Here is a 72,089-nt window from a genome sequence, read left to right on the forward strand (position 1 = left end):
AAAACTCAAGATGGAGGAAGGGAAGAGATGAACACAATAACCCTAGAAGAAGACCCTCTTCTTCTTCTCTTTGCTCTCTCTAGACACCCTATCTTGTATCTATTATATCTCCATGCCCCAACCTTCTTTCTCTCTAATTTTTGAAATGCCCAAAGGTCTCTCTTTGATATATTTTCTTCAAAAATTTTATAAAAAAATTTATTTTATATAGAGAGATATGATAGAGTCTTTATCTAGGCAAATACCTAGTCAAGGTTTATCCAAACATGGCAAGATAAGGGGCACCCAACTCTTGGGCGCCCCCTCCTTTTTGTTCATGGACTAATAGTAAAGGATGGCTAACAAGTGCCATAAAAGCTATGAAAATCTCAAGAAAAATTTGAGTAAACTTGGTACAAAAAGAAAAGAGTTTTGGATTTCTAAAACTCTATCTCATAGAATTTGAAATCCAAACTTATTCCTACTTTGATTTAATCCACAGCCATCTTTCATGTAAAAAAGAAGAGAGAAAACCTTTTGCGCATGGTGAAGACCTGGGAGAGGATTTTTGTCACACAAAATAAGAGAGAATTGGCATGGAATAAGAGAGAGGGCGTGGGGGGCTTATGTGGCGCAAGGTAGAATCTTAGTCTTACTAGGATTCTATCTTATAGCTTGTTTTAATTTGGTTTCTCAAATCAAATCAAACCAAAATTAGATCAATCCAATTAAAATAGATCTTAACCCAATTAAAAATCTAATTTAATCATATTAAATTAGATTTAAATTTATTTTAATTTTTTAATCAAATTAAAAATTAAGTTGACCCAAGTCCTAATTGAACTAGGACTAGTTTTTTCTTGCACTTGGATTATCCAATAAACCAATTGGACTTGATCCAATCAAGCCCAAACTAAATCTAATTAAATTATATTTAATTAAACTTAATCTTAGCCCATTGGCTTAATCAAATTAAGTCAATTAGCAATTGAATTGCTAATCGATCCTCCTGCAACACTTGCACTAGGTTAAATGTCAATCGTATTGATCGTTTAATCCTGGAATGATTCTTAATCGTTGATCAACCATCTGATCGGATCATGAACTCTAATGTATGTGACCTCATAAGTCCAAACTTAAGTTAGTAGTATAGAAATAAATTTCTATACCAATCGAAGTGACCATCTAGCAATAGTACCCGACGGCCGGATAGATCGAATGTGTGGAACAACATCCTTAGAACCCATGCAGATATAGTTTCTATATAATTCATCTCCTTGACCAAAATGATCATAGGACACCTCAGAATTCAACTGCCAACTCTGATCAGGTTGTCCATATTATATTTCAAAAAATCAAATCCATCTGATGGATTATCCTGGCCAAGGTTTTGCTAAATTGAAATACAGCGACTCATTCTTCTCCAACTCTTGGAGTGGTCAATCCCATCTCGATCACACTCTGACTTCACAAGTACTTGACTGTGCCCAGAAGCCTTCCGTTACTGAATTAAAAATTTAGTTAGTCCAGTATCAAAGCATAGTGAGTTGCTTGCAAGTCACTGAGACGATCTCAAGTCTAAGGGACACTTATACCTAAATCCCATCAAAGACATTCTCGACAGCAAAATACTCTGGAGTTGGGCATGTTCCATGATAATATATCCTTATATCTCACCTGTATGTCATACCAGTATCTCTACACTCTTTGGTTAAGAGGACAATCAACCCATATGGCCTACGGCGACCTATGCTCGATAGAAGCTATCATCCTTATTAACAGCCTATCATTTGGTCATGAATAATTTTAAGGACTAATCGATAAATTCTCTCTTTATCGAACTTAAATAGTCCTAAGGACTTCATCATAACAACGGAGTTCGTTAGAAAATGAAAACTTATGATGAAAATATCAAAAATATATTTTATTTATTAACAAATCAATTATAATACTTGGTTGCTCAACCATCAACAACTTGACAATTGACTTTTGGGACATATTTTTTCACAACTCTCACTTGTCCTAAAGCCACTCGGCACAGTATCTAATATCTATCTTTGACTTGTGGTTGTCGAACTCCTTTATCGTCAGGACTTTAGTGAAGGGGTCAGTCAGATTCTTCTTTCCGTTGATCTTCTGAAGGTCGATGTCACCTCGATCCATGATCTCTCGAATTAGGTAGAAGCGGCACAAAATGTGCTTCATCCATTGGTGTGCTTTGGGTTCCTTCGCCTGAGCTATGGCACCAGTACTATCACAGTAGAGCAGGACCGGACCATCGAGGGAGGGTGCTACTCCGAGCTCGGTGATGAATTTTTTCAGCCACACAGCTTCCTTCGCAGCATCTGATGCTGCGATGTACTCCGTCTCGCAAACAGAGTCTGCTATAGTATGCTGCTTGGAACTCTTCTAGCAGATGGCTCCACCATTCAGAGTAAAGATATAACCCGACACGCTTCTACTGTCATTATGGTCAGATTGAAAGCTGGAGTCTGTGAACCCCACAAGTTTTAGATCTGACTCGCCATAAACCAACCATTGGTCCTTAGTATTTCTCAAATACTTAAGGATGGCTTAAACCACTTTCCAGTGATTTTTTCTAGGATCAGATTGATATCTACTAACAACTCCTAGTGAGTATGCCACATCTGACCTTATACATGTCATGGCATACATGATAGATCTTACGATCGAAGCATATGAGACTCTACTCATACGCTCTCTCTCTTCAGAAGTTGTCGGATAATCCTTCTTAAAGAGAGAAATTCTATGGCTTATCGGTAGATAGTCCTTCTTGAAATTCTTCATGCTGAACCTCTTCAGCACAGTGTCTATGTACGTGGACTGAGATAATCCAAGCATCTTTTTAGATCTATCCCTATAGATTTTCATCCCTAGGATGTAGGATGCTTCACCCAAGTCCTTTATGGAGAACTGCGATGATAACCAAACTTTTATTCCCTGTAGTGCGGGGATGTCATTTTCGATTAAGAGAATATCATCCACGTACAAGATAAGAAATACTACAACTGGATCATTTATCCATTTATAGATGCAGGGCTCTTCTCCGTTCTTAATGAAGCCATACGTTTTGATCACCTTATCAAAATATATGTTCTAACTCCGAAAAGCTTGCTTCAATCCATAAATGGATCTCTGAAGCTTGCACACTTTGGACTCATCTATGGATGTAAATTTCTCAGGTTGTATCATATACATCTCTTCGATCAGCTCTCCATTTAGAAAAGCTGTCTTTACATCCATCTGTCAGATCTCATAATTCAAATGGACAGCTATTGCAAGCATTATCCGAATAGATTTGAGCATTGCCATAGGAAAAAATGTCTCGTCATAGTCAATACCATAACGTTGATGATACCCCTTGGTAACCAGACGGACTTTATAGGTCTCCACCTTTCCGTCTGTGCCCCTCTTCCTTTTGAAGACTCATTTACACCCAATGGATTTAACCCCTTCAGGTGAGTCAACCAATGTCCATACATCATTAACCTTCATGGACTCTATTTCGAATTTCATAACTTCAAGCTATTTTTCAGAATCATGTCTCTACATTACATCTATATAGGTGATCAGATCCTCATCGTTCTCATCGAGTTCGATGGGATCACCATCCCAGATCAAGAAATCGTAGTATCTGTCCGACTGATGCGATACTCTATCGGATCGCCTTAATGGTACAGATACATTGGGCTCTGAATTTGATCTAATCAAATCTGACTCAGGTTCAACTGTTGGTGTCGGTCTTTCTACCTGTTGAACTTCATCAAATTCTACCTTAGAGGCAACGATTCCTTCACCAAGAAACTTCTTTTCTCAAAAGATTGCCTTAAGGCTGACGAACACCTTTTGTTCATCAGCATGGTAGAAACAAAATCTTTTGGTCTCTTTGGGGTACCCTATGAATGTGCATTTGTCAGACCTAGGTCTGAGTTTATCTGTAACTAACCATTTAATATAGGTCAGGCACCCCCAAACCCTAAGGTGTGAAAGTACTGGCTTACGTCCTGTCCATATCTCATATGGAGTCTTAATTACAGACTTATTTGAAACCCTATTTAATAGATAACAGGTCGATTCGAGTGCATATCCCCAGAAGGATATCGACAAGCTGGCAAAATCCATCATGGATCGGATCATGTCTAACAAAGTCCGATTTCTCCTTTCAGACACACCATTATGCTGTGGTATTCTTGAAGGAGTCCATTGGGAGAGAATCTCATTCTCTCCTAGGTATGTGAAAAACTCACCGGAAAGGTATTCCCCTCCTCGGTCAAATCGAAGAGTTTTAATACTCTTCTTAGTTTATTTTTCTACTTCACTTCGGAATCGTTTGAACATTTCAAATGAATTTGACTTATGTTTCATCAGATAGATATATCCATATCTGGATAGATCATCCATGAAAGTGATGAAGTAGAAATATCCACCTCTAGCACTTGTGCTCATGGGCCCGTATACGTCAGTATGTACTAGGCCCAAGAGCTCAGTAGCTCTCTCACCTTTTTCAGTAAAAGGTGACTTGGTCATTTTACCAAGAAGACAGGACTCACAGATTGGAAGTGATTCACAATCACTGACTTCGAGGATTCCCTCTTGAGTCAACCTATTTATTTTATTCTTATTTATATGACCTAGCTTACAGTGCCATAAGTAGATATCTGACACATTATCTAATCTAGGGTGCTTGCCAATAGAATAGATTCTTATCGAGCTTGATCTTTCTGATCTGGTCCTACACTGATGTCCCAGCCTGAACTTGCATCTTCTTCACTTTTTTCTTCTTGTTCTTCTTCTCTTTCTTAAAGGGTCGAGAATCAGAAGACGTACCTCCCACTAAGTTCACCGACTCTTTGTGGAGTTGGTGATCCTTCTCAAAGTTCTAAAGCAACCCCAGTAATCCGTGGTAGTTTACTTTAGGCTTTGACATTCTATAATGAGTGAGGAATGGGAGATAAGACTTGAGTAGTGAGTTCAGTATTGCATCTTTTCCAAGCAGCTCATGCAAGAAAAAGCTGAGCTTGCTCAAACACTCCATCAGCTCGATCATGTACAATACATGATCGGTGACAGAGGCACCATCCCGCATTTTGATATTGAAGATGGCACAACTAGTCTTATGCCTCTCCACGTCATCGGGTGTGCCAAAAGCATCTTCCAACACTTGAAGTATGTCCTTTGGCTGAGTCATCTCTAATTTGCGACTGAACTCGTCGCTCATGGCAGCTAGCATGATGCAGGCACCGTGGTCCGGTCACTGAGCCACTTTTGGTAAGTATCTTTGACTGTTCCACGTGCATTGGCGCCTGGCTCCTCAAGTGCAGGATCCATTATCACATATAGGTTCCGTTCATGCTCAAGAACTATCTTCAACTTTCGATACCAGCTACCAAAGTTAGGTTCCACCAACTTATCATTGTCCAACAATGATCGGAGCTATAGGAAAGTGGCCATATCTGCTTAAAGAAAAACCATAACCTAATTAGTAATTGATTTATTAAACCTAAAGATTTAGACTTTAATCAAAAGGTTTCTCCTACTATTTTATTCGAATTGGTAGCCTCTACCTTCAATTCGAAGAATTACCCTAATTCCTTAGTGGGTACTAGAATCCACTTAGACTGCACACAAGCTCAACTTTGGTTGGCTAACCCAGTACATCTAAGGATAGGTTCATAACCAATTATTTCTCTAAATAATTTTTAGTAATTTTAATTTTGCCCCAGTCCCTAATCAGTAGGCTTTGGCCTCCACTGAAAAGGTCTGGTTAGGTCGAACCATTAACATGACCATACTTGGCCCATCTAGCCAATGAATGATTAGATCCAATTTTAGTTGGCTAACCTAACCACCATTTAGAAAGATGCAGTCAAGAAATCATATTATGAATGATAATTCCATCGGCCGATAAGCACCAGGCCTTTGGGCCTTCAATGATTATCCAACTGATGGACCTACTATCATCCACTTAATGGGAGGCTATGATCTAGTTATCACCATAACTATTTCATTTTAAGGACCTAATAATTTTAGAGGATTTAATTGATTTAGAAGATGAGGTCAGATGAACCAGCTTATCATGATCCTTCACACTGGCTTCACTAAGTCAGCTTAAGGGGGACCATTAAAAGGGCTGGTCTAGGAGCACCTAAATCAATCACACTGATTTACATAGCTGACATGGATCAGCTCGAATAGTCAAGTGATCCAATTAAAATATAATTTCATCAAGAGGCTAGGTAAGTTCGATCGGTGGGAGGGTCTGCCAAAGCTTACCTTAGACACCATCAGAAATGACCAGGTAAGCGGGCTCCCAACTAAAAATCACCAGTCTGGTTTATCTTAGACACCAACTGATTTAATTAGTTTCGATTGGATCAACCTAACAGTTCATGCTAGACTACTCAGCCAAGAATCAAGTCCATTTGATTCTCGTTAAAGATGTGGACTTGACCAACTACAACTATTGTAATTGATTTAGAGAATCCTTGATCTAATCTAAGACAATAATTGATTAGATTTAGTCAATTCTCTAATTAAGTCCATCTTTAATCTAATCTTAGGTCTAACCCAATTAATAGACCTAATTCCTACTAACCCATTAACCCAATGTGTTATGGTTTGCGTCTTAGGTTCTTCAATTCACAATCCTGGAACCTAATCAAAATAACTTCTTAATTCTTAATTAAGTTTTGGGCTGAGGGTTGGGGTTCGATTTTTTGAAAATAATTTTCATGTTTGTAAAATAATTTTATAACATGGTTCCACCAACCAAGTTGCATGTTGGATTCATAATCAAGATGCAAATGAAATAAACATGAAACTACTTTAGATCTAATTTAAACATGTTCATGTAATTGAAACATTTTCAACTTTAAACTGCGCAAATTTTTCAGACAAAAATATGATGGTTCTTTGCGTAGTTTATATTAATAAAAAATTTTATTTTAGATTTAAATATTTTTTAAATCTAATAAATCATAAATTTAATCTAAATCATATCTAACAAATTTATGATTAAAGATAGATCTACACGAACTAGGACAACCTTTGCACTGTAAGGGGTAAACCTTACAACAGGACAACCTTGCAGTTCGTGATTGATCTAAAAATTTTAAATTTAGATTTAATAATCAAATTATAAATTAGATCTAATCTAAAAAATAATCTAAGAATGTATAAATAATCATGTAATAAATAACTTGACTCTGATACCAATTGAAGGAACCAGATCTAGGGTTTCAGGGTTAGATCTTGAAACTTTTTCAAGATCATACAGCGGAAGACTAAAATAAATTAAAATTTATTTTATAAAATTAAAAAATCTTTAGATCTAAGATTCTATTATATAATTATTATATGGTATTAAATTAAAAATTAAAATATATAGAGAATGAACTACATGTTGATCATATCAACATGTTTCTATGCTACATCTAATGTATGTAATAAACAATAGATCAGATCTATTATCTTGCAAGTTAGATGTTCTAACCTTACTGATCCAGGTTTGAGAATGATGTTGCAAGCTGCACATGCGTCCAGCCTCTAGGAGTCGTTCATACGAGCCCACGAATCTCGATCAGAAGTTTTGCTCCAGAAAATCAGCACAGTATGCTAGTACTGCGCTGATCCTTCTTCGATGGTTGATCAGGTACCTTCTTCTTCTTAATTTGGACTCTTTCAAAGATGAGAAGTAGGAGGAGGAGTTTTAGATCTGAGACACTCTCAGAAAACTCAAGATAGAGGAAGGAAAGAGATAAACACAACAATCCTAGAAGAAGACCCTCTTCTTCTTCTCTTTGCTCTCTCTAGACACCCTATCTTGTGTCTATTATATCTCCACGTTTCAATCTTCTTTCTCTTTGATTTTTGGATGCCCTAAAGGTCTCTCTTTGATCTATTTTTTTCAAAAATTTTATAAAAAAATTTATTTTATATAGAGAGATATGATAGAGTCCTTGTCTAGGTCAAATACCTAGTCAAGGTTTATCCAAACATGGCAAGATAAGGGGTGCCCAACTCTTGGGCTCCTCCTCCTTCTTTTTGTGCATGGACCAATAGAAAAGGGTGCCTATCAAGTGCCATAAAAGCCATAAAAATCCTAGAAAAGTTCTGGGTAAAATCGATGCAAAAACGAAAGAGTTTTGGATTTCTAAAACTCTATCTCATAGAATTTGAAATCCAAACTTATTCCTACTTTGATTTAATCCATAACCATCTTCCATGTAAGAAAGAAGAGAGAAAACTTTTTGGGCATGGTGAAGACCTGGGAGAGGATTTTTGTCGCACAAAATCAGAGAGAATTGGCATGGAATAAGAGAGAGGGCGTGGGGGGCTTATGTGGCGCAAGGTAGAATCCTAGTCTTATTAGGATTCTATCTTATGACTTGTTTTAATTTGGTTTCTCAAATCAAATCAAATCAAAATTAGATCAATCCAATTAAAATAGGTCTTAATCTAATTAAAAATTTAATTTAATTAGATTAAATTAGATTTAAATATATTTTAATTTTTTAATCAAATTAAAAATTAGGTTGATTCAAGTCCTAATTGAACTAGGACTAGTTTTTTCTTGTACTTGACTTATCCAATAAACCAATTGAACTTGATCCAATCAAGTCCAAATTAAATTTAATTAAATTATATTCAATTAGACTTAATCTCAGCCCATTGGCTTAATCAAATTAAGCCAATTAGCAATCGAATTGCTAATCGATCCTCCTGCAATATTTGCACTAGGTTAAATGTCAATCATATTGATCGTTTAACCCTAGAATGATTCTTAATCGTTGATCAACCATCCGATCAGATCATGAACTCTAATGTGTATGATCTCATAAGTTCGAATTTAAATCGGTAGCACAGAAATAAATTTTTGTATCAATCGAAGTGACCATCTAGCAATGGTACCCGACGATCGGATAGATCAAATGTGTAGAACAACATCCTTAGAATTCATGCGGATATAGTTTTCAAATAATTCATTTCCTTGACCAAAATGGTCAAAGGATACCTCAGAGTTCAACTATCAACTATGATCAGGTTGTCCACATTGTATTTCAAAATATCAAATCCATCTGATGGATTATCCTAGCCAAGGTTTTGCTAAATTGAAATACAGTGACTCATTCTTCTCCAACTCTTGGAGTGGTTAATCCCATCTCAATCACACTCTGACTTCACAAGTACTTGACCATGCTTAGAAGTCTTCCATCACTAAATTAGAAATTCAGTTAGTCTAGTACTAAAGCACAGTGAGTTGCTTGCAAGTCACTGAGGCGATCTCAAGTCTAAGGGATACTTATACCTATATCCCATCAGAGACATTCTCGATAGCAGAGTGTTCTGGAGTTGGTCACGTTCAATGATGATGTACTCTTATATCTCACCTATATACCATACCAGTGTCTCCATACTCCTTGATTAAGAGGACAACCAACCCATATGGCCTACAGCGACCTATGCTCGATAGAAGCTGTCGTCCTTATTAACAGTCTATCATTTGGTCGTAAACAATTTTAAGAACTAATCGATATATCTTCTCTTTATCGAACTTAAATAGTCCTAAGGACTTCATCATAACAATGGAGTTCGTTAGAAGATGAAAACTTATGATGACAATGTCAAAAATATATTTTATTTATTAACAAATCAATTGCAATACTTGGTTACTCAACCGTCAACAGCTTGACGATTGGTTTTTGGGACATATTTTCCAACAATAGACAATTACAGACTACGGGACAAATGTAGCCAGGATACAGACGGCAGCATGGGGCTACAGCATAGGCACGATCGGAGAGAGGCAGCTGTGGAGCTGCAGTGCAGGCATGACCATGGAGATAGGCGGTCATGGACAATGGCACAGGCATAGTTGGGGAGACAGACAGTTGTGGAGCTACGATAGGAGGCACAGCCAGATACAGACAGCTATAGAATAGAAGCGCATCTGGACTACAGGCAGTTATGGGAGTCTGGGATCCAGGTGGAGGTTGTGGAGTACCAAAATTGAGGAGGATATCTTGAAGGATGCAGGCTTCGAGTTCCTTGGTGATGGAGGCACGCAGGGTGCAGGGATGATACACACAGCATGGTGCATAAGAGATCCACTATAGCGGCAATGGATGTGAATATGTCGAATGTGTGAGCATGGAGTACTGGAGGACAACAGAACACTGGAGAGTGCTAAGAGACAAGCAAGGCAATAGGATCATGCAGGTAGATTATGTAGGATTTGCTAAGGCTTGGGGCACCAAGGTAGAGATTATTGTGAATGTGTGGTGCTCTCAAACCTTGGGAGGCCATAAGAGGAGTCACAGTGATGGTTCCAGGAGGCTAGGACTGGATATGAGTCTTAGGACTAAGATGGAAGAGATCTTAAGATGAAGGTCTATTTCTGTATCAGAGGAGTAGACTCGAATTTGGGTGGAGTCAAATTAGACTGGATCGAGCCAGCTTGGGATCCTGAGAGAGCCAGCTTTGATATGAAATAGAGAATGAATTTCACTGGCACGCACGGTGGCACGACAATCGATCTGGCTCAAGGCTGATCGAGCTAGCTCGAGCTGGAAATAGAACAGTGTGTGGATTCTGATTTTAGCTAGGATTGGATTTGATCCTAGAGATCTTGAGGCCTTGTTTGGGAGGTCTTAAGACAGTTAACTCAAGGGCTTGGACTGGGATTAAGTCCAAGAGATGAGAGCATGTGAGACATAGATGAGGCATGATTCGGTGAGTGCTTTCATGTATTGGATTGAGCCAAAGAGAGTTTTTGGTTGGGCCTAATGGCCGTGTATAAATATACATAAATTGTATTAGGGTTTCATAATGTGATTGAGTGAATAAAGATTTTTTCTTCCTAACTTTCTCTCTCTCTCTGGTTCCAATGACAAACCCTAGCATTCTTCTCTCTTCTTTGTCAATTACTGGAGTAACATCCAAGTTCCACATGAGGTGTTTATGATCAGATACGGAGGAGGTCGTACCAGAGCTTCCGCTACACCTACTCCTCTGTTCTACTAGTCCTCAAGTTGAGGACTTGGTGAGCTAACCAACCTCCCCAAGTTTGGATGGTTCAATTGGAGAGAGCCTAATTAGAGACACCAACCTCCTGTCTCTCTAATATCCGAGCTAAGGACTTAGCAAGCTAATCAACCTCTCTAGGATGAAATGATCTAAATAGAAATGTTGACCTCCGACTTACCAGCCTCCAAGCTAAAAACATGGTGAACTAACCAACTTTCATAGGGTGAGACAGCCTAAGTGGAGACACACTTCCATTCTACTAGCCCCTGTACCGAAGACCCAATGAGCAAACCAGCCTCTTTAGGTCGAGATGGCCTGCATGGAGATGGTAATCTCCAGGTGAATGTAAAGTTGACTAAATTTGTTTGCCAAAAGGATCTAATGTGCTTGAGGCAACTAAAGTCTAAAATGACCCAAGACATCCAACCCCAATACCTTAGTGGACAACCATATGATATCCAGATCTTAGTAGCTTGGGAGCTAAACCTTTGAGTACTCCTGACCTATAAGTTGCACTTGAAAAGATCAAAGTTCTCCATCTTGGTCAAGGAGGGCTAAGAATTTGTTGGGGGGGGGGTCATGGAAGGAGGGCAAACACCAAGTATGCCGATTTTATGGCAAGCCAAAAAGATGACGTTCATAACTCTCACCATAAAAGCTAACCCCATTGGTTTCAAAACAAAGAAGGATTTAATAACCAGTTGAGCTTTGTGCACCTAATCACACTCTCAATTATAGGTAAGGTAAGATGAGCCCAAGATGCCTACAGTTGGCTAGTTTGACTACTTTGTTTGTCCGAGCCAAAAAAAAATAGCTCAGACTCGGAAGTAAGAGGGCGTATAATGTGGCCTTATTCTAATCCGTCCATCATGGGTTGACATGTGGTGAGCATTTTGAAAAAAAAAAAATCGAACTCTTAGCAAAGACCAAATAAGAAAGGAGATTTCGATAGATTTGAATCTAGATATGGAAGGAGGCTATAATAATTACTTGATTTTCGCCTTCAAATCATAATGGATCTATGCTTCCTTCTCTCTATAATAGCCAATAGATCCCGAAAGAGAAGGGAGATAGAAACGACCAGGGGCTCCCAATCATAGATGGCAATAAGCTCTCATGATGAGAGGCTCCCATCAGGAGGCTCTCAAGCTCTCATGGCTACCTCTGCACCCGACTCCTCTTCCACAGCAATCTCTGCATATTGTCTCCTCTCTGCACTGGATGTATATCCTTAGAGATTAGGATGCAAGTCCCTAAAGGTTGCCCTTTCATACTGCCTAAGGCATGAGCACCATGCCGATGGGACCCGCATCCTTAGAGACTAGGATGCGAGGGAGTCCACCCTTCTAAGACATCTGAGATGTGAGTGTCGTGCACATAGGATGCACGATTATCGATCAAAGCCACACTGAGCTCTCAAGCCGTGCATTCTTAGAGATTAGGATGTGAGTCTCTAGAGGCTGCCCCTCTATATATATTGTAAGAGGCATGAGCGCCATGTGTATGTGACCCACATCCTTGAAAATCAGGATGCAGGGTCTTGGAGGCTACCTTTCCTTGCCACCTGAGATGTGAGCATCATGCACATGGGATGTACGACCAATCAACCAAAGCTATACCAAGCTCTTAGGTGGAGCTCCCATATCGAGCACTTCATGCCAAGTTCTCATTTTGAGCACTCTAAGCTAAGCTCTTAGGCTACATATCCTTAGAAATTAGGACATGAGTCCGCAGAGGCTGCCTTTCCATGCCACCCAAGACACAAGCACCATGCACATAGGACACGTGAGTGCCAATTAGAGCCATGCTCAATACAATAAGCCAAACTTCTTTGCTGAGTTCCCATGTTGAGTGCTTTAGGCTGAGCATCTCATGCCGAGCACTCGAGGCCAAGGATCTGAAATCGATCTCCCACACCGAGCACTCTAGGTCAAGCTATCAAGTCCATAGTTGAGCTACCAAGCTCCAAATCGAGCCTCTTACGATCAATCTCCCAATGGTCGAGCCTTCAATGATCAAGTCTACAACGGCTGAGCTATCAAATGCTAAGCTCCCAGGCCAAGCACTCTAACTAAACGCTTAAAACCTAATGATCTGGAAAATCACTCTATTATAATATTTTTTTATTATATCTTCTCTTACTATTTTTTACTGTTATTCCAAAAATACTATTTGACTTAAGCATTGATGGAGGTCTGGTCGGAGCTACCTGATGGGTCTCTCTCTTCTCTGTGTGCAAAACCATGACTCTTCATATTAGATTGATGTTGCTTCATGTTTCACACTATGGACCAAATGGATTGATCTATGCTGTCCATACCTCTAGATCATTTGAATGTGGTCGGATAGGATTTAGGCATCAACTAGGGTCGAAACTAGATTGGATATCGATATATTCATATCCATATTTATTTTATTTGATGAATATTGATATGGATATGGATGTTAGCCATATGCAAAATTTCATATCCATATTTATTTTAAACATATACAAATATAAATCAGATTTTAAAATTATGGATATTAAATAGATATAAGTTAGATAATAAAATTTTGACCATCAAATTAGAGAAATTGCTAAATGGAAGGTAAATCAAGTTAACAGTGTGGCCATTTATTTTCTTTAGAACTTCATGAGTGTGATATAAAATTAAGTAGAATTACAATTAGAATTGGATATTCGGATAGAGATCAGATAATTCTTTATCCATATCTATATCCATTTTTTTTATTGGATATGAATACATATATAGATATTAGTCGAATGCTCTAATTTTTATTTATATTTGGATAGATTCAGATATAAAAATGGATCTAGATAGATATTATCCAATCTACTTACACTCTTAGTATCAACTAATTTCACAAGCTTAACAAGTTTTTAGCCTTGCTATTTTTTTTAAAAGGATATAACTTACATCTTAACGATATAAAAAATGCCACAACAATTATAAAAATCTCAATTAATAATTATAACATAATTTCTAAATTGTTCTTATTTGCCATCTCTACCAACTCTCCTCCGTATATATAGGCATGTGCGCATGTATACGATACTTTATTGATCAATTCACGGAATCTAAATGGTATATACCATAAATCTGAAATAGTTTACAACAATTATTACAGTATAGGAACAAAATGGTCAAAAAAGGTTTTGATTCTCTTCTGCCGGACACGATAAGTAAGAAATTGATAACACTTCATAGTGATCTCCATCTATTCCCATCACATAAATAAGAAGGCTTTCTTCAAACCACTACTCTAATCAACGACAATTAAGAAACGGCACACAAAAACGACGACCCCATCAGCCCCATTTGCTTCAATCAACTAAACCAAACTCCATTAAACATAATACAATACACAAGAAGACAGTTTTAGCCAGCAAATGGACGGATCCTCTCCGAGCGATCGATACAAAGCCATCGTCGTCCAAATCCAATGCATCCCTCAGCTTATTCAGACAAAACAAACGCTTCTTTATAATTGGATGCTCCCGCCGGTGCCTCCACCCATCCCATTATGACCGCAGTTAGATGGTCACACCTACCGTACACTGTACCCAAGATAACATGAAGGCAATCTATGGCCGTCAGATTCCCATCAGACGGCATTCTTTGCAGCCTTCCCATTTTGGTTCGCTTCTTAATGATGGGCCTATCCTCACCTTGTTCCCCATCCCCTCACACGTGGCTCCGTGTATCGCACGCACACGGTACCCAACCGGATCCGCGGTCTGGCACCACACTTAAAACACCGTTAAAGGTCGGGCCCACAGTGGGTTCTGACAGAATGGCAGAAAAAGCTGGTTGCCCTTCGAGACCGTACTGGTGAGTGTACCTGGCAGAGGTTGCATATTTTTTATGATTTCCCTATTTATTTTATATTTTATATTTAACTTTTTTTTTTAATTAATAGTTAATAAATAAGAATTAATTCTCAAGGATACGTTCACGATGAGTCTTTTATCAAAATAATTTTAAAAATAAATTATTTATAAAAAATAATATAAATTTTAATTTATTTATCAAATTAATATAAATTTTATAAAACAACATTTCAAATAAAATTTTATAGTGTCCACGTTATCACTCTTTTTTCACATGGATGATGAAAAAAAAAAAATAAACTCATCATTTCAAATAACATTTTTGGAAATGCCATTTGAAATGGTGTTTTTGAAAACGCCATTTCAAATGACGAGTTTAATTATTTATTTTTTAAAAAAAAATAAAAATAATAGAAAAAATAAAAATTATAATTTTAAATTTTTTAAAAATAAAAAATTTAATTTTGATTCAAATAAAAATCATCATTTCAAATTAGTATCCCCATTTTAAATTATTTTTTAAAAATATCTGAAAAAAATTGGTGTAAAAAAAATAAAAAACACCATAAAAAAAGAAAAGAGGGAAAAGAATTAAAAAAATAAAAATTGTAATTCTAAATTTTACAAAAATAAAAATTTTAATTTTAATTCAAATAAAAATCATCATTTCAAATTACAATTCTCTTTTAAAATTAATTTTTTTAAAAAAATATCTCAAAAAATTAATACCTTAAAAAATTAAAAAATAAAAAATACCATAAAAAAATGAGAAAAAAATGATAAAAATATAAAAATTATAATTTTAAATATAAAAAAATAAAAATTTTAATTTTAATATAAATAAAAAATATCATTTCAAATTATTTTCCCCATTTCAAATTAATTTTTTTAAAAAATATCGCAAAAAGTATCTTAAAAAATTAAAAAAATAAAAAATACCATAAAAAAAGGAAATAAATGAAAAAAAATAAAAATTATAATTTTTAAATTTAAAAAAATAAAAATTTTAATTTTAATTCAAATAAAAAATATAATTTCAAATTACTTTCCTTATTTCAAATTAATTTTTTTAAAAAATTTTCAAAAAATATATCTTAAAAAATTAAAAAAATAAAAAATATCATAAAAAAGAAAAAATGAGAAATAAATGGAGAAAAAAATAAAAATTATAATTTATATTAAATATTAATTTTTTTATTTTTTTCTCATTTTTTTATTATATTTTTTATTTTTATAATTTTTTTAAATTTTTTTGAGATATTTTTTAGAAAAAATAATTTGAAATGGGGAAAGTAATTTGAAATGATGTTTTTTATTTAAATTAAAATTAAAATTTTTATTTTTTTTAAATTTAAAATTATAATTTTTATTTTTTTTCATTTTTTTTATTTCTTTCTTTTTTATGTTATTTTTTATTTTTTTAATTTTTTAAGATATTTTTTAAAATATTTTTTTTTTAAAATTAATTTGAAATGGGAAAAGTAATTTGAAATGATATTTTTTATTTAAATTAAAATTAAAATTTTTATTTTTTATATTCAAAATTATAATTTTTATTTTTTTATCATTTTTTTCTTTTTTATGGTATTTTTTAATTTTTTTGATTTTTTAAAGTATTAATTTTTTTGGATATTTTTTTAAAAAATTAATTTTAAAAAGGGATTATAATTTGAAATCATGATTTTTATTTGAATTAAAATTAAAATTTTTATTTTCTTAAAATTTAGAATTATAATTTTTATTTCTTTTAATTTTTTTTGATATTTTTTATTTTTTTTTACATCAAATTTTTTAGATATTTTTTTAAAAAATAATTTAAAATAAAGATACTAATTTAAAATAATGATTTTTATTTGAATCATAACTAAATTTTTTTTAAAAAAATTAAAATTAAAATTAAAATTTTTTTATTTTTTTATTTTTTTAAAAAATAAATAATTAAATTCATCGTTTCAAATGCGTTTTTCAAAACATCATTTCAAATAATGAGTTTATTTTTTTTTCATCGTTCGTGTGAAGGAAGAAAAGTGACGTAGATATTATAAAATATTATTTTAAATAATTAAAATTTATATTAATTTGATAAATAAATTAAAATTTATATTATTTTTATAAATAATTTTTTTTTTAAAATTATTTTAGTAAAGGACTTCGTTGACGAGCCGCATGGAGCTGTTTGATTCCTCCGGATCTCCGATACCTACCCGTGACCTACCCGGCGAATTATTATATGCCAAAAGTTTAAAAATCCGGCTATTTTCCTCAACCGTACGATCGGTCACACCGTGGGTTCGCCGCGACGCCAACAAAACATCTACTACAATCCGTGACAGATTCTCTCCGCAAATGATATTTGGCCACGTGTCACCAAGTGTTTTGCGTGGGTGCGCCTCCTTGGGGTCTCCGCGAAAGCCTTAGGACAGCCGCGCCAATTTGACTAAAATACACTTGATCATTTCAGAAAAGACATTGGATGGAGAGTCCGATGCCGACACCGGCGCCGTTGGAAACTCGGAACGCTGCTTGGGGGATTCGTCATTTTGGGATATCAGAAGGGCATTTTCGTTAATTTAAGATAAGAATTGCTAAATCACCGGGTGGGATGTTTCAATCCGACCCGTTTTCGAGGCCGAGGGCACGCCGTTACGTGGCTAACGGCGCACGTTCGCTGTAATCTCCATTCGCTTCCTTTGCCACCCCCACCGTCACCACTCCCCTGGGCATGGGAAGCCACTCCACCCCTGGAGCTCATACGACCGCGGTCCCCTCCTCCGCCCGCTCCGCTCACCGCCTCGCACTCCTGTGACCCCCTACTCTCTTCCTCTCTCAGTGTTAAATAAACTCTGATCCCCGACTCATTTCCTCCCTCCTTTTCTTCTCTCTTTTCCATCGCTGGCGAGGGATCGGAGCTCGGACGACGGCGATGGAGGTGGCCATAGAGTCCGGCGGTGTCGCGGGCACGGTTGGAATCTGTGGCCCTCGCTACAGAGGAACAGTGTCTATATAAATGTAGAGAGAAAGGAAAAAGACAGAGGGAATATAATATTCTATTGCGGCGGGGGGAGGCCGAGGGGTGGAGTGGGGAGTTCTTGCTTGCATTGGAGGGGAAAAGAGGGGGTGGACGCTCGCGCACGGCACGGATGCCGAGGGGATCACTTCGCGGAATCCCCTCCTTCGCCTCCAACGCCTCCTTGCCGTATGGCGTAATCCATTCCCCCGCCGATAGTTTCTTTTAAATTCCGCCCCCTTTGGCTTGTTTCGTGCTGGTTTTTGAGGTTTTTGGGCGAGCGGAGGACGAGAGGAGGGCGATCCGGTGAGGATTCCGCTTTTTTAAGGATTTTTAGTTCGTATTTTTAGTTTTTCTTGGTCTTTTGCTGGAATTCTGGCGTTTTGGTGGGATCTATTCCCGATCCGTGGGTGAAAGACTGGATTTCGATGTTGGAGTTGTCATCCGAGGTTGAATAGGGGTTTGGGGAGTTGAATTCACGGTGGTTGTCTACTTGTCTTAGCCTTCCACCGATTCTCCTATTTTTTTCTCTGATATTTAAAGCTAATTTCTTACATTTAAGTTTTCTCTAGCGATCGGAATTGAATTTGAGCTTTTATTTGTTTTAATATTTTAGTTTTTTTTGGTTTAGGATCTTCTCAGTGCCACAAAGAAATCCTTATTATTATTATTATTATTATTATTATTATTATTATTATTATTATTATTTAAATCTTCACTTCCCCGTAAAATTTTCAGAAAAGTCGAAAGGAGCCACCAAAATTTGAGTTCGATCCTCTCAAGTTTGGGGACCGATCTTTGTACCCTTTTCCTGTTTGTTATCAGACATAAATGTTCAAACTGAGAATTTAATTCTGTCTTGATACATTACACTTGCTCGATCTGATTCGAATTTTACTGCAGAGCTGAGTCCCAAGTGGGTGCATCTACTGTGGGCAATTAGGGAAGACGGGTGGATCACTTGAGGAAGGTCAGGGTTCGAGATTTTGAATTATTCTCGGGTCTATGGTTTGGGAGCCGCAGGATGCCATCTAAAGTCATGGATCAGAGGCGCCTGGCTCCATTTGACCTGCCCTCAGAGACGTCTTCCTTCTTTTCCGAGGAACTTCCCTTTCCTGCGGAGGTATGCATTACTTTACTGCTCTTCCTCTTCCAATTCTTACGGCTCTACTGTACTCGAATTTTTGCTAAATTTTTATTATTTTTTGGCTGACACTTGCTTTGTAATTGGGCAGTTTGTTCAATCTTATGTTTGTTTGGATAAAACTGATGGGCGTTTTGTTTTTTAAATAAAATTGGTAAACAGTTTTACAGGTGTATCCTTTAGTTTATGATTTATGTTTGTTGTTTTACCCAATCTGTTTCTTGTATGCAGAGACAGATTGGATTTTGGAAACCTGAGTCCGTGCCTGATCATCATGGTGAGTATAAACAGCTGTCTTTGGCAATTTGGAGCTTTCACCTGTATGCTCCAGAGTTCCTTTTATGATTTGTACTTAATTATCTCATGGAAGTAGCTGGGCAGTTGTACCAAGGCTTCAGATTCCTATTTTAGTCTCTAATGTATTTGTGGAGAACTTTTTTCGGCTGTTTGAACTTCAAGTTTCTATCTCTTTACAGATCATCCTTTGGGACCATTCAGTTGGCTGTTGTAGCTTTCAGGAGATCATTTTCGAAGGCTTTTATTAGGATTTAATTTTTCTCTTCATTGCCATCGATTAGCATGTGAACTATAAAAAGAAAGCTGGACTCGAGGCTCTTTGGAACTGCCTTGATTTTTTTTTTTTTTTGTCACGGGGGGGTTTGCTTTGGATTGTGTTTTGGCTGGATGTATCCAATTTCCAATTTAGCTGCACTGATGGACTAATCTGGTTACTAAAGTGGGTTGTTCTAGCATTCAAATTCGATAAGAACATTGCTAGATAGGGTTTGTGGATTCAATTTGGTAGGAATAAGTTGGAGATTAACTACAAGCAGGGGCATGTTGTCTGCATCTTTATACACTGTATTTGAATGCTGTTTTGCCTTTGTATATTTTCCATTTTTAGCCCAAGGGTTTAATTAATATGAAGTCTGGTTCAATTAATCTTCTGCAGGAACCGAGGGAATGCCATTAATGCTAGGAAGTAAGTCAGTTTCTTCTTCTCCTCTGGAGAAGCTCCATCTAGCTGCAGCAAACTCTGTGCAATGCTTAGAACTTTCATGTCCTGATCTTTTTAAAGATCAGAAAGCTAAGCTCGGTCTTGAGCATCATCTAATGGGACCAGACAGGATTATTAACACATCATTGGCTTCTTGGATGACTGCTAACCATGATTCTGGATCTCGATCTTATCTCTTGGCACAACCTGGATCCTTATTTATGCAGGGGAATGGAGTTATCTTAAATGGGACCTGCTATGAGAATGGGCTTTTGTCAAGTTCCTTTTCAGACATACTCGACAAAAAATGTGCGTCTTTCCTCCCTCTTTTAATATTGCATCTGTAACCTGCTGCCATCTTGGGGGCCTATGTTCTTCTGACGTAAGGCTGCCCCCTTCTGTTTGATGGCATCAGTTTGCTGGGTTCAAATCCCAGTACCAGTATATAACTTCTATTAACTTTTCTGGTGGAGTATTTACTGGACTGCAGAATTAAGTTCTGGGTGATTATGTTGTCATGATTTTAATTTTTCAGTGCATTATGGTTGTGCAGTGAGGTTGTCATCGAACAATGTTCCTTTAGGCCAGTCTGTTGATATGGTGAATTCCAACTTTGGGGATGATGAGCCTTTTGAATCAATGGAAGAAATGGAAGCCCAAACTATTGGAAATCTACTTCCTGATGATGATGATCTGCTTTCTGGTGTTTTTGACAATCTTGGTTATATTGGTCAACCCAGTGGTGGAGATGATATGGATGATGATATATTTTGCAGTGGAGGAGGTATGGAACTTGAAGCTGATGACAATACTAATGGCAATAAAACTTCTGATCTTTTTGGAGGTGGGGCTCAGAATGGTCAGCAAGGGGGACTAAATGGCCCATTTGCTGGTGAACACCCTTATGGTGAACACCCCTCAAGAACACTTTTTGTTAGAAACATCAATAGCAATGTTGAAGATGCTGATTTAAGAGCTCTTTTTGAGGTGCCTCTCTCTCTCTCTCTCTCTCTCTCTCTCTCTCTCTCTCCCCCTCCCCTCCCTCATGCTAGGGTTCTTAAAATTAAGTGGCTTGGCTAACATGTTGTCCAAGCTATCTTGTATCCTTATCATTCTTTTCTGTATTTTTTCAGCAATATGGGGACATACGCACGCTTTATACAGCCTGCAAGCATCGTGGTTTTGTAATGATATCCTACTATGATATAAGGGCCGCAAGGAATGCTATGAGAGCACTTCAAAGCAAGCCACTGAGGCACCGGAAGCTTGACATACACTTCTCTATTCCCAAGGTAACCACTTGCTGCCTAGTTTTTTCTAAGCGAATCCTATATGCATAGCAATTCTTTGGGTTGCGTTTGGTAGCTGGCAATCTATCCAGATTGTTGGCAATTTAATGTGGTAATCTGGATTACTACATTTGATATGTTTTTTGGGTGGTAGTCTAGATTGCCTCATGGGAGGCAATCTGGATTGCTTTAGGGGGGTGGCTATCCAGATTACCACTTCTTTGGTAATGTTGCAATAAAAATTTTGGACAAAATTATTTCTCAAAAAAAATCACATAAAATCCATTGCCCACCCCTCCCCCCTCTGCGTGCGCCCTTGGCCTGCGGCTCCTCCATCTCCCTTTGCCTGCCCACGGCTCCTCTGCCCTTATCCCTCACCACCCCCCATGGCTCCTCCATGCCCATCCCCACCACCTCCATAGCTCCACATGCGCCTACCCCCTCCCTATCCCCCAGTGCCTGCGATTCCCCATACCCCTCAGCCCGCCATTTCTCCGTGCCATCACCACAACCATATCACTCCCGTTACTTCTCACCAGGGAAAAAGAAGAGCATCAGAGCAAAATTATTGGGGGTATTTTGGGAATTTGATTTCATATTACTAATAATTTGATTGTCATACCAAATATATTAATCAAGATTTTCAGTAATTTTACTGCAATATTATCTGTGTGTACCAAATACAGTAATCAACATTACTGGCAATTTAATGATGGCAATATATTTTGAAAGCAATCCACATTATCTTCTAAGATTGCTTAGCGATGCATCAAATGCAACTTTGAAGTTTTGCATTCTATCCTTGCCTGTGATTGTTTTGAGAATGCAGTATCATTTCGCTCATTTGCTTCAAACTTGATCTTTTATTTATGATATACTATTTGAATTTTGCCTAGATACTCATTGAGTGCATGTGTACAAAATATTAGTACTCTATCTAACTAGCTATGCTATGGGGACATGTAAGAAAGGTGCTGATTCTTCAGGTGTCCAACCGTAAAGATATGGCTCTCTAGTGACTAAGTCAAAATTTATGAGTTGTTATTCAGTGCATACAAAAGATGCAGTTTGTATTCATTTCCTCATTGTCTGCAAACGTCCTCCTCTTGCAATCATTCTTATGGGATTGGTTCATTTACAAGTCCTGGTTCACATAACATGCCTCAAGGGGCATGCTTTATTGCTAATAGAAGCCTATGATATGACCTTGTTTGGCTGCTGTGGCAAATGAGATAACCAAGTTGTTCTAGTCCATTTTGCTTGGGCTGCATTATATGTTATTTCAATGCCATACAGGTAGTTGATTGATTCGATCAGGGAGAATGAAGAATTTTCTCAATCTGCTTAACTTGAATCTCTCAAAAGAAAATTAGAAAAAGATGAAAAAATTATGAAAGTAGGTTTTATATCCTTTTTTCTTTCATTAGTGATCCATCCCACTAGTTGAGGTACATAGTCTCCATTTATAATAGTAGTGAGGTCTTTCCTTGTACAATTTGAGTTGGATTCCTCTCCTAGTTTAAATAGGATTAAATTTTTAAAAATAAACATATTATTATAAATAATCATAAAAAATTAAAATTTTACTGAAGATAGATCTCGACTTCTACATTGATTTTGCCTAATGTAGCTTTATCTGTTTCTTCACGGATTGGGAGATAAGCTCGGTCAAAGTCTTTCCCGAAAAGGAAATGTTCGATTTGATTGGCCTGTTGTAGGACCCAAACAATGAAATTTGGTCCATTTCAATCTCCTATAGGATTGGCGTTAAATCAGAGATTTCAAAAATTATTTTGATTTAAAAAAAAAAAGATCATCTTAATCGAGCATTATATGATCAGGTTATAGCCTTCGGAAGTTTGGCTCATGACTTGGCTTCTTGATGTGGTGGATTTCACTTCTGAATCTTGTCTTGCCCCATTCACAGTAGCCACAAAGATCCACGTCGAGTCAGGTGATGCTTCTAGATCAATGATTACTACACTTGATCGTGCTCCTACGTTTAGTGCCTAGCTCCGCCTTTAGATTTAGGAACTTAAGATCAAGCAAGGTTGGTGGTGGCTTAACAATATTTTAATGTGGTCATTTTTCGTGTAGTTGAGATGATGATGATTTGAGATGATGATGATTAAAAAACTGCAGCATAATAACTGACCCCTTGAACCAGCCTTGATACATATTAAGAAAATTAGTAGTAATGTTAAACTTTACATGTTTTACTGCAAGCCCCAACTGTGGCCATAAAGATGATGATACCATCATAAAGTATGGATTCTCAAGGAGTGTGCAAGTATTTTGAGCATTTGGCCGTGAGCAACTGCATTTTTTAAAATTAATAAAACTTGTGCTAATCATTATTTTAGTCTTGATATATGTAGAAATGCCAAAAGTAGACATATGAGGAAACCCACAATTGGATTGTCCAGGTAACATGGTTATTAGTGACTAGTCTCCTTTCTTATTTATATCAGCTGGTGATTTACTTGCATACCGCACTATATCTTGTGACACAGTAATCATCCCATATGGTCTCCAGATTTATCAAATAAAGCGATACTTGATCCCCTTGCTTTTTTTGTTGTTTCCTTTCTCTTTCCTACTTGCATGGGGAATATGAGTTGGAATAGGTTACTCTCTTTATTTTCCTTGCAGAAGGTGTTCCATGTTGCTTGAAAAATTCATGGACATAACCTGAAAAATAAATGCCAAACTGTTGTACCATGGATGAAAAATGAGTTGAAATGACCGTTTTTACTTAAGCTCTCTCTATTTTCCTCACTGAAGGTGTTTCATGTTGCTTGAAAAATTCATAGACATGTGGTATGAAAAATAAGGGCCCAAACCTTCCTTTTATCATGGATGGAAGCCTCCTACATCTTAGTTTCTGTTTTATGAATCTACACCTTGGAAAACTTGATCAGGGTGGCCAACCACCCTTTTCTATTTTATGTTTACTGATACCTATATCTGAAAATTTTGGATACATCCAGCATCGTGTGGGTGCTCTCCTGAATCATCATATTTTAGAATAATTTGGCTGTTTGACCATTTGCATGAACTTGGCTTCACCATATACATGATTTGAAAATGTCTTTAGAAGACCAATAACACTTATGAGTGCTAGTGGATTTTTAAATGATGTCCAGATGCTGCCATTAGAGCAAAGAATCTGCTGAGTAGAGTTCTTATATAATAAATCTGTCTCATGATTATGAAGCAGTGGTCTTAGCTAAATGTCTTTCTCTAGTGGGGATTTCCTTCTCCATGCTGGAGTGCAGAATGACTTTCTAGCTGGCACATTTCCATCTCTCATTCCTTGGTTAGCCAAACTTAAGATGCCACAGTCCACTGAAGACTGGACTAGTTTTAATGCCTTCCACTAGTGGGAAGTCATGTCAAATGTGCCTCTTTATATCCTTTGCCTGGCATAGTTGGTATGTTGTTTCTGTAGTATAGTTGTCAATACCTTCATTAAAATAGAGTGTTTTAAGCAAAAGAAATGTAGAAATTGCATGTAGGGTGCAAACAAAATATATGTGGAAACTGCACTTAGCATGATAGATGTTTTTATTCACCTTGACATGGATGATCTTGTTGATAAAGGCTAGTTGAGCATGTATGTAGATGCACTAAACTCAGCCTTATTATTCTGATACTTTTCGTTTTGTAAGATGAGATGCCTCTCCATTTTTGGTTCCTTTTGCCCTCATGTTTATGCGCATGCCTAACTTTATATATTCATGTCCTGATGCTGCACTATTTTTTTACTTAGGACAACCCTTCAGAGAAAGATATTAACCAGGGAACACTGGTGGTATTCAACCTTGATTCCTCTGTTTCAAATGATGATCTTCGTCAGATATTTGGTGTGTATGGTGAAGTCAAAGAGGTTAGATTGATTGCAAACCCTGATGCTGAGCTTCCTTGAAGTTCCATTTAAATGAGATATAAGTCAATATAGTTTTTGTTTGCAGATCCGTGAAACTCCTCACAAGCATCACCATAAATTCATAGAGTTTTATGACGTTAGAGCTGCCGAAGCTGCTCTTCGTGCTCTAAACAGGAGTGATATTGCAGGAAAGAAAATTAAGCTTGAGCCTAGCCGCCCTGGAGGTGCAAGACGGTGGTATTGTCCAAGCAGACTCGCTTGTTTTTTCCATCCTTTTAGACATGCTCCTCTTTTCGCATTAAGCTCAGAAAATGCATGTTATATATTAAATGATGTTTATCATTTACTTGATTGTTCCTTTTGTTTTTCTTTCTGGAAAGATGATAATGAAAGTATGGTCTGTGATGCTACCAAGACAAAACCCAGAAATCATAATCAGTCATATGGTTTCTTAGTGTTGTTAATGGTATATGTCGAAATTGCATGTTGAATTGAATATTATTTTTCAGGCTGAGGTTTTGAATATTAGGAGCTATTTCTAGCTCCAGGAATTCTTGATATTTTATTTGTGACAGTTTTGTTTCTATCCTTTATCAAGATTATCTTTTGAATATAATCAAATTACTTAATAGATATTGCCTCCAAATAGTTTGGAAAGGCTTGATGGTTATGATTATGGGGCAGATATTCCCTGTTTGAGTACTTGATTTCTTATTGATCTCTTTTGCTATCCGTCCATCTGTCAAATCTTCTGCTTGATTGAGATCCAGTGGCGCAACAGAGTTTTGGTTGTTAATTGATGCATGCAGAACTTTAGAATATATATCCAGCAGCTAAATACCAATTCATATGATTGCAAAAATTGTGCATTAGAAATTTGACCTATTCTGTTATGTTCATCATTTTCTAAAACTTGCCATATGTAGATATAAGTTTTGGATTCTTCAATGGTTAAACCTAAACTTTTGCCTTTATGTATATAAAATTTATTTCTGCACTTGACCATAGTATTTAGGATTTGGTTGAGTTTGGACAAGATGTGTGAGGCTTATGAAACCATTGCAAAATCTTCCAAGCCCATTAGATCATATACTGTTATGCCAAGTAATTCTTTGTATTCATGCAAATTGTGATTTGCACTCATTTGAAGTGCTAGATCCTAGTCTGACTATCAACTAAACAAGTTGATTGCTAACAGCTAGTGCTAGTCTTGGTAAGGTTTGTTCATTTTGTTGTCAAGCAGAGCTTGAGTAGAGGATTGGTACCCAGTCTTTGGCTCAGTTAAACTTGATAAACTATTTTAGACATTTATCATGACATATGTTGCATACAATGATTTCAGTTGTGCTTAGAAACACCACACTTATCAGACTGAGACCTGCTGACCAAGATTAGCTCTCCATATGAAGTGACAGAGGAGTATCTTGGAATCCATGCTTGTCGATCTGTCGGTCAGACAGCTAAGTTCTTGCTCTCAATAGATATAAGGTAGCCAATTTTCTGGAGTGTGACTTAGAAATCTGGCTCTAAAGAGATTTGTCACTTGTCAGGTATGGAGGTGTGCAGATTGGCAGTTTACCTCACAAGTTGTTTCTGCACAGACCATGTTCATCCTGATAGTAAAGGATTCGAGTTCAAGCTTGTATTTTGGGCTTGAAATCATTACCATGTGGAGCTTGGCCTTAGCATTGACTGGTGGCTTAAGCTAGGTCTAGCTCGCTTTAGTTTGGCACAATTGTTCTCCTATTTCCTGGTTACTTCCTACATTCATGGATTACTTTCTTCATCTCTTTCGTTTGCTTTAGTTTGGCACAATTGTTCTCCTATATCCTGGCTACTTCCTACATTCATGGATTACTTTCTTCATCTCTTTCGTTTGGTAACAAGAATCCAGTTTACCTTTCATCCAAAACAAATTTGAACATAGCTTTACATCAGCATTCTAATACCATATTCAGACTATTCTGACCTATCATTGTTTTTTTTTAATTTCTGACTTGTCCCATCTACCGCCATTTCTTCTTCTATGTTTCTTCAGAGTGTTGGAGTGTGTTTATGGAGATCAAAAATTTCTTCCAATCTAATTGGTTCTAGACAATCTTTATAGGAGCTTTTATCATCCAAATAGATATACCATGATAGTATTGTTATTCAATGTTGTTAACATTGGCATCATATTGGCAACTGCGGAGGGGGTCAAATTGGTTTGGATTGTGGATCAAATCACAAATCTTAAGGATTTTTCCAATTTCTTTTAACATAAAAATAAGGTTGAAACAACGTAAAGTGTGAGAAGCATAACTAATTTTGATTTTAACAAATAATTGGTAAGAAACCATCATACAGGCACATAAAAAGTTCACTTTCTAACAACCATAATCTCATAAATATCATGTCCAAGAAGAAAATAAGATATTTATAGTTTTATTTCGCCATGTCTGTTTAATAGAGTATCTTAATTTGAGATATTTAACCCAAAAATTATGTGTATAGATGTTGGCTTTTTGTAGGAGTTGAGTTTTAAAAATGGTAGAAGAGATAACTCTAGGTTTTACTATATTTGCTGCAAACCAACTAAATCAATTTTTATTCAGTTTAAAGTTGAAAATTTAAAGGAAATTGCTGATTTGATGTGTTCAAAATTCATCAATGATGAATTGACTATTGTAAAAGTCAAGAAGATTATTTGATTTTAAAGCATGAATATAAAGCTTTAGTTTGTATGAACATGTGGACATTACCCTTACGTGTTGAGAGGTTGTTTCCATGTTTTATATCCATGATGCCCAGGTTACAATAGAGCAATCTTATTGTTGCATCAAGGCCCACCCTCCCATCCAAATATAAAATCGTATGATCCATATTTACTCTAATCTGGGGGTTTGATTCGTATCATTGAGAGCCATCATGATCTAGATCATATGATCCAGGTCATGGATTGTAAGATCTTGATAGCATTGCTATTATTGCATTTCATGTGAAGCTGGAATAGCTACCATTGCTACTCTTGGCCATGGTTTTGATGTTGTAGCTTGAAACCGTAGGAAACTGCTACTTCTAGCCAGGTTTCGAAGACTGATACTGGTGTGCATATTGGTGCTTAACTGGTATGGGTGCATTGAGTGTTGACACGGTACATTCATCCATTACCTAATGTCAATATGGTGAGTGTACTGAGTATTACTCTACCATTCTAGTATAGAATTGCCTAGTATGGTACCTATGAACCATGCTTCTAGCAACAGCATTAGGGATGGCGCCGGGGTGGGGTATGCCATTATTCGCACTTGCCCTGCGATGGGGAACCACATAGATGTCCTCCATTGGTACCTGCATCAGGATAGGTTGGAGCACCTCAAACCTGCCCTACAAGTATACTTAAATCCACAAACTCACCCTGCCCTACCTAGAGTTAGATGGGGGAGGTTGGGGTGGGGAAAACTGCAAAAATCATCTTTTTTTCTTAGCATGCAAATCAAACAAACAAACAGTCTTAGTACCTCATAGGACATTAAACCATCTAAGATTCCAAGATGTAAAACAGAAAAAAAATGAAATATTCAACAATAATGCAAAAAATAAATAGAAATATTGTTCTTGAGGAAATCAAAAGTTTCCTTAAACTCAGAAAGCAAACTAATAAGAAAGGGTATTTTAGTAAATATCTATTCCATTTCCTGCCTCCACCTCAAACCTGCTGTGTTTTATCGTAAATGCCTATTCCCATCCCTGACTCTAAATGGGTTGGGTAAAACCCACCCTATTAGGGTTTGGTAGGGTTGAGCACCCAACCAAGGAAATGTAGATTGCTGCCCCTGAACAGAGCTAGGTGAGCCCATGTGAGTGCGGCTGATTGACCCCCTTTTGTGAAAAGTAACTAATGATAAACAGATATTTAGAACATCAACCAAAAAAAAAAAACACTTATAATCTCAGCATCGTTTCTTCACACAGATGGTTGTCTTAAGCCTTGCTCTGTTTCTGGTCAAATGGTTTTTCAATGGCCAATCAATGAGTTTTTTCTACTGACTATTAGATGAAAATACCATAAAACATAATGTTAGTTGTATGTATTAAAATGCATGAGGATCACATTCAGCTTTGCCAATTTGGCTAATGAATCATCCCTAAAAGATGAATGTAAGACCTTAGGTTAGGGGTTGTCTTCATCTTGCTTATCCAGATGCTTGGTGTCTAAGTAAATATTTTAGGATTGCTACCATATTGCATTGGCTTAAATTACTTAACTAATAGGGAACATCTTTATAGATGGCAAGTTAGTTCTAGGTTTCTTTACAAGCCTCGACGCTGAAAATTTCTTGGTTAGGAATTTACCGGCAATTCAGGGAGGGTTAATTACTTGACAACTACTGTGAATCATATGCACAAAGTTGACTTGTCCATATCCAAACCTTTTGGATGAGTTATGATTGGATGACAACAAACTACAACAATGATGAGAAATATTTAAAAATGATGAATATTAAAATTTCATAAATTGGAATAGTTGACTTGGACATATAGTTTGTAAGTGGCAATGAAGTCTACGGCAAATTGTGTAACAACATAATTCATACACCTTGTTAACCTAAACACTTACTACATGGCCAATTGATATTTTAGGGAGATTTATTAAAACCAAAGATGACCTATTAATTTATATGGGTTAAGATTGTATAATGCTAGTGTAAATGAGGCACAAAAGGGTTTGTAAGGGTACTAATGACCAATGTAAAGCCAAGCTAAGTATAATGACCTAGGACCTTATCCAAAATGGCTAGCCAAAAGGTGTTATTTAGATTCCTTGGCCTATATAAGTACCCAAGATCTTGTTGTTGCGTTAGCGATATAGGATTAAATACACCCACGTGATTCCTTACATTCTTCTCTTGTTTAAGCCCTTGCATCTTTTCCAGGCTAAGGGACCAAATCTAGTCAAATTCAATCACAGTGCTGTGGTTAGCCTCAAAAAAATCCATCATGCTATAGCATCTCCCACTCTACTTTGGCCATGGGTCAGATCCTCTTTGATACCATTCAAAGCAATCTAGGACTTTATCCAAAAAGACTAGCAAAAAAGTATTATTTGGATTCCACGGCCTGTGTATATATGGGGACCCATGCGGGTGTGTTTCATCCTACATCAGTTATGCATTGGGGAGATATTGGGTACTTATACAGAGCCAATGAACTCAAGTAACATCTTCTTGCTACCTTTTTAGGTTAAGATCCTATGTTGTTATACTCAAGCTTGCTGTAAAATTTCATGGGTTAGACATTGGCTTTATGCTTCTGTAATTCTTTATAAGAAGATCGGCTTGTCTTAGATAATTTGATATAAGGACAACTTAACTTCCACTCTTTTTAAAAAAAATTGTAAAGCTCATGACTTGATATCATCAAAAATTTTAAACTAATTATTTATGCATTGAAAGAATATTAATAAGCGAGCCAAGCTTTGAACAGCTGTTCTCAAGCTTGTGTCAAGCTTGCCAAGTGTGAACAGCTTCGTACTCCACTCTTCTTGTGGCTTCTTTGTGCCCCTACTTAAAAGATTGTTGGCTTAATACACATCATAAGGTAATTCTGATCAAATCCACTATAGAGTTTGTGTCAATTTATACCTATATTTGATTGCAGATATGATTCCAGACTTTTTGAGCCTGATCTTGTGCGTTGTTGTGCACCATTTGTGGATGTAGGAAGTTGGTAGCCAGTGATAGAAAAATTACCTGACCTGAACTGGTAGTCTTTAATAATTTAATTCTGACCTTGAAACAGACCTGATGTGAGTCTTGATTTCAACACCTATTTTTCCTATAGCATCAACCATGACATGGGCACATGCATTTTTCCTTACTGGTACCAGAGTACGTTATAAGAATAAAGTTCCATCAGTGAAACCATCAGTAAAGCAAGACCCTCAGACAGGCTGTGTGATTCTTAATGCTTGCCATGCTTTCCTTTAGTTTTTCCTAATATGAGGACATGAACTCCTTGCAAAGTGCAACTTATCTGTTTAAAGCATAAGGTAAATATGGAATAGCAAGAACTTATGTCTTTAAAGCATATTTGAGAAACCAGATACCATATCTTTTGCATATTTAAGAAATATTAGTTTCTGTCAACTCAAGGAATTTTAAGTATTGCAAGTCAGTTTCATTATTTTTTTTTTAAAAAAAAATCCTACATACAATGAGACTTCTTCTGAGGGATTTGGCTTGATTTAGATTAGGAAATGTGAGGGACATTGAAGCGGTCACCAATTATAAAGTACATGGTTTTGATTTGATTATTTTAGCATCCATGCCAATTCCTCGCCAAGTTCTTCTAGTTTAGCCTTAACGTATTAAAACCCTAACTCTGTAATAGCACAGTGATATGAAGCATTTTATAATAAAAATGTTTTCTTTTATATATTCTGAATATGGAATATTTTTAATGGCTGGTCCAATTTTATATTGAGGACAAAATCTATCTTGTATGACTTGCACCTACAACATTCTTGAGTTATTTTACTGCATAATTTATGAGCTCTTCTATCATTGTTTGCTCTTCTTGGAGTGTTAGCTGCAGAATGTTGTTAAGGGCTTCATTTTCCTTTTTCAGTGTAACTGCCAATTGGAGATGTGCTTGTTTTTTGTGCTCTTATAGTTGGCAGTACATATATTCAAATAACATTTATTCCTCTGTTATTGTTTTGTTTGTTAATCTATTTCTTTGAAGTTTAAATTTGTATTTTCTTTGTGGATATTAATTATTGTTTCTTTATGCCAGCAGCTTAATGCAGCAGTTATCTCCAGAGTTGGAGCAGGAAGAGCTGAAAGGAGGCAGGCAGGGCAGTCCTAATAACTCTCCATCAGAATGCTTTGGTATGAAATTTGGCACCTGTTTACCTGTTTGTTGATGATATGCCCTCCTGACATTTCCTTTTCTGATATCAGATTTAGTTTATGGCTTGTATATTGCAACTCACCTGTCAGTTTTCTCCAGGATCCATCCCTCTTGGTCCAATTACGTCAAATGGTCTTGAAAATGGAGCCAGCCAGGGCCCACATTCTGCAGCCCGAGGACCAATTAATCCATTTTTGGAATCCACATTTCATGGAATATCCTCCAGTGTACCTCAGAGTCTATCCTCCCCTGCTGGAATAGCATCAGTAGGTAACCCCAACAATCAATCCATCCATGATGAGCTCAGCTACTCACTGGGTCAATTGAGCTTCGGATTTCAAAGTTTGCAAGGTTACCATCCTCATTCACTTCCAGAGTATCCCAATGGATTAAGCAATGGAATCCCGTACAGCTCCTCAAATACTATGTCATCTATCAATGTCAATATCAATTCCAAGCCTGCTGAGGAAAATGATAACAGGCATTTTCATAGAGTAGGCTCTGGAAGCCTTAATGGTCATTGCTTTGACCATAGTGAAGGTGGTAAGTGGAATAACCATTTATTTATTTGCACTACTGTCATTTCCCTTTGAGTACAATTCTGAGCTTTATTTGTTAAGGAATGAGTTTTGGCCACTGAGCATGATGTCAGTGTGACTGCTCATCTATTTTCTGCTCAAACCAAAAGCCTTGTAATCTCAGTTTGATGATTAAAAAAAAGAAAGCTATCTGCTTTGTTGAAATTCTTGCTTATGATAGGTAATGTATAAATATAGAATTTTTTGGTGTATCTTTATTTTTATTTCTGGCTGATTTATGAATAATAGTTCCCTTGGTTTGCAGCATTTGGAGTTTCTGGAAATGGAAGCTGCCCTCTTGATCGACGTCAGTATGCTTGGAATAATTCAAATGCATTCCACCATCACCCCCCTGGCCCCATGCTATGGCCCAATTCACCATCATTTGTGAACAGTGTGCCTGCTCATCCCCCACCTCAGATGCATGGACTTCCAGGAGTTCCATCTCATATGGTGAATACTGTTCTACCTTTTCACCACCATCATGTCGGTTCAGCACCTGCCATCAATCCATCTCTTTGGGATAGGCGACATGGCTATGCAGGGGATTCCACAGATATACCTACTTTTCATCCAGGATCTCTTGGAACTATGGGGTTTCCTGGCAGCCCTCAGTTGCATGCGCTGGAACTTGCTACTCGCAACATCTTTCCTCATGCTAGTGGGAGCTGCATGGATCCTTCTCTTTCTCCAGCACATGTTGGCATTCCTTCGCTCCAGCAAAGGTGTCACATGTTCCATGGAAGGAACCCCATGATTGCTATGCCTGCCTCATTTGATGCTCCTACTGATCGTATTAGGAGTCGAAGAAGTGAAGCAAGTGCAAATCAGGGTGATAACAAAAAGCAATATGAACTTGATATTGAACGCATTGCCCATGGAGAAGACTCTCGAACAACACTTATGATTAAAAACATTCCCAACAAGTATGTGGATCAGAGATGTTGGTTTCCTATATAATTGTGAATATTTTCTCTAAGGGCCTGTTTGGATTTTGCTGTAGAATTGGGTTGAAAATCTTGTAGAATTTGTGGATTGGGCCAGTACAACCAGCATGATCACAAGCTATATGCTGGGCTAGGCAAAATATTCAGAAATAGCTTTGGAGTATCTTCTTTTTCTCCCTATAGGATTTCAGCCACTCTAAAGCTACTTCTGAGTATTTTATGAATATAGGCCTAACCTAGCATAAGCCTGTGATCTTGCTGGTTGTGTTGGCCCAATCCATGAATCCTACAGGATTTTTAGCCCAATCCTGTAGGAAAATCCAAACAGACCCTAATTTTCCAATCCTTGAATCCTAAACTGTTTTGAACCCCTGGTAAACAGATACACCTCGAAGATGCTTTTGGCTGCTATTGATGAACATCATCGAGGAACTTATGATTTTATCTATTTGCCCATTGACTTTAAGGTAAGTAACATTTTTAGTAAACAGAATCCTTGTCATCACTTGCTATGTAGATATTCACTTTCCATTATTGATGCATCTAATTGTGTTTTTCACCTCCTAATCCTTTCCAGAACAAATGCAATGTGGGCTATGCTTTTATCAACATGATCGATCCTCAGCATATAATTCCATTTTATCAGGTTTGGTTTGCTGCACCTCATCATATGGACAATGCAAGAATAAGATGAATATTATGTTTATGGTCATATCCACTTACATCGATTTAGCAATGGTAGAATCACATTTTAAGCATGTTTAAAGATTGCTCTTGTTTTATATTGGCTTTTGTATATAGGTTTCTATGGGCATATTCTGTGTTCTTTTGACATCACTAGTCTGCTTAACTTTTATCATGAAACTAATATTCCTTCTGTGTACATGATCTCTCTCTCTCTCTCTCTCTGATACGAGCATTCTAGCTTAGTGTAGCACCAGCACATCACTTGACATTTATGCCCCAAAAATAAAATTGCTGAGAGAATTGGTTGATTGTCTGCAGACATTTAATGGTAAGAAATGGGAGAAGTTCAACAGTGAAAAGGTGGCATCACTTGCATATGCCAGAATCCAAGGGAAAGCAGCTCTTATTGCTCATTTCCAGAATTCAAGTCTCATGAATGAGGACAAACGGTGTCGTCCTATTCTCTTCCATTCAGATGGTCCTAATGCAGGGGATCAGGTACTAACTATCATTTCATATTAATAGATCCAGTTTTTATATTTTTTCTTTTTTATAATATCCCCTAATACATCTACCCCCCTCCATTTTATTGCCTCTCCATAAATTCTATGTCATTGACAAATTCATTAAATTTGTCATCCATAAATTATTAATGTGTTGTTTGTTTAGGATTAATATCGGTTGGATTTTCAATGTGTCCCTCTAACTAATGCCAATCTTATGACTTTGGTCAGCTGCCTATGGTATCTTGGATTTCATATTTGCATTTGATAGTTTTCTGGCTTTCCCTTGCCTTCTGGGTGCATGGTAGAGTGCAATCAGCAACCAATCATGAATTAACCTCACCTTATTGGGGATCATAATTGCTAAAAGTTTCATACGGTTTTCTCAACTTTTCTCCTTATACTGGGGTTTTTTAATATATCAAACTTCAAGCACTAAAGGCTTTCCTTTTGCAGGAGCCCTTCCCTATGGGGGAGAACATCCGGTCCAGGTCTGGCAGATCAAGGACAGCCGGTGATGAAGAGGGCCATCATGGAAATCCATCGACCTCTGCAAATGGAGAAACTTCTTGCAGTGGAGTGGGCTCTCCTTCAGATTCCACCAAGGACTTGGAATGACCAAACCACTCACCCAGGGGAAACTAACCTTAAAGACCAAAACTGTAACAAAATCTCGTCTCCGATTTTCCTCCATTTCTTTTTTTTTTTTTTTTTTTTTTGTGTCCAGAATTCATAGTGATAACTTGTGTGGCATGGTGGGCTGCCGATTTTCACCGTCAGGTGCTGTAGATTGCATCACCAAGTGAGTGAGAGAGGGACTTCTAATTTTCCTTGGATTATATATTCAGTAACCGAAGACGGAAAGGCCAAAGATGCAGGGAGAGCTTTGAGGTTTTGGATGGACGTAAGAGGGGTAAACAGTGTACAGGAGTTTCGAGAAAGCAAGGACAACAGAATTTTCACAGTTATGCGGTTTGAGAAGGTTTTCTCTGCATTTTCTTTCCTTTTAATATTTTGGTTTTGCTTGTGTTTTTGAGTCTGCGAAACCCAGCATGTGAAGGGCTCTGTTTTTCAGCTGGGTTAATTGTCCCTGTAGGGGTCCACCTGGCTTATCATTAATATTACATGTTTGTTTTCTTATTTATACATCTATGAAGCATGAATTTTGTAGTGCTGGGGTCTACTGCTATGTCTGCTTTTCATCATTGGTGTTTATATTACTGCTTTAGTATTTGTTTTTGATCTCTTTTTCTTTTCTACCGCCTGGAGTTGGTGAATGCCTGTGTGGAAGCCATGAGTACCAAAGATTTATGTTTTGACGGGTTTAGGAATAAAAACAGCTCACATACGGTGGCCGGATGTTTGGGAGGAGAAAATTAGATAGATTGATGTCTGATACTGATATTATGATTATGGATGTGGTTGTCTATATCCTGAATTCCTGATAGCTTAACGGGTATGAACCCATCAAATTCGCAGTCTTTAAGATAATGGATCTCAATTTGGAAGAATCCCAAGAGAATGGCAATCCCAAAAGCTACAGATCTTATCGACTACTGTAATGTTGTTTCTATGCTATGGCCTTCAGGATGAATGTGTAGAACAATGGGTCTCAGTGACCGCAATTGCTGAACTATGAATATGAACACTTGTATCATTTAAAATAGAGCAGTGCTATTAATACCTGTTGCATCCTCAGGATATAATCTATAAACTGTTTCCATCATAGGCTAATCAGAATCATTAAAAAGAACTTGGAAACAGGAGATGCCAGTATGCAAAAAAGAAATTAGTCGAAAACAGAGCTGTGGAGCGAGCAAAATTAGCATGCATCCAGATGTTGAAAGCCAGATAGAGGCAATATCACTCTAGGCAATTAGCAAAGAGTTCTGTTCTCGCACTTATTATTATGGCCTCTACTTTAATACAAAATGATGCTTCAAAAAAAAAAAAAAATCTATTATTAGGATTGATCACGAACTGTCGATGAGCTCAAAATTTTGCATGCTAAATACGTAAACAATAGCGTATAAAAAAAGGCAATTCACTGCTGCATGACTGCTCTCTTTGGCACACCTGGCAAGACAATATGCTAGTGAGTCTTGTAGTCTACGAACTATAACGAGTTAGCTTTGGGAAGCTTTTATAAGGTGAGGAGAGGGAGACACGCTCAGAGACCGAAGCTTGAGCAAGCTTTTATAAGGTTACTAGGTTAGTGAGCTACATTTAGAGTCGGACTAGGAATTGACTACAGTCTACTTCTATGTAAGGTCTTGCGCGCAACGGTCTTGGGCTTAACTTAAAGGCGACCATATCTTGACACGTGCAAGACTGATTGCGATCATGTTTTATTAGAAGTTCTCCATGCTTAGGTTAATGGGTGGTTTTGCACCCAAAAAAAATTCTGCTATATTTTTAGAAAAGATTAGGGTAAGACCCATCCAAGTTTGGGGATTAAATACTTTGATCCCAACACTTTAAAAAATTATTTTTAGTTGGTCACCATAATATATTTTTCTGTTTCAATATGGTTCATTCATCCATTTGTTGGGGTGCACGATACTACAGGTCTAGTCCATACGGGACCCATGCAATCCAAAAATAATAATAATAACATAATAAATAAATTAAAAAAGGGTAAAAGAAGGGAAGGAAGCCTGGTTAGGAAGGAAGCCCATTTTTGGCGTGAAAGAGCCATCCTAATCTTTTAGGATCCTAATTGCTCCTGTTTATATGGGTTCTATGTTATTTTCGATTCTTCTTCTTCTTCTTCTTATGGTTTTAGGATTTAGCTTATATCCTAATAGCAGTGCTTTTGTTTGTGTTTTTTTGTTTTGAGTCCGGCTTGCCATTGGTCATTGTCTTCTTTGAATTTAGCTTTCATCCTTCTCTGATGTCGCCATTGCTGATTGCCCCGGGGAGTGGATAGGTGATTTTGAGAAACATCTATTGAGATATCTCATGAGGTAACCTTTGTCTCCAATTAATGTATACCTCAAGTTCTTGGGCATAGTACTTGAGAGGATCTTATTGTAATCATTATTTCTTTATAGTGGATTTTATTCAGAACCGCCCTATGGTTTTTCTATCCACAAAAAGAGGATTTTCCACATAAATTTTGATGTTTTATATCTTTCACCCAAATTTTATTTCGCTGATATTTGCAAATTTGGGCCTTTCAAAGTGGTACCAGAGTGAGGTTGGTTCTATTATTATAGTGACTATGATAGGCACATAATTTTAGATTAAGAGATTTAATGGTAGAGATGGTTTTTCTCTCTTATAGAGGAGAATGAAAGATCTACTATTATAGCAGGGTGTACATAAGATACTATTGAATAAAGTGAAAGAGTCCGAAAAATTTTCTGATGAAGATTTTGAAAAGACAGATGAGAAGGCTGCTAGTGCTATCCGGCTTAATTTGTTAGTTGAAGTTTTGAATAAGATGAATGATGTGGAGACGGCCATGGAGATTTAGCAAAAGCTAGAGAGCTTGTGCATGGTGAACATATGACAAAACTGTATTGAAGAAGCAGTTATATGCATTTTAGATGGAGGAGAGCATGAGTTTTTTGGCATATCTGAATGTGTTTAATGGTTTGATCGCGCAGTTGGCAAACATCGATATGAAAATTGAAGAAGATAAAGCTCGACTTCTTTTAGCTTTGTTGCCTGGTTCCCATGATAGTTTGGTTATGACTCTATTACATGGGAAGGAATCTCGTGTTGAAGGATGTTACGTCCACACTACTGCTCAAGAAGTCAAAAAATCAAAACTGCAAGCTCTTGTCACAGAGAACAGGGGTAGAAGTAAGAGGAAAGTATCTAAAGGTCGTGGCATATCGAAAGGTAGGTCGAAGTCAAAAGAAAGCGGAACATGCTACCATTGTGGAAAACAGAGGCATCTAAAATGAAACCGCAAGTTTTAAAAGCAGGAACAGAAAGAAGAGAAAATCAGAGAGTGATAAATGATAAGGGCACTGCAACAAACTAGTTGTACTAGTTGAAAATTTGTGCATTGCACGGGATCGGATGTATGAAAATAATTTTTCAAATATTATTATTTTATTTTTCAGATATTACTGTATTCTCGTTATTATTCAAATTATTATTAATAATAAATTAATATTTTAATAATAATATTATTATTATTTTTAAAAATAATATTTTATTATTAATTTTTATTAATTTTTAAAAAATAATATATTATTATACAAATAATATTTTTAAATTAATAATAAAAAATTATTTTTTAAAATAATATTTTGTAAAAATAATATTTTTATTATTATTTTAAAATTAATATTTTTTCTTTTGCTTCAAACTATTATTAATAATAAAATAATAATATTTTTTCCTCCTTCTTAAATATTTTTTTTTCTTCTTCTTTTTTCTTCCTCCCGCCACCGACACCCCCACCCCCACAGCATGAGATCGAGGTCACGACCATCCGCACTGCCCCCGCCATAGCCCTACTATATCACCATCTGCGCTGGATGCACGAAAATAATTTTTCTGATATTGTTGTATTTTTGTTATTATTTGAATTATTATTAATAATAAATTAATATTTTAAAAATAATATATTTATTATTATTTTAAAAATAATATTTTTACTATAAAATTTTTGAAATATTTTTTAAAAAATAATATGTTATTATTATTAATAATATTTTTAAAATAATATTTTTATTATTATATTAAAATTAATATTTTTTTGCTTCAAATTATTATTAATAATAAAATAATAATATTTTTTTACTTTTTCTTTTTTCCTCCTCTCTCTAAATATTTTTTTTAAATTAATACCCTAAAAAATAATATTTTGAATTATTATTAAAAATAAAATAATAATATTTTTTTCCTCTCCTCTCCAAATATTTTTTTTCTTTCTTTTTTTTTTTTCCCCTTCTTTTCCCATCCTCCTGTCGTCTCCCCCCACCCCCCCCCCGTCACATCCTCCGGTTCCGACGCCACCAACCCCCTTATTATTATTATTAATATTATTTTTAAAATAATATTTTAAAAAAATAATACTTTTATTATTATTTTAAAATTAATATTTTTTTCTAATTCAAATTATTATTAATAATAAAATAATAATATTTTTTATTTTTTCCTCCATCTTTCAAAATATTTTTTTAATTAATATCTTAAAAAATAATATTTTAAATTATTATTAGTAATAAAATAATAATATTTTTTCTTTTTCTCTCCCCTCAAATATTTCTTTTTTCTTTCTTTTCTTTTTTTCTTTTTCCCCCTTCCCTTCCCTTCTTCCCGCCGTCTTCCCACCCCACCCCTTGCACCCGCTGCGTCCTCCGGCTCCGGTACCACCAACCCCTCTCTCCTCCCCTCTACAGCTCTGTCCCGTCGCCGTCCCCTCCTATTCTCTTCCTCGACCTCGGCAAATCCGAGCCCCTGTGGCTCGCGCAAGTACCAACGACCGCCCCTCCCCTCCCCAAGCTGAGCACCACCAACCCGACCCCACCCCACCATCGTCCGCGCTACATCTGCCATCCACGCTGCACCCAGCTCCATGCTACCACCAAACCCCCTCCCCTTCCCCAGCTCTGACGCAACCAACCCCCTCCCCTCCCCTCCGTGGCCCCACCTCATCGTTGCCCTCTCCTATTCCCTCCCTCAATCCCGTGAACCCGAGCCCCGCGCTCAACATGAGCACCTGCGATCACCCCTCCCCTCCTCCAGCTCCGGCTCCACCAACCCCCCTCTCCTCCCCTCCCCCGGCTTCAGCACCACCAACCCCCCTTGCCTCCCCTCCCCAACCCCGGCCACGGGCGGTCGCTGGTGCTCGCACAATCGTCAGCTTAGAGTGGCCAAATAGGGAAGCTTGGACGGTGGTCGGGGTTCATCGGTGCTCATACAGAGCCGTGGGGGTTTAGATCGCAACTTTTCATAGGTGTTTTCTTAAATTGATAGAGATTTTCAATACTTTTCTATCCAGATGGTACAACCAAGCTCATTTGAAGAGCTGAGTTGGCAACATCCCAATGCTCCTCCACAGAATATTATTATATATATATGTGTGTGTGTGTGTGATGCGTTAATGTGTTAGAAGAGGAAGTTGTCGTTCTCACATTTGGAGATAAAAAGTGCAATCGTGATTCTAACCACGATGTTGAGTGGGTTGTTGATTCCATAGCTTCCCACTCATACAAAAGAGTTCTTTACATCGTACAAAGCAAGAGACTTTAGCTATGTGAGGATGGGTAACAACAATCATGCACAGATTATGGGAATTGTTGACATGTGTATTATTGGAGAATAATTCAATTTCTAGATAAACTTGAAAAATGATGGGATGTCATTTTTGAAAAACAAGTTAGTGGATTACTTGATAGAATTTTAGATAAGTTTAAAGTCCTAGTTTACTTGATAGCCATGATATCTAACATAGGAAGCAAATCATGTATATAAATAGAGGTTGGCCAGCAGGTGGTAGTATAGGCAGAACGGGCCTTGTTCTTCCACGCAAACGATAGGGGTTCGAAATGCACAGGCATCGATTAAATGCGGTACCGGATGTCTAATGCCCTGGTTGGATGTGTGCGGAGCAGTTTCTGATCTACTTGGATGCCTATGCGGCATCGGGGTGACGTACTCACCTAAGAGATAGGGGGTCCCTCCTACCCCTGTGGTGGGGAGCCATGGCCACCTGGCTTACCAAGTGAGTCACCTCCTTCTGACACATCGGACATTCCTTAGTGGAGGGGGCCCTTATAGTAACGCCCAGAAGGGATTACTACGCTAGTGCCCCCCTCTCTGATTCTGTAACAAAAAAAAATAGAGATTAAAACAAAGAATGAAATAATAAAAAACAGAGTTCAGCTTGCCTCTTCCATTGTAGCAATCCTTTTATATATTTTTTATTCTCTCAAATTGGTATTAGAGCCCTTTTTTTTGTGTCAAAATGTTTCTCGCGTAAATTTGAAGGAACATTGCCACAATTCTACCCTTACTTTTAATTCATGCAAAAATTGGTTGATTTTTTTAGCATGAAAATAGACAATGTAGATTTTATTAGACCATCATACTCATACCATTTGGTATGGATATACAACTTGAGCTGGATTAGTGCACATATAATGCAAGTTAATGCCCATGCAAAAAGATTTTTTAAAGTAATCACAAGGGTGCTTTAGATAGGACTTATATAGTTGGTCTAGCAATATAAATAGTTTCTTACCATACAAAAAAAGATAGAAAGGAAAGAAAGGGAAAAGTGATCCACTTTGGTGAAAATAAGAATAAATTTAATATTCTTAGAGAATTCCCTCATTCAAATACTTCAAGATCTATGAATTGGAGCTTTCCCTAGTGGTCATACTCCTCTATTTAGCAACCAGAGATTTTAGATTTGAATTGGGACCTAGATAATTACAATTTAGGCGCAACTTCCTCCCTTTCTATCTATTTGCACCTTCTCCTTCAATGGAGGATAGTTGAAAAGAAGATAAAGGAAGGAGATAATAACAGTAGAGTGGGCCTTGGTGCCATGACCTTGAGGATTTTTGCTACTATAACATTGCCTACTTGGTAGAGGAGGTAGTAGGGTATAAATCAAAACTACATGTGTACTTTACTATTGCAAGTAAACCAGAATTCTATTAGGAAACAAAAACATAGAATTATGGAACCAAAGCATAGAATTTTAAGAGTAAAAGCAACAATCATAAAAAATAGGTTTTTTTGTGTACATACCCTCATAAATATTAAAATTTACATGAATACCCTCCTAAAATTGATATTTATATGTATAACCTCATAAAACACTTGTTTTGCATTTATGCTCATATTTTTTCTTTTATTTTGTATATGTACCCATGCATCAAACCCAATTAAGAAATTAGTAGTTTAAAATTGAAATGATGGAAATATTCTAATGTTCAGACATGCAAAAAGAAATATTTATAGGGCTATATATGGAAATAGTAATTTTGGAAGAGTCTTCATACAATTTAACACATTTAGGAGGATATACATGTACAAGAAATTAATATTATTTTTATCTATTTCAATTTATTTTAACACTTAGACTAGTCTAGTGCTTGCTCATCAATATTTTTTATAAAAATATTACCCAGAAAAAAGATTGATTTGATGATTAAATAACAAAAGAAAAAATTATTATCAAGAATAGGAGAAGTTCAATAGATTGGATAAGTTTCCAGTAAGAGCCATCAAGCTATTATCCACTTTTAAAGTAAAAAGATAATTTCATAATTTTAATGTATTTTTAATTCAAATAAATATGATTTGGATTAATGACATCAGCTGAACTGTTATGTCAAAGTACATGCAAAAATAATATTTTTAGGGGATATGCATGCAATATAAATTTTGAAAGCATAATCGTGCAGACCCAATATTTAAAAGGATATTCACATAAAAAATCAAAGGATTTTTTTTAAATATATACCCTCCTAAAGATATAAAATTATATGAATACCTACAGAATTGCTATTTGCATGTATATTCTTATAAATATTTTTTTTTACATGTATACCCATTAAGGGTATTTCAGTCATTCCAATTTAAATTATAAATTTTTTAATGGCATTGGATAACATGGGTACATATACAAAACAAAAAAATTGAAGGGTACACATACAAAATAAATATTTTATAAAAATATATATATGCAAATATCAATTTTGGAATGATATTCATGCAATTTCTAATTTTAGGAGGGTATGTATGCAAAAAACCCTATAAATAAGATAAAGTAAAGTTTGGTTGTTTGATTGGCAAAAGTTCCTCTTTCAAATTATATCCTACTGCTCATACAAGATAACAAATGATATAGCAACTGCGTACTTCCAATGGTAGTAGTCCATGTGTGGCCTCCACTTCTTTGATAATTCTATAACTAGCACAAATTGCCCTCTAGTACTCAGATCTTGAATTGTCTGTCTAACCAATAGACAGCTTTCAAATGTTCATACTTATTAGTCTCAAGCTTGTTACAATTAGTCTCTATTCAGCCTGCCATAATAATTTACCTTGGCCATCTCTCTCTTTACTTGTCTATAGAACAATATCTTTTGTTAAGGTACCTTTCAGCCAATTCGATTAGCTCCTTTATATACAGTTTGCTACTTTAGCTTTGGTTATCATTAGGGTGTTAACTTAAAGCTCTATTATTATTATCATGCCCTAACTTCATTACATGGTTGAATATGCAGACGTTCTTAGAAGCTATCATGAGTTAGGATGTGGTGTAAACACTTTCTCATCTTTTAATAAAAATATCAAGACCCAAGACAAACTCTTGCACCTAACTTAGGCTTCAATCTTTCGAGCCCAAAAAGGTGGATCATAGGCCCATATTTGGAAAAGCTTTTTTGTAAGAAAAGAACTAAGAGTTTACTATAAGCATCGCCAATCTTTACTAAGAAAGAAAGAAAAAATAATTAAACTGACAATCACATCAAACATTCAAGAACCACTTTGAAATGTTTTATATGAATTTTTTCCATATAAAGAAGCAAAATCATGAGGCTATAGTCCAATTTAAATTTTTGTACAAATTACAAAAAATCATTAGAGGTGTCCACTTATTATTCTTACATCCAATAGTTTAAAAGATCTACACTTACACCCTTAAGATTTAATGACATCAGTCAATCTATTTACTTAATATAAAAAGATGAAAGTACCACTAGATACGATGCTCATCCAGTATGCAATGGAAGCCAGTCAATCTCCATCCCTTTTCTCCCATCTCATCATCCCTCTTTTTCCTAATATTATGATTTCTCAATAGAAAATTATCCTACCTCCTTTGATGAATACGCAAGCATCATACATTGCCTCTAATCGGATAAGCATATCGAAATGATAAAGACACCTTTCTATGAGGTATGATAAATTCATCTCCATTCTTTTATATTTTTCTAATAAAATTTACATTTTCTCGAGAAAAAAATAGTATTTTGATTTTTTTTTACCACAAAAATAGCTATTGGTGCGGTTTTACTTGTCTCCATATGCTCTTCCTTTGTATTGCATTAGTTTTAGAAATAAAATATTTATTCTTAAAATTCTAGAAAAATAGCCGTAGGTGGTCCCCTTCCTCCTTTGTTGTTGTAAATAAACTCTAACTAGTTGTAAAAAATGAACTCTAGTTGTAATTCTAGACAAGCTTGGAAAAAAAATATCAACTTGGACTTCCTAAGATCTAGCTCATTTGAAAATTGTAAATGAACTCCATTGATGGTCCCCTTCCTCCTATGGTGATCCAAGCTAGTGGCAATGGTGGTTTTTTCAAACATCACTTTCTATGTCCCACCCTAAGATTCTATGAACTAAAATTTTTAACTTGCTCACATTAAGTTTCCTTTACTCTCCTTACCTCAAGCATTTACTTCACCCCTCCTCTACTGTTGGGTCCATCTATGGCAATTCATTTGACTATTCATTTCTAATTAAATAATCAAATAATATCTTGAAGTATCATAGATATATATTTATTTATCATATAGTTTTTAATGGTGCAACAAATGATAATTTGAGTATTAAGCTCAATAGCAATTTTAATATTACTGCATGTGCTATATGTGCAATACTGTTCTTATCTCCTTCCAAATTAAACTAGTATTGGATATCTTATATGTCAACTAAATTAAGCTAGCATTAATGATAGTATAAACATAGAGTTTCCATCAAATTAAAGAAAAGGCCTATGCATTTAACTTTAACATATTAATTAGATAATAATTGTCCTACTTATTCATGCAAGGGATTTCTTAGTTTTATGAGGATTTCTTATCACTGCTTGTAACTATTGAATTTCGGTTGGGACATTATCTTTTAAATAGTGACTTATTAACTTTATATGAACTAATATATAATGATTGGTTTATGCAACGGTGCAATAGCTAATCATAATTTGGTTATACACCATGGCGATCAAAAATATTATATTGATAATATAGACGAAGATTATTATTCATACTTGAAAATGGTGGCCAATTTATATCAATTTATTAGTAAGAGAAAAATGAATCTTACTATCTCATATGATAGTAGCAGTGGATTTTTGATTAAAAATGGTAATGATGTGATTCATATGTTTAGCATGCATGAAGGAGTTGATAAGATATAATTGTTTGTTAGAGATATTACTAATCCATTTTTCTTTCTGATGGGATGTAGGTGAAGTTAAAGTTAGAGGAAAAATTGGAGGGAGAGTTGGAGAGAATGTTGGAGGTCAAGTTGGAGGGGATGTGGAGATCAATTGAAAGAAAAATTTGAGGAATTGTTGAAGGTCAAGTTGGAGGGGAAGTCGGAGGTTAAGTTGCATTTTTGTTGACCATCATTCTATTACTTGTATCCATAACACTTATTTATTATTTGCACTTTTATATGTACATCATAAGAACACGATACCATAGGTCTTAGCCACCTCATCATGTTTTAGAGAGCAAACTCATATACACTCTTGCATGCACCTCACCTCTTTAGACACATGCACCCAAGCTATGTGATACAATAGAAATCAGATATGTTACTCCTAGAAAACTACCTATTTGTCTCATAACTATCTATGATTCCATTTTATCCTCATAGCGACAATAGGTCTCTCTCTTTTTCTACCATACTTTATGTTTGTTGGCTCATACTAATCCACCTAGCCTGATAAAAATAAAATAGAATATTTCTCTCTAACCAACTCTTCCTCTCCTTGCATCAACACCCATCATATGCGAAGGCTATGTATGCATATAATGCTAGTTTCACTCATCTAGATCTAAATCCCCTTCATGATCCTCTTTAAATCCTCATCCTTTCCTAACAAAAGAAATAAATTCTTAGTTTGTACTTACATCCATCTTACCAACCCACCCCACCCCAAACCAACCAATTCCTTTTCTTTTCCTTAATAACACCTTAGCCATAAGATTAGAAATACTCCAAAACCTAATCAGGAAATCCTTTTCTCAATCCTATACTTCCAAACTAATGCAATTCATGTAATACACTTTTCTTTGATCCTCACCATGTACATCATTAATCATAGTCACCTCTCTCTTAGCCAATAGCTAGTTTTCTATACCCTGACATTCTACAACCCTTAGACCAAATGAACCCTATACAAGGCCCTTCTCTTCAATTCTAGCTATCCAAACTAATATAAACCAACAAGCACAAGTTCTTTCCATCTCTACCATATATTTATCAATTCCACCCAACCTAAACCAACCAACCATCTCTTGACATGCACTTAGATCTGGGGCATCATTTCGAGTATTTAATCACCATTCCTCATCCACACACTCTCCTTTAGAAATACTTCTTCATACTTAGCCAAAATTTAGGAGAAATAGATAAATCTAGATGAAATTTTATCATTTTGAATATCCTAAAGGCCTTATTCTTCTTTTTTCCATCCCTAGCATATATGGCCCAATATGATAGTCCACCAACCTAGAACCTCCCACAACATCCAAATTAGCTTCAACACAAGTAAAAGAAATATGCCTTATCACTTCTAAATTATGGGAGACACTCATAGAAAAAGTAGATTCACTATATCATAATATTCAGGATGGGAACGGCATTGTTAGAAACTTTAGATTGATACCAATAAAAGTTCTAGCACAAACTCATAGTATGGTCCATTTAAAGATGGTGAGAAAATGCATATTCTAAATTTACATATATTTCAAATGAAAACTAATAATGATAGAGTTACCATAAATTGGTGCATAAATTTTTATTTATCATTGCCAAGTTATGCACATGCCAAATCGCATTTTTTTCCCATATTTGAATGTAAGAGATTGATTTCAACTCTATGTTGTGTTTAAAAATAAATTGCTATTTTGGTTAATTAGCATATAACATATGCAATACATGGGATGCTTTTGTTCTTCCATTTTTGTAATCATTATTAAAATGCAATGTAGTAATGTAACAAATTATAGTAATGGAAGACAGAAAAAATCAAATTTTTGTTACACATTACTTTTATGCCTATTGTAGCAAGGTATAATTTTATAATACAAATTAATGATTGGATGAAATAATAAATAAAAGTAACAACCAATACTTTTTGACTATCAATGTTTATGACAATGCTATTTTTTAATTAAAAAATAATAAATAAAAAGAATACTACTAACTAACCCTTTATCATAATGCTATAGTAAATATTCATGTTGAACTACTACATATCAGTATATCCTATTTATTTTTTTTCTTTTTTCTGCTATGTTTCTCTTACAAATACATGACTGCTAAATTTATTTTCTAATTTATAAATATGTAAATCTAGAGAAAATTTCCAATAGGTCACTAAATATTCTTGATCTCCATGTAGATATGGATTGTTTCAATTCCGGACTTTTCTTTCTAGGGGAATGCATGCCTTGGAAGTCGCATATTTAAGTTGACATCGAATATGTATATATCAAAAATACAAAAAAGCACAAGCAATATTATGTTTGTTACTATATGGGATCACAATGTTCACTTCTTTCTTGCAATGATCTTCAACAATATTGTGGCATAAGAATTTTGTATAAGAAAAAGAAAACTCAACATCATTGATTATTAGATGAAACTTTCTTCAGAATCTTTGGAACAATATATGTGCGTCTTCTCTTTAAACCAAATCCATGAAGTAGTAGATACAACCATCAATTTTCTGATAGAAAAGAGAAATACCTAGAGCAACTTGAGCAAATACATTACCCTTTTTATGGCATCATCAAGCAATGCCTTACCCTTATTTAATCATTCAATATATGATAGATGCCTTGATTACTAGTGCATGATGGGCTTTTTTTTTTGTTGTAGGCATCTTTACAATATATTCTTCCTTGCATTGATTAATAGATAACCATCATTGTAAATACATTCCAAATTCAATACTGCATGAACAATATTTTTGATGTAGGCATTTTGAAAATACCTACAACTACAATATAATTTATGCATGATGAGTTTCTTAAACAAATACAAAATAAAAAAATAATATAAAATATTTTTATATTAAATAATTCAAGTTCACATGTTTCTTTTCCTCGTTGGACAACTCTACAACCATGCCGACTATTTTAGATAGAATCAACAAAAGAAGATTAGCGACTTTAGTATTTCACCATTGGGTTGATGATTTTCTTCTAAAAATATTTTTTGATTATTATTAATTGCCTATTTCATAAAATGTAATAAAAAATTATGAAGAAAAATAAATGATGTTTTTTCAAAGGTTTTGCTATAGAGATACACTCTTACTAGGAATTGAATTGTTATTTATCAAATCTATTTTGTAGTAAGTTTATTCTTCATACTCAATACCCACTATTATGTAAAGGAGGAAGATGATATAAAAACTAGTATGTCTAAAGTTGATTAGAATATGAGAAGTTGTATTATATATTGAAAGAGCCACAAATATTTAGAACTTTTACTATGGTTTCTAAAATATCATAATGCAAGGAGCCAAGCATTTCATTTGCTAAGATAATGTGAAAACATGATTTGATTTTATTTTCATTTCAAAAATAATTATCAATGAACACAATAGCTATAAGTAAAACCCACAATAATTATTAGTTACATTCCTAAAAGAATATTTTTGAATTGGTTAAAAATAATTAAGAGAAAAGATTGTCAACAAATAAAAATGTACTTATGTTAGAGTACATTCGATACATTGCAATCAGAAGTCATTGTTTTAGAGGTAGAAAATAAGGGATTTATTTTCATGAATTTTATGGTTATATTTTAAGTTGTTATTTTACATAAAAGTTTCTTTAAACTAAAAGAGTAATTGTCAACTAATTGTCACTACTTAGTATTTGGGTGAAAGGTGATAAAGAAATCAACATTTTATATAAAGCATATTTAAGAAAATCATATGGAAAAAATTCGATCAATTTTCTAATCCCATGTATGGTTTGGTACTTTTGTAAATTTACTGAATTAATGATAATTTTTGTAAAGCTCATGGTGAAAGACATATCTTCATGTTGTTTGTAAATCTATTTTAAACTTATATGTTGAAGTGTATATATGGGGTTTGTCTCAAACTTTGTCATGTGGCACCAATGCTTATGTTAAAAATCCAAAATAAAGTGCATGGAAAAGGCACTCCCTTTGAGGAAGTAATGAAAGATGAATTATGGAAAATAATGGGGAGTATATGTGAAGCCTATAATAATATCGATTATTTACTAATATATAAGTATACATGTGTGTGTGTAAAGATAATAAATAATATTTTGAGGGAAGGGAAAAAGAGAAGTTATTCTTAGTGTACCATTATCAATTTAGAACATATGAGGCAAGGCTTTTTATATGGATTCTAGCACTAGAGATCACCAACCATAGACTTTCTCAGTTAGCCCATATGACCATCTATGGTTAGACTAGAATTCGATCTCCTTTTTCAACTTCACTCATGCGGACAAATTAGAGTGATATTTACTTGAAAACAAGGCTGTAACTTTAAGATTGTATTCCTATGGATCTCTTTGGATTTCAAGATAATTTTGCTTTAAAAAAATATTTTTTGTAAATATAGCATTCTACCATGGAGCTTTTTGAAATTTTAATTTACAAACCAATGGATACAATTTGCATAACTAATAACCATTTATAACCAAAAAATATAAGAACAAATGACTCATATTAAGCTTTCGTAGATTTCCACTGCCTCTTGATTTTTTAAATCCATTATTAAAAGAGATTTGATGAACAATAGAGCTTTGCCTTTCCTCTTTCATATTGTACTCATCAACCCCTACTTAGAAAATATAAATTGTCCCTACAACTTTTTGATCTCCAAGGGAATGTCAGGACAATCATCCTTTTGCATATGTCAAGTAAAAATATTGCACAATTCTGCATTATCAATTAAGTAATATAACATATTCAAATATAAAGTGTATATTGTACATACATCAACTATACATGATGCCCTAGTAGATTTGCTCATGAATTGGTAAGCAATCTTGTTAAAAAACAATAATTGCACATCTTATAGAATCCTTGACACAAAATTGCTATCAATACCTAAAGAAAAAAGAATAAAGTTAATCAAATCACTAGAAAATATAACTTTCAAACCAAGAAATCAGAAGGGATGCTCTAAAAAGATTCCATCTTCACTGGACATTAATAAAACATATTACATTAAAAATATCAGCTGTTTGAATTATTTCTCCTTTCACATTCTAATGTGCATATTTTCATTTACCTAAAGAAGATAATAATATATGTACCAAGTTCAAAGTTCGATTTCGAAAAATTTAAAGAACAATTTTTCAAGTAGAATAAGCAATTGATCAAACTATGTCCCAAAAAACTATATCTCACAAATTATTTTACATATTCCATCATAGTATAGACTAAAAATGGAAGGCATTGAATACAAAACAAACCTTTGTATTGAATACCTGTAGTTCTATATTGTCCCAATCACACCAAAATTCAACATCAATGTAACTTACATTTTTGGCCAAAGCTAGTAACCTGTGTAACATCGTCCAAAATTTCTTTCTACATTTGTAACTAAAGCCTTACTATTCAAACTAGTTTCCTATAAAATAAATGATCAAAAAATTAGTTAATAAACTTTAAATATAATGGAAAAATTTACTTCACATTTAAATGAAACTGTTGCACTTAATAATTTCAAAATACCATTCCATAAGATCCACTCAAAAGAATTAATTTCTTGAATTATCATCTTTCAAAAAGATAATGGATCAACAAACAAGTTTGTAATTGGCTTACCCATAGAATCTCTTGAACATCAATCATAACAGATAAATCCTCCTTGAAAGAAAAGGTAATCTGATACATAATTTTTTCTTAATATTTCAAAAGTATAATCAATACAATTGAGACTAGGGGGAAATATACATATCAAACCTATTATTAAAATTTTCTATCTGTAATATATCCAAATTGGCATAAACCTTTATTAGATTTATATAGGAAAGTTAGGTTGACTCGATACATTGACACCTTATGAAGAATAAAGCTTATACTATCAATTCAAAAAAGAAAAATATAATTCTAAAATATCTCTAAATAGTTTAATAGTTGTACATGTTATAATTAGAATTGGAGGAGAAGAGGATCAGCTAACTTTGGTATCACTATAGTTGATATATACTTTCAAAAACTAATATACTTACATGAACAAAACTCCATACTCAACCATCCATAGCTCTTAATTTCTCATCAATACATCTATATTTTGACCATGAACATTATCCATGGGGCCAATATATCAATAAATTTCTCCATAATATTTGCAATAAATACAAATAAACAATATTCATATGTAAGAGACATGAAGTAATAACAATCAAAGAAAATAATATAGAATTAGTTATTATTAATAATATTAAAATAGATATGGTTATCAAGCTGATCCATAATTTTAACATAATTTAGGTTATCAAGCTGATCCACAATTTTAACATAATTTATGAAGTCCAATTTGTGTAGAGTAGAGATATCTCATCTTCTAATATTTTTTTTAATTTTATATGCAGTAAATAAGAAAAGAGTTATCTTATCATTCTTTATTGATTGATACATTCTATTATATGTAATTTTTAAATTACTAATTAAATATATATATATATCTACCCATCTTCAATGAGCATGAAAAACTTTTGCATAATATTTTTCCTGATTATATCATCTATGTAACTACTCTGATCAAAGAAAAGTATCTCTTTTATCATTGTTTTATATGTTGACTGAATCCCATATTTTATCAATCCTAACTATTTTCTTCTAAGTATTTCTCTATCTATCAATTTGTTTAGTAAGTTGTGCTGCATCTTTGAGTTGAAAAACCTAAAATTAATTTATATTGATCGAGATAATAAAAAAATAAAAAATATAAATCGAAACAAAATACCAAAGAAGGCTACCAACAAAATGAAATCAAAACGCACATAAAAAATATGATGAAAAGAAAAAGATAAAAGATTTAGAAGGTTGTCAAGAAACAACCAAAACATCATAGCTTTTTGTTACCTCTTTAAAGCCTTACAATATTTTTAAGTTAATATAACAATCCACTTATGTAGTCCCTTTTCCTATGCTTCATTCTCATATACTATTAACCTTCTATTAATAATAATAGTTAGATTTAGAAAAACCTTTTTGTAGACAAGATTCTTTGTGGAATTGTAGTCATTAGAACATTTACTATTATCAATCAATATTTTTAGACCACCCTTGTTAGTTATCCTAGACATTGTAATATCTACTTATCCACTACTAAATACTGGATTCAATAGATATATCCCAACCTGCATTAGTAACTATCTTTGATTCTTATTAATGGTTATAGTGAAACACATGGTAAGGGAAAATTATGTACATTTCAAAATAAAATGCTGCCTAGATTCTACCAGACTTAGGACCATTCTTGAAATAAACACACAAACACCAATACTAGTTCTATTCATAATTTCAACTTTGATGATTCTAGAGAACAACCACATAATGGCTAATCTAGTATTATTGCAAAGGCCAACACTTTGATTCAAATTTCTTAATAATCTTGCTGGATTTCCTACCCATAACATCAATTCATGATTTGGGATTCCATGAAGCTTCAATAAATTAAAAACTCATATGGATACAAAAGATCTTGTTCTATGTAATTAGATGATGTTTTAAAAATTAAATATGTACTTAGATAAACAATTTCCTACCCAAAAATTGGAAAGCATCCACTCATTCATCACCTCAACAATTTCATTAATAGGTGAAAAAGTAACCCTTTCTTTGAAATGTTTCCTATCTAGTAATTATTTTGAACTTAAATTTGAATGAACACTATAAATTATATAATAACTATAATATTCTAAGTTATAACATCCAAATTAAATGTTAATTCAACCAAATATTCTCGATCCCCTTCTTTAATATCACCATTTCCAATTTGCAGTACTCAATCACTAAACTAAGAAATATCCTGAGTATTTGAAATAGAAGTATCAAGTGTTCCATAATCTCATATGAGTATACAACTTACATACATGATAATGATCCACATATATGATATATTAATTAAAAACTAAACAATCTCTTCTTTTTGACCCATAAGAATAATAAGAAGAATCTACCTAGAGTTTTCATTAAAAAAGACTAACTTTTTACTAAAAGTTTTGCAAACATTTTTAGGATCTAAATAATGCAAAACATCCCTCAAACTTTTATCCACAACTCCAAAACAATATTCATGAGCCACTAAAGCTACATCCTAAAATAATAACACTTGCACTTATCATTAGTTAACCATATATATACAAGATTTAATTTCATAAATTGATCTCCCACTAAAAATTACAAGGATGAAAAATCTCAAAAAAATAGTCATCTCACCAAATAGCAATAAAGTAGCAATATTAAAAGATGCAATAGCTAATGCAACTTCTCCTCTAATTCTAATGGCACCCAAACTAGTTCAATAAAGGTAAGCCTTCCCTATGCCATCATATCGATGGACATAAAATAGGCCACCACTATTAGTTAGAATTGTCCATGGCAAACAATCTTTATTATTCCTTCATAAGATCTTTAATATTATAAAATAATTCTTCTTGAATTAAATGATTTTGACTTTGACCAAGAAAATGTGTATTTGGCAAAGGCAACTAAGGAAGGTCTTTCAAAGATTTGCTACTCTTAATAAGTAACTATTCAATTTCAAAATATAAGTGATGGAAAGCATCCTCTTGTCATAGCACAAATGTCCCACAGCTCTTCGGAGCATCAATGGAGGACCACTTATTTCATCATATTTTTTCTTATCTCATTATTATTGTCAGTCGTTAGAAAACACTGATATGTATCTTGTATTATAGAGATGAGAGCCCTTATATCCTCAAATAGTTAAGTTGAAATTTTATCATCTTAAGTGATAGAGATAATGTTGGACTCTCCACAAGATAAGGTCTATCCCTCTATAGGGAAAGTTGGATTGGGTTGGGTCTAGATGGGATTCAAGATCCAAAGACCAACACTCTAGTACATGTCAACCTTTGTGCAGCCACCCTACTTTGATCTTAAGATATATTTGTATCGATCGAATAGATTAGTGGCCTGATTCATGACCTCATCAGGATTTGTTAGGATTAGGGATAAGGGCTAGATAATGGAGGGTTTGCAGTAGTGCCTTATCTGAACAAAAATTTTTAGGTACACACATCAGAGGAGATCGCTTGTGGACCACTTCATGACTACTACTATATTTTTGCCACATACCTCATGCTACTTATCTTAAAGTGGAAACCAAACAGACAAGGCGAGATGGGACTCCTACTAAAAAAGTCTATCCATTTCATGACTTTCAAAAAAAAAAGAAACATGTGAAGCATCCTCAAACTGTGCATCCTATAGCTCTTCTTTCTCATAAAGACATCTATTCATCAGGTCACCTATCCCATAGCTATTCTTCTTGTGAAGCTATCCATCACTCCCTATTCATCCATGGGGCCATCCTCCTCCTCGAGTGTCTTTCTCTTCCTTCTTTTTGGTTGACTTGTTTGATAAATATGTATCATGTACATGGCCATAGACTATGCATTGATGAACATCATACTTTGGAAAGTATGTATCAATTTACTGAATAACTAATATGCCAAGTGGGTATCACATGGTCATGGACTATGTATTAGTAAAGAGAGGAGGAGAAAGAGACTTTGGGAGGACAAAGACCTCACAAATGGATAGAGAGAGATGGATGACTATATGAGCAAGAAGAGCAATGGAATGAATGGTGTAAGGATGCTTCATGTATTTCCTTCTTTTTAGAAGTCATTAGATGGATGGACTCCATTAGTAAGAGGAGTCCTGTCTTGCATTGCCTCTTTTGTTTCCAACTTTAGGATTAATGCCATAAGGTATGTAGTAAAAAGGAAAGCAATATATTAGTGATCTCCTTTGATGCATCCACCAAAGGATTTTTGTTTGGCTTGTGCCCCAAGTAAGTTGACATCTTCCTTTTTCTTGCGATTAGATTCTAATTCCACTTTTGTCTCCTCTTCTTTAATATCAACTTTCAAAAAGTCTTCTATCTCTTTAGAAATGGAGAAAAACATCCATTCCTTTCCCTCATGGCCATCTTACAAATTCTCTACCATCTTCTCTTTTCCTCTTCCTTATGGCTAACTTTAACTTGTACACATTCTTTCAGCTCCACCTCTTCTTCCACATCCTCCTACTCCAATTGGTGCCATGTTCTAGAGACTCTTCCAAATCCTCCTAGTCTATGGATCCTTCTCTTGCTTGTTTTTAGGATTTGGAGTCTTTCATGACTCATCGAGATTGGAGTTAAAGAAGTCTACCTAGTTCGTTGGTGCAAGCTTCTTCTCTAGCCTCATCTACCTCACTCTTTTGTTGGCATTAATAGATATCTTCTTACCCTCACCATCTCATGTAGGAATATTAATTTGCATAGTCGAAAGGATTATTTATATGGCATGTTACATATCAAATAGCTGTCAAATATGGATGATGCTATTGCAATGGCCAAGATCTTGACTTTATCATTTCAGAGCAACCACCAGATGGTTTGATCAACGTTCTTCTAAAAGATGGTTATCTATCTAAAACAAGCAACAATCGTTGCTGCAATAGATCAAAAATTAATGGAGTTCGATATTTTTTTTCTCCATCAATCTATCAGCACTGCATATAGTACTTACATTATATCTCCAAGATGTGCAAGATTTGAAACATGAGTGCACAAGTCATACTAAACCATCTATAGCTTGGAGCTAATTAGAGATCTAACCACAAGAATTTGGTTTCTATTACTAATTTTTAGGAGGCAACGGACTTGATACTCAAATGGTTGATTATTGGAGATGGTGGTGGATTAGAGGCTTAGGTTTTCAAAGATGGGTAGTGGATGCATAAGATAAGACCTACTCTAGATGGACACTTGAGGCAAACAAGAAGACTCAAAATTTTTGCTATTTACTAGTGGCTAATATTGATGATTATTTTTCCTGCAGCCTTTAATACAATCAATGCCCTTTCATAAATGGGAAGAGGGATTTATGGCTGCTCAATCCAACAATAGGGTTCATAACATTGGATGCTACATATCTTCTTGACAAAATCACCAATAAATATCTATTTTCTTTCAACTTGACAAGTTATACATGTTAGAACTGATGCCAGCCAAGTAGCATAACCAATCAATTAGAGCTCGACACGAACCAACTGTAAAATGCTCACTTCAAGCAACCTGTTCCTATCATGTGGTCACTATCAAAAGGGATGTGGAGATATCTCAATCTCCCACCAATTAATTACAGCTGGCTCATAATGGTAGAATGATCACCATAACCATGAGATTCATATCTTATCAGATCATATCTTCTGGACTTATGAGTTGTTGACCTCAATAACTTCTCTTGCATGTCCCAAAATTTTGATTGTGACAAGCTCTTTCCTTTGCCTATGTAAACCACTCCCCAAGGATCCTCCAGATATGTTCGAAGTCTCAACTTTCAATTTGAATCCTATCAAGTTTAAATCCCCATTGAGGTCAGAAGGAAAAGAAATAGAGACTTTGTCTATCTCTCTCTCTATGTCATGGACACTGGCCTGACTCTCGGATTCTCTCTTTCTCTCCACCTTTCACTCAGCAGAACCTCTACTATTATCTTGAGATGATCTAACTTAAGCATCGAAAGATCCTCTGCCAAAAAATTCTTACTAGAGAAATTCCTCTGCTTATGATGTTTTAGGTCTAATCAAGGTGTTGGAGTGAAGATCCAATCATTATTAGCTCCTTCAAGATCTTCAACTAGCTATCTAGATCCTAGAATTGCCTCCCTTAGATTTTCAACTCGTCAATCTGAGTTAGACGATTCTCAATAGCAATAGATTGGCACTAGAGAAAAGATCCTGATCCTATTACTAAAGATTCTATTCAAGTAGCAACCATCATGTGATCCAAGAAGTGCAAGTAGCACCATCTACCACTCCTCTGTATGCACTTGCAGAGTCTAATGACTTTGTCTAGGGCCCTCGAAGGGCTACTCCCTTCAAAGGTATATATCGCTCTGATGGTCAGCACCGAATAGTTTTAATTCCTTATGTAGCAGGTCTAGCCACTGACCACATTGGTGCAGGTCTTGTAGCAAGTGGTAATGAAGTAGCAGCAGCAACAACAACAACAATAGGAGACTCACATACTAGGTGATTAAATAGCCCCATCATGATCGAGCCTCCCATCTCCTCCATAGAGGATGGAGTAGAGTCACCACTCCTGTTCTCTCAATTTTGGAAGGGCTCCTTGTTGACATAGATTTTCTCAACAGAGCCTTGATCGAGCCTCCCACTAGTACAGTCCTCATCTATAAAGCCTGAGGAAGATATCTGTTGGATTTGTGCCTTAGAAGCTAATTGTTGACTGACACATTATGTATTTTCAGGACCTAAATTTATACTTGTAATATTTTCATTATAAATAAAGGGCTTTTTCTTTTCAATCATGCTTATGTGTCCATGATTTATCCTAGAAATTAACAAAGATGATTTTTGTATATTCTTAAAGAGTTAAGAATTTGAGACATACATTAATTAGTAGTTAATTTTTAATACTCTCGATCAAAGAATCATCACGGAGGACAGTGATCAATCCATTCGAGATTGGTGCACGGTTCACCTCCCTTGTGGGCAGATGAGTCTTGGGTCTACAGTGTAGAGACACTGAGGTGAAGGTGCATGTAGTTGTTAGAGAATAACTTACATTGAGCATGACCAATACGAAAACTACATGGATGTCTCCTCATTCGTCAGTGGTCTTCTCGATGCTACAGTGGTATGAATGGTCCTTTGACCTACGGTGATATTGGCTATTCACAGCAAAGCTACTAAATTTGACTGCATGTTCTCTTGGTTCCTAGCCATTCAGATCTTTGCTGTGTATGTTGGCTTCAATAGGTTCAGGTTCGCTGTTTGGAGTAGGATGCACCTAGATAAAATTTATCAACTTTGATAAAAAGGAAGAAGTCCGATATGATTTATGAGATTGAGTTCAGAAAGTCTTTAGTCAAAGCAAGTATGAATATTGAAAAAAAAATTTTATGAGATTCACAAATGAACTCGAGTCAAGCTAATCTTATATAAGACTAATGATGAAGTTTGACGAGTTCTCTATGATCTCCGTCAAGTCTAGACTCATGATAGGATGACTAAATCATACGATAACTGCACCTTGGAGTTCGTATTTTCATTCTACTAGGTCGCCATTACATACTGCTGATGTCACTGGTGGATTGTGAAACTCATTGGACATCATCTTGATGATCAATGACCCTCGAAGAATAGAATTGAAAATATTCCAATCCATCGAAAAGAGTTTCGATAATATTATGATAGAGATCATAATATATCTCATTATCAGATAAAATAAAATCTATGGGGTCACACATTCAGAGATTTAATCTTGAATTTGTCGATTGGATTTATGAAGTTCTAATTGGGTTAAGATTTATTTAAAACTCTATTAGGTTTATGAGAATCATGCTAGCACATGGTTAAATCTAATTCTTCTCGAAACTTTGATTTGATCAAATCCATAGCCTTGAATCTAACCTAAATTTATTTGGATTTAATTGGGCTCTTAATTATAAGTCCAAGAAAATTTAATTAAGTCAATTAGTTGGCATAATTATCCTAACATTATCTCTTTCATATCTCCTAATTATCTCTAAGTATGCATGTGGAATAGATAGAAGAATGGATGGCATAATATTTTTTTTTTGAAAATTATTGAGCGCCATATCCTAGAGGGGCCCACCCTCTCTTATGTGTCATGGCGTGAAGGAGAGAGGGTGGGGTCTATGCCCCATCTCTTATGACTGGAGATCTCTTTGTGGGGCGCCAAGAGTTGGTGTCCCAACCACCTGATATATATTCTATGGATGGCCATTGTACATGCTTAAAAGGATTGATTAATTATCTTTTATATCTGATTTTATTTGATATAAATCATATTTAAAAGGTAGAGGATTCTTATGAGATAAGGATCTATCTTTTTAAGATGACAAGATTCCTAATATGTGTCAGGGTTTATGTCTATTTAAAAGGAGATCTCTAGGATTTCTAAGTATTGATTTTTCATCAAGAAAATCTTTCCTCTCTCCATCTCCATGCCTCCTCTCTCTTATATTCTTCCTTTTCATGCCCAAAGGTTGGGTGTTTTCTCTTCCACATGCCTAGAAGGAGTTCTGGTGACTTAGAGATCAAGAATCGAGGAGAAGAAGAAGAAGGCCGCAGATCAAGGAGTTGATCTCTCAGTTAAGATCAAAAGAGTTGATCAGAGTCCTCAAGGTCAAGATTTTTCTTAAGAAGAAGAATCTTCTATGAGAAGAAAAGTTCAAGATTGATCTCGATGGATACCCGTAGAGGTCGGATACATGTGCGGCTCCATCTTCTACGAATCCGAGATCATCTGAAGTGGTAAATTTCTATCCGTGCAAGGATAATAAGATATGATCTCATATTCTAGATTAATTATATGTGCTTTCTTCTGGGCTTAGGTAGGTTTAGATCTGGTATCTTGCATGTGGGGTTAAAGAGTTTAACTCAATTTATTTTTTACTGCATATTTTTAAAATTTTAAAATCTACACATGCTGCCTACCCTATTTTCTATCAGTGGTATCAGAGCCAATTTTTTGAAAATACATATGATCTAATTTTTAGATTAGATCTAAAAGTTTTAATGATTTAAAATCAATTTTGTGCTGATATAAGGTTGTCTTGGTATAGGGTTTACCCCCTATACTGCAAAGATTGTCCTAACATGAGATTGATTAATTTTGAAAATTATTTTTAAAATAATTAAATTAAATCTTTTAGATCTAAAAATTAATATATATAATATGTTTATTTTTGATTTAGATTTGAAATTAGAATGATTAAAAGTTCACATCAAACTGGTATAAGGATGTCCTGATATAGGGTTTATATCCTATATTGTAAAGCTTGTCCTAGTTTGATGTGAATCAATTTTTGAAAAGATACTTTCAAAATATTTTAATCATTATTTTAGAACTAATTTTATACATATTTGATATGTGTAAATTTAATTTTAGATCTAAAATTAATGTATTTGTGATGCATATTTAATTTAGATCTGAAACTACATATATTCGATATATGAAACTAGGTTTAGATCTGAAACAGTTTGAAGATAATAAGCCATTAATAGCATGCAATGAAATATAATCTAAAATTATTTTTAAATCTAAAATTAAGTTGTTGCATGTGGGTATGGGTTAAACAAATTAGGTCTAAGTGATCAAACTATAATTAGGGTCTAATTGATTAAATCAGGCTAAAACTTATTTTTCGATTTTGAGCAGTTGATTGAACCTAATCGATAGATGATTAGGATTAGATCAAAGGGGTTCAAAGTCGATTTTAATTATAGTTGATCGCATCGATTTATATTTTGATGTGAGTTGATTGACTCAAGACCAAAATTTGACTCAGTAGCTCGGGCCCATTTCAATAGATTAATCTAATCGATTCTAATCGATCAATTTGATGTCTAAGGCAAGTATTTAGATGGTGGTTATTTAATTGATTCTATTATCTGATCTGATTAATTTTAATTGATATCTAAGAAAAGCAATGGGAAGACCCCCATGCATCTTAACTTACCTGACCATATTAGGAGATTTAGTTTCGTATTAGATTACTTGTTGACTCGAGTTCACCTATGCCAGCTAGGCTGGTTAGACATATTGATGTGCTAATCTAATTTAATTAGTCGAATGTCAGATTTGCTGATTTAGAAGAGATCTAAACTCAAATCTTCTCATTAAATATTAAGTCTAGAGGTCTTCCATCATTGTAGAGATGCGGGTGCCTTCTTGGCGTTGATCGTTCTCGACTGGTTATAGTGGTTCGGTTGCATCGAAAAGGTATAACCACTCTATTGACATGTGATGTCTCGAGGTAGAGATGGGATTGGGCCTAATAACTGTTAGGTGAGGGTCTCAATGACGGTTTTGCACCCATTGGTAAATGATGGGTTTGACTTAACTAAGGAATGTGCCAATAACTATTAGGTGAGACCACAGGATTTAGAGACCTGCTGCTGATCTTGCTTAGTGAAATAATGGATAAAGTATTGTCCACTCATCGGTCTGTACTCATCAATAACTGTTAAGTGAGGTGTGTATAGATTAATGAGACTGCAGTACTTGAAATCGATCGCGTATAGATTTCTATTTCTCCACCTGAGGAGTCTGGGAGATTCGAAAAAATAGTGAGAGTTTTTTATTTATTTTTAAAGTTTCTAAAAAAATAATATTATAAGTATAAAATTTAATTAAAAACTATTTCTCTACAGATAACCATATCGAGTTCAAACCCTTTAGCCCGAATCTTTGATACAAATAGATTGATCGGCACCAATTACAAAGGCTGGTTCAAAATTTGAGAATCGTTCTTAATTTCGAAAAGGTCACCCATATCCTCGATCAGAAAGCACCTGAGTTACCTGCTCGCCCATCTGCTGATCAACGAGCTACACTTGAGAAGTGGATAGATAAAGATAACAAAGCAAAGTGCTACATCTTAGCGTCCATATCCAATGATCTTCACCAACAGCACGAAGACATGAGGACTGCCAAAGAAATGATAGTTCACCTATAAGAGTTGTATGATGAACAGAGTCGCACAGCTCATTTTGAAGTCTCCCAAAGACTTTTCAAAGCAAAGATGCGTGATGGGCAGGCCATCAGTGATCATTGTTTGACAATGATCAAGAACATAGAGGAGCTTCAGAAGCTCGGTATGAACATGGACAAGGAACTACAGGTGGATCAGATCCACCAGTCTCTTTCTGACTCATATGGATAGTTCATTATGAACTACCATATGAATAAGATTGATGCTACTTTGCCAGGATTATTGAATATGCTGGTGACTCCAGAGGGCACCTTGAAAAGTTCAAAGGGCACAGTTCTGGCTGTGGAGCGGGCTTCCTCTAAAAGGAAGTCTTCTTTCAAGAAGAAGAAAAAGCCCGTAAAGAAGCAAAAGAATGAGATCAAGCCCAAGAAACAGGTTTCGAAGAAGGCCGACGATAAAAGAAAATATTTTCATTACAATGTTGAAGGCCACTGGAGAAGGAACTGTCCGGCCTACCTGGCAACTGTTCAGAATAGGAAGAAGGATAGGCCTTCTGAAGGTACATCTGAGTTGCTTGTTATAGAAACTAACCTAACGGTTTCCTCTTCTTCTAGTTGGGTTCTTGATTCTGGTTCAAGTGCTCATTTGTGCACTTCAATGTAGGGTCTTGAAGAAGTTAGGGGGCTAAGGGAAGGCGAGATCACTCTTCGAGTCAGCAATAGAGTAAGGGTTACTGCTGTGGCCGTTGGAACCTATCCTCTGTGACTACCGTTAGGATTTAGTTTATTTTTGAAAGACTGTTACTTTGTACCTGTAGCCAGTAAAAATTTGATTTCTATCTCTATGCTGGCACAGGATAATTATAATTTTTATTTCAATAAAGATATATATTCTATTTATTTTAAAAATAAACTTATGGCACGTGCTTTCTTAATTGACGGTCTTTATCATTTGCATACCGATGCAAGTGAAACATTAACGAGTAAATTGTGAATGCCATAGGGTCTAAGAGATCTAGAGATAGAATTAGTCAAAAGTATCTGTGGCACCTTAGGCTAGGCCATATTGGAGAGGACAGACTCAACAAACTGAAGAAAGATGGTCTTCTTGGACCATTGACTTCTAAGTCTTATCCAGTCTGTGAATCACATCTTCAATAAAAAATGATCAAGCTACTTTTGTGGGATAAGGAGAAAGGGCCACTGAGATATTAGTCTGGATACATACTGACGTGTGTGGTCCATTTGATGTAGAAGTCATGGATGGCTATATCTACTTCATAACTTTTACTGATGATTATTCACGATATGGTTTTGTGTATCTGATACACCGAAAGTCTGAAGCCTTTGAAAAGTTTATAGAATTCAGACATGAAGTAGAAAAATAGATCAAAAAACTCATAAAGGTTCTTCGATCAGATCGAAGAGGGGAATACCTTAGTGAAAAATTTCGGATCTATCTCAAGAAAAATGGCATAGTCTCATAATGGACACCTCCAAAGACACCTCAACTCAATAGGGTATCCGAGAGGAGAAATCAAACCCTATTGGATATAGTTTGAACCATGATGAGCTTCACAAATCTTCTTGATTTTCTTTAAGGATATGCTTTGCTGTCTGCGATTTATCTCTTGAATCAAGTTCCCTCTAAATCCATTCCTACCATACTATATGAGTTATGGTATGGTAAGAAACCAACTCTTGGATACCTCAAGATTTGAGGATGTTCGGCCCATGTCAAGAGACAGCAGGCAGACATGTTAGAGGCTAGGTCCTTTAGGGCTCTTTTTATAGGGTATCTTAAGAAAATCATGGGATACTACTTCTATATTTCTGAGGATCACAATATGATTGTGAGCCGTCATACTGTATTCTTGAAAAAAGAGTTTATCCAAGATGGAGGTAGTGGGAGGAAGATTGAGCTTGAAGAGAAAGTCTCTGAAGAGCATCGAGTCCGAGAACCTGAACCCAGTAACGAGCTAGTAGATGTGATACCTCCTCCACCTCAAAGATCAAGTAGGGTCTCCCATCCTACTGAAAGATACTTCGGTATTCTTACAGAGAATTTAGAGAAAGCATTCTTTGATAGGGATATTAGGAATGATCTCAAAACCTATGATAAGGCAATATTAGATGTAGACTCCGAGAAATGGATGGAAGCAATGAAATCAGAAATTGACTCCATGCATTCCAACCAGATTTGATCCTTAGTAGATCCACCTGAAGGTATTGTACCTATTGGGTGTAAATAGATTTACAAAAAGAAAATTATGTCAGATAGTAAAGTAGAGACCTATAAGGCAAGACTAGTTACGAAAGGTTATAGTCAAATGCGAAGGCATCGACTATCATAAAATCTTTTCTCCTGTAGCCATGCTGAAATCCATCCGTACTCTGCTTGCTATAGCAATATTTCATGATTATAAAATTTGGCAGATGGATTTGAAAACTACTTTTCTAAATGGATATCTTGAAGAAGATATCTATATAGAGCAGCCTCTGAGTTTCATATCCAGTGATAGTGATCACAACGTCTGTAAGCTGCAAAGGTCCATATATGGACTCAAGCAAGCATCTCGGAGTTGGAACACTCGCTTCAATGATGTGATCAAAATGTTTGATTTCATCAAAAATGAGGAGGAGCCATGTGTATATAAAAAGATCAATGGGAGCACTGTCACATTCCTCATATTGTATGTGGATGACATCCTCCTGATTGAAAATGATATTCCCATATTGACATCAGTCAAAGTATGGTTGTCGAAAGAGTTCGCCATGAAAGATCTAGGAGAAGCTTCCTACATTCTTAGTATAAAAGTCTATAGAGATAGATCTAAGAGAATGATAGGACTCTCACAGCATATGTACATAGAGGATTGTGCTGAAGAGATTCAGCATGAAAAACTTCAAGAAGGGTCTTTTGCCCTTTAGACATGGCATTCATGTCTTCAAGAAGATGTGTCCAGACACACCTGAGGAGATCCAGTGCATGAGCAAGATTCCTTATGCTTCGATAATAAGGAGCCTCATATATGTCATGTTATGTACACGTCCTAATATAGCACTTGCCGTGAGTGTCACGAGCAGATATCAGGCAAATCCAGGTGAAGAACACTAGATTGCTGTTAAAAACATCCTTAGGTATTTGAAAAGGACTAAGAATTTAATGTTGGTCTTTGGTAGAGGATCGGAGCTGAAAGTTGAGGGATACACCGATTCAGATTTTATAACTGATGTCGATGATATAAAGTCTACATCGGAGTGTATCTTCTTGTGTAATAGTGGTGCGATTAGTTAGAAGAGTTTCAAACAGCCAATTATTGCAGATTTGATCATGGAAGCTGAGTACATCACCACCTCTGAAGCTGCTAAGAAAGCTTTTTGGTTCAAAAAGTTTATTACAGAGCTGGATGTGATGCCATCAGATGCCATTGCACTGTACTATGATAACAACGGCACCATAGCCCTTGCTAAAGAGCTTAGGTCTCACCAGAAGTCCAAACACATAGAGCTTCACATCATATGCGAATACCTCGAGAAGAAGTTCGTCGAGGTGCAGAGAATTGACTCCATGCTAAATGTAGCAGACCCACAAACCAAGCCTCTCAGCCAACAGAAGATCGAAGCTCATCTTGAGAAGATGGATCTAAGGTATATGGCCAATTAGCTTTAGGTCCAGTGGAACTTTGTTAGATTTGTGCCCTAGAAGTCAATTGTTAGCTGATACATTATGTATTTCTTGGCCCTAAATTTGTATTTGTAATACTTTCATTATAAATAAAGAATTTTTTTCTTCCAATCATGCTTATGCGTCCATGATTTGTCTTAGAAATTAATAAAGATGATTTTTGTATATTCTTAAAGAGTTAAGAATTTGAGACATACATTAATTAGTGATTAATTTCTAAATACTCCCGATCAAGAGATCATCTCGGAGGATAGAGATCAATCTATTTAAAATTGGTGCACGATTCATCTTTTTTGTGGGTAGATGAGTCTTGGGTCTACAATGTAGAGACACTGGGATAAAGGTGTAGATAGTTGTTAGAGAATAACTTGCACTGAACGTGACCAACACGAGAACCACATGGATGTCTACTCACTCATCAGTGGTCTTCTCGATGTTGTAGTAGTATGAGTGGTTCTTTTACCTATGGTGATATTGGCTATTCATAGCGAAGCTACTGAGTTTGACTGCACATTTTCTTGATCCCTAGCCATTCGGATCCTTGCTGTGTGTGTTGGCTTCAGTAGGTTCAGATTCATTGTTTGGAGTAGGATGCACCTAGATGAAATTTATCGATCTTGGTAGAAAAGGAGAAGTCCTATGTGATTTGCGAGATTGAGTTCAAAAAGTCTTTGGTCAAAGTAAGTATGAATACTGGAAAAGAGTTTTATGGGATTCACAAATGAACTCGAGTCGAGCCAATCTTACATAAGACTGACGATGGGGTTTGACGAGTTCTCCATGACCTCCGTCAAGTCGGGACTCACGATAGAAGGACTAAATTATATGATAACTGTACCTAGAGATTCGTATTTTTATTTTATTGAGTCACCACTACATACTGCTAGGTGTCACTGAGGATTGTGAGACTCATCAGGCATCATCTTGATGATTGATGACCCTCGAAGGGTAGAATTGAAAATATTTCAATCCATCGAAAAGAGTTTCAATGATATTATGATAGAGATCATAATATATCTCACTACCAGATAAAATGGAACCTATGGGGTCACACATGAAGGGATTTAATCTTGAATTTGCCAATTGGACTTATGAAGTTTCAATTGGATTAAGGTTTATTTGAAGCTTTATTAGGTTTATGAGAATCATGCTAGCACATGGTTAAACCTAATTCTTCTCGAGACTTTGATTTGATCAAGTCCATAGCCTTGAACCTAACCAAATTTATTTGGATTTCATTAGGCTCTTAATTATAAGTCTAAGAAGATTTAATTAAGCCAATTAGTTGGCATAATTATCCTAACATTATCTCTTTCATATCTCCTAATTATTTCTAAGTATGCATGTGGAATAGATGGAAGAATGGGTGGTGTAATTTTTTTTTTTCGAAATTTATTGAGTGCCATATCCTAGAGGGGCCCACCCCCTCTTATGTGTCATGGTGTGAAGGAGAGAGGGTGGGGTCCATTTTCCATCTCTTATGGCTGGAGATCTTTTTGTGGGGCATCAAGAGTTGACATCCTAACCACCTGACATGTATTCCATGAATGGCTATTGTATATGCTTAAAAAGACTAATTAATTATCTTTTATATCTAATTTTATTTGACATAAATCATATTTAAAAGGTAGAGGATTCTTATGAGATAAGAATCTATCTTTTTAAGATGATAGGGTTCTTAATGTGTCAGGGTTATGTCTATTTAAAGGGAGGTCTTTAGGATTTCTAAGTATTGATTTTCATCAAGAAAACCTTCCTTCTCTCCATCTCCACGCCTCCTCTCTCTCATATTCTTTCTTTTCATGTCCAAAGATTGGGTGTTCTCTCTTCCACATGCCTAGAAGGAGTTCTGGTGACTTAGAGATCAAAGATCGAGGAGAAGAAGAAGAAAGCTGCAGATCAAGGAGTTGATCTCTCAGTTAAGATCAAAAGAATTGATCAGAGTCCTCAAGGCCAAGGTTCTTCTTGAGAAGAAGAATCTTCTATGAGAAGAAAAGTTCGAGATTGATCCTGATGGATATCTATAGAGGTCGGACACGTGTGCGGTTCCATCTTCTACAAATCCGAGATCATCTGAAGCGGTGAATTTCTACCCATGCAAAGGTAATGAGATATGATCTCATATTCCAGATTAATTATATGTGCTTTCTTCTAGGCTTGGTTCAGTTTAGATCTGGTATCTTGCATGTGGGGTTAAAGAGTTTAATCCAATTTATTTTTCGCTGCATGTTTTCAAAATTTTAAAATCTACACATGCTTTGTGCCCTGTTTTCTATCAACATCTCCATAGAGTTCTAGATGAGTAAGGATTACTCACCTACTACTTCCTCATAGGACTCGACTACTGGTAGATCCCCATTCCCTACAATGCTAGTACCAGCCAAGCATTCAAAAGGATGCAGTAAATTTCATGAAGATGTGCGACAAGTGCTAGTGACATGCCAATGTCCAGTATTTGCTGATAGCTCCACTCACTTTGATCAGCTCTTTTTGATCTTTTTTTCAATAGAGATTTGACTTCCTTGGATCCTTCCCATAGGCCACAAGATGGAGAAAATTTTTAATAGTGGCCATTGACTACTTCACTAAGTAGATCTAGGCCGAACCAGTAGCCTGAATTATAGAAAAGAATGCCTGAGATTTTGTTTAGAGGTTCATCATATTCCACTTCAGACTCTCTCATATCATCATTACTAATATTATGAAGCAATTTGACAACTCCCATTTCTAAGTGTTTTGCACCGATTGACCATTGGTTCACTTTAGTTACGTATCCTCAAGCTAACAGAGAACCCTAGATAACTAATAAAATAATACTATGAGATCTAAAGATGTAGCTTAACTGAGACAAAAGACTAGATGGATGAGCTGTATAGCATCCTCTGGGCTTATTGAATTACTCATCAAACTCCAACAAGGAAATCCCTTCAACCTCTCCTTTGAAATTGAACCAGTCACTCCCTTGGAGATTTCTGCCCTCTAATTGTGTGAACTCCTTCGATAGATAGAGAAATCCTGAAGATCTCCAAACCAACCTAGATCTTTTTGAAGAAACTAAAGAACAAGCTTAGTTTTGGATGTTAATTGACCAATGATGAGTAGCTCGGTATTAATTACAACTCCCAAGAAAAGTCGAATTCTTTTGACCTAGAGATCTATGCTCAGAAAGGTCGAGGTGACCTAATCGATGGAACACAGGAAGCTATCACTTAACTAGGAACGATCATATTGAGTTAAGGTTGTATACCCCATGACCTATCATTTGGAGTAGTTGAATAGGACTCCCATTCCACAGACATGGAATGCGAGCAACCTCCAGTCCTATTATTAGTAAGATGTACCATCAAATTCATAAAAACCTAGCCTCTTAATGAAACTTTTTTCTTCTCACAAGAATTTCTTTCAAGTATTTCAGGTTAGGTGCATGGATCACAAGTCAGCCAAAGGTCTGATGTGTCCCATAATGACCACCGATAGATGCTCTGTAGTACTAATACAACTAGCCATCCTATGGCTTCAAGATACCAACCCCATGCTAAAAGCCTCAACGACCAACCAACGTATGCAGATGGGATGTTCTAAGCACTTCAGGTCTTTATGCCCAAGTCTCAGTCAGCTATTATCCCATATAGGTGGGACAGCTCGAGCATGATGGCCCTCATGCCACAAGCCTCGATGTCTAACCAACCTCCTTGAGCTGAAGGATCCAAGCATTCTAGGTCACCGCACCTAAAAGCCTTAGCTATCAACTCATACAGGTAGAATAGTTTGAGCACTTTTGGCTTTCATACCGAAGATTCAGAGACCAACTAACCTACTTGATCACCATAGACCCTTGTGTCTAAAAGCCTTGGTGACCAGTAGGCCTACGAGTAGGACAACTTGAGTACTTTCGGCTCCCACATTGAAGCCTCGACAGCTCACCAAACTACACAGGCAGTTTGGCTTGAGTACGATTCATCTATCATGCCAAAACCTTGGCAACTCATCCAAACTCCTTACGTGGGAATAGCTCCAATCAAAGAATTTATCAAATGATAGCAATTGAATATTCGAAGCATGGATAGCTCATAGATCAAGTGCTTCAGTAAAGTATACACCAAGTCTATACCTTGGTATATTTCTAACAGCACTAGAAGGAAATATCCTAGATGATCTCTGCATAATTGACCAACAAAACCAAAGCTAGGGGGCAAAGCCCCAAAGACTACTTCGACAGTGAACACATCACACATCTTGAGTAAAGGACAAATGGAGCAATCAACAACACCGCACATTGGGACATAACATATAGAAACATGAGCTTTTTTATTGATCAGTTTTGATTAGAAAGGTATTAGCCCAGTGTTTAGGCAAATCTACAAGAAGGAAAAAGAAAAAAACCTAATCTATAGATGAATCCTCTAGAGCAACTAACAGGTGTTGCACCTCGGTTCCACTCTTAATGGCAAGCAGCTCGAAGATGGCCAAATCCTTGTAGACTAGAACATCTAAAAGAAGTCTAGCCATCACATCAAGCTCCCTCTCCTTAGAAGGTTGAAGGAGCCTATGGGAGAGACTTCTACCGATCTCCTATTTCGAAGGTTCAGTAATCTTCCTTTTAGATCTAATCGAGGAAACGCACTTCATCACCTATGTGTCTCTACTCTCAGTCTCTACAGCTTAATAATGGGTACCTATGTTCTTTTAACAGAGCGGATACCCTCTGATCCATCTTTCCAAACATAACTTTGCTGTCTTGAGCTCCACCTCGATCTCTGCCACCTTTCAATGGGCAATCACTACCTTCTCCATAACCAACCAATTTCAAAAAGAGGTAAGTTCTCCCTCAACCTTCACCACCTTTTTGATGACTTCATCAAAGGAAGCATGTCGGCCTCCAACATCTTCAGCAACCAGTTTGCTAAAGTGATGTTTATAATGACCAAAGACTACTGAAGAACCAACAGACTTAGGAGAAGGCAAATGTTAGCCTATCCATCGAGGTTTACCTCCTCCTATATTTATAATGCTCTTAGATAGTTGAGATTAAATATCGCTTGTCTGATTGCTTGCATATGCTAAGCACTTAGAATCTTAGTAGGGAATATTTTTATGAGTTTCTCTCCTGAAAGGTCATTGCCTCAAGAATTCATTCCTATAAAGGCAACACGACATCCAGAGCCAAAGTCCACAATGAGTAATGAGCATGAAAGTAGTCCTTCATGATTACTTGATGAGCAAGCTTGACATCATTCATACATTTTGAGGTGAAATAATGACTGAGAAATAGTTTGGGATGCTCGACCCTCCTCTCATTATAGTTGGGAGGCAAGCTACATCCAAGCTTAGCTCAGTTTGTCTATACACCTATCATAAATTACGAATGCCAGCTAATTTGAGTAGATCCATATTGGCCCAAGCTTCGATCTACATCCTACTCATTTAATTCATTATCAAGCTATCCTGGATGATATATCCAATGGCTAGTTCCTAGTTACCAACACAAGTTAGATTTCCTCGAGTAGTTCACTCGGTGCAAGAAGCATTCAGAGAAAAGGCACATCCTTTAAAAGATAAGTACCTTATTTCATTTCATAAGGAGATGATTCTAAGGAGTATAAAATACCCATCTGAGCTACAAAAAGGCTCGAAGGTTTAAAAAAATATACAAAAACATGCTCATAATATCTCTCCTTCCTCTCTCTCTTTCTCTTCTTCACTATAGCTTGAAGGTGCAGTCGGAGAATAACAAAGCTAAAATCTTCTTTCGAGAGTTGTCGGACAAGTTTGTCCTTGTAGAATTTGAAGTCCTTTCAGAAAAAGTCCCAAGCAACTTCAAGCACTTTGCCTTGAAATTCTCCAGAATCCTTGAACTCTATGACTGCTTGTGAACAGTCTCCTCAGCCTTGCCTTTTCATTAGCAAGGGCCATCATCTCTACACTCCAAGTGGCTT

At 35.6% G+C, this 72,089-nt stretch overlaps 1 protein-coding gene across 8 annotated transcripts; it reads left to right on the forward strand.

Annotated features, from left to right (window-relative positions):
- The first annotated feature begins 17,542 nt into the window (after window positions 1-17,542).
- LOC105060415 (protein MEI2-like 4) lies at window positions 17,543-35,962 on the forward strand. 8 transcript variants are annotated; one of them, XM_073262117.1, is made up of 16 exons: window positions 17,544-18,170; window positions 18,768-18,987; window positions 19,240-19,285; window positions 19,961-20,314; window positions 20,559-20,992; window positions 21,139-21,297; window positions 25,067-25,183; window positions 25,269-25,420; window positions 31,961-32,055; window positions 32,177-32,620; window positions 32,921-33,581; window positions 33,985-34,069; window positions 34,180-34,248; window positions 34,608-34,787; window positions 35,249-35,454; window positions 35,573-35,962. In XM_073262117.1, exons 2-15 carry the CDS (start codon window positions 18,889-18,891, stop codon window positions 35,408-35,410), a joined length of 3,057 nt encoding a protein of 1,018 aa, XP_073118218.1. In that variant the 5' UTR covers window positions 17,544-18,170; window positions 18,768-18,888; the 3' UTR covers window positions 35,411-35,454; window positions 35,573-35,962. The 8 variants fall into 8 exon arrangements, with proteins under 8 accessions (XP_073118230.1, XP_073118218.1, XP_073118210.1 ...); XM_073262129.1 differs by having other exon boundaries at window positions 17,543-17,659; window positions 35,249-35,962; XM_073262109.1 differs by having other exon boundaries at window positions 17,545-18,170; window positions 35,249-35,962.
- The last annotated feature ends 36,127 nt before the right edge of the window (window positions 35,963-72,089 follow it).

This window comes from Elaeis guineensis, chromosome 1 (assembly GCF_000442705.2).
Source record: "Elaeis guineensis isolate ETL-2024a chromosome 1, EG11, whole genome shotgun sequence".
Lineage (NCBI taxonomy): Eukaryota > Viridiplantae > Streptophyta > Magnoliopsida > Arecales > Arecaceae > Elaeis > Elaeis guineensis.

Excerpts from the sequence above, each read along its gene's own strand:
- LOC105060415 (XM_073262129.1), top strand. The coding sequence starts at position 18,889 with ATGCCATCTAAAGTCATGGATCAGAGGCGCCTGGCTCCATTTGACCTG. Across the intron at positions 18,988-19,239 it reads AACTTCCCTTTCCTGCGGAG|AGACAGATTGGATTTTGGAA; the intron begins GTATGCATTACT and ends TCTTGTATGCAG. Across the intron at positions 25,184-25,268 it reads TGTATGGTGAAGTCAAAGAG|ATCCGTGAAACTCCTCACAA; the intron begins GTTAGATTGATT and ends TTTTGTTTGCAG.